The sequence below is a fragment of the Silene latifolia genome, chromosome 3 (genome assembly GCF_048544455.1).
Source record: "Silene latifolia isolate original U9 population chromosome 3, ASM4854445v1, whole genome shotgun sequence".
Taxonomy (NCBI): Eukaryota; Viridiplantae; Streptophyta; class Magnoliopsida; order Caryophyllales; family Caryophyllaceae; genus Silene; species Silene latifolia.
The window spans coordinates 15,562,813-15,626,576 of NC_133528.1; the positions used below are offsets into that span (position 1 = coordinate 15,562,813).

General features: G+C 39.2%; 2 protein-coding genes and 3 non-coding genes across 5 annotated transcripts; 1 reads left to right on the forward strand and 4 right to left on the reverse strand.

Annotated features, from left to right (window-relative positions):
• Window positions 1-18,643: 18,643 nt before the first annotated feature.
• On the forward strand, window positions 18,644-26,559 carry LOC141647286 (uncharacterized). The gene is made up of 7 exons (XM_074455415.1): window positions 18,644-18,872; window positions 19,014-19,103; window positions 21,771-23,426; window positions 24,781-24,950; window positions 25,450-25,781; window positions 25,910-26,001; window positions 26,200-26,559. The coding sequence occupies exons 1-6, from the start codon at window positions 18,785-18,787 to the stop codon at window positions 25,920-25,922; spliced, it is 2,349 nt and encodes a 782-aa protein (XP_074311516.1). The 5' UTR covers window positions 18,644-18,784; the 3' UTR covers window positions 25,923-26,001; window positions 26,200-26,559.
• Window positions 26,560-33,382: 6,823 nt separating this feature from the next.
• Window positions 33,383-34,273, reverse strand: LOC141648723 (uncharacterized). Its single transcript, XM_074457443.1, has 2 exons — window positions 33,821-34,273; window positions 33,383-33,724 (listed from the first exon to the last, which is right to left on the reverse strand). The coding sequence occupies exons 1-2, from the start codon at window positions 34,271-34,273 to the stop codon at window positions 33,383-33,385; spliced, it is 795 nt and encodes a 264-aa protein (XP_074313544.1).
• A 7,466-nt stretch (window positions 34,274-41,739) lies between these two features.
• Window positions 41,740-41,813, reverse strand: TRNAN-GUU (transfer RNA asparagine (anticodon GUU)). The gene has a single exon. It is a non-coding gene; the product is annotated as a tRNA-Asn (tRNA).
• A 110-nt stretch (window positions 41,814-41,923) lies between these two features.
• On the reverse strand, window positions 41,924-41,997 carry TRNAN-GUU (transfer RNA asparagine (anticodon GUU)). The gene has a single exon. It is a non-coding gene; the product is annotated as a tRNA-Asn (tRNA).
• Window positions 41,998-42,273: 276 nt separating this feature from the next.
• On the reverse strand, window positions 42,274-42,347 carry TRNAN-GUU (transfer RNA asparagine (anticodon GUU)). Its single transcript has one exon. It is a non-coding gene; the product is annotated as a tRNA-Asn (tRNA).
• Between the last annotated feature and the right edge of the window lie 21,417 nt (window positions 42,348-63,764).

Below are 63,764 nucleotides of genomic sequence, written 5' to 3' on the forward strand. Positions count from 1 at the left end.
TTATTAATTGAAAATATATATAGAGAGAACATACTGATATGAGTTATATTCAAAGCCCTAATTTTGGAAGTAGAAACACCCAGTAAATCATCATAACTACGCGCACGACGGATCACCATATATAGGATGATTCAATGTGGGGTTACAAGGATCAGACATAATTGTTTCAACCAAAAATTAATAAAATTATAAGTTAATCAGACAGAATTTCAGTACAACAATATTTACTAGACTATGTTTCATTTTTTTGGGGAAAAGCCAAAGAAAATCAATTCGAAACCGTATCTGGATTTTGGGCAATTGCAAGATGAGTTTGTGTACGTATTTTTTTTTTTTTTTTTTTTTTTTTTTTTTTGAAAACAACCCCCACGGGTTATCATATATTACTTAAATCCTGAGCCACAACATCAATAAAGAACAGAGGTAAATCATCTGTCCAAAAACGCCTACCTATGGACCACAACATAGCATGAGCTACTTCGTGTGCCAACTTATTAGAGCTCCTACAAGTGTATGTAAATAAAACAAACTCAAAAAATAAACTTATTCTAAAGATATCGTCGTAAATCAGGAAAATGTCACTACGACCCTTCTTACGCTTCTGCAAATCAGTAACCATATTAAGACAGTCGCACTCGATAATCTTGCGCAAACCCATACGTTTCGCTTCTTTCAGACCAAGATAGACCGCTTCTGCCATTGCCACATCCTGGCTACCATCAGCCTGAACTGCCACTGCCCACGCCACCCTCCCATCCTCATCTCGGCATACCGCACCCAGCCCCACACCTAAGCCCTCCTTGACACCCGCATCGACATTTATCTTCCATGCTCCTCCATCCGGCATCACCCATCCGCCATCAATCCTACCACACACACCCATTTCCCTCCCCGTCCCCTTCTCGTCCACACGAATGCTTTGCATCTCCCATATCATATCCGTAATTCTCCTTACTATACCCTCACTCCTCCACATACAATTATCAAAAAGCATCTTATTTCCCTGCTCCCATATTACCCAACACGATGTCATAAATAGCACATTTTCCTCCTCCCCCATATCTTGGATTAAAACCTCAACCCACTCTCTAATATGCCCGCCACCAATCGTCCCATTCACCTCTAACCCGACTTCCTCCCATATGTTGTCATTCCAACCGCAATCTAGGAAGGCGTGGATACAAGACTCCATTTCATGGTGACACCGAGGACAAGAGCCATCAAAGTCTCTAAGACGAGCCGCTATATTAGCTTTAACCGGCGACGCATTACTACACAGCTGCCATATAAAAGCTTTAATGCGCGGCAAGACCGGAGCACTCCAAAGCACCCTCCACAACCAACCCCCCCCCCCCCCACCCCCCCATAGAATTATCAGATTGCTCTCCCTCTCCTCCCTCGTCCTCTTCTAAAAGACGATACCCCTCCTTCACCGAGTACTCACCATCCTTTGCTTTGTCCCAACACCAGCTATCCTCTCTAATGTTCTCACTTAACCGGATGCTCATTATCCCTTCCGCATCAAAAGACAGAAATATAGCTTCGATTTTCGCCCTATCCCACCGAGTCTCTCCCTCCACCACAAGCTATGCTACCTTCATCTCTAAATCAAACTCCCCTCGCGGCAAGATAACGCACCTAGATGTAGTATTGGGTATCCAAGGGTCCAGCCAAATCCGTATCCCATCCCCATTACCAACTCTCTTCCTTAAGCTCAACCCCATAACACACTTCGCCTCTCCGATACTCCTCCAAGTATAGCTCGGGTTATTCCCTATCGTCGCATCTATAAACGAGCCATTCGGAAAGTACTTCCCTTTCAACACCCGCACCATCAAACTCCCGTCATCACAAATCAAGCACCACGCTTGTTTCGCTAAGAGTGCCAAATTGAAATTTTCAAAGTCACGGAAACCCATCCTGTAACACCCTCTCATACCAAGGTACCTTACCAAGGACTACCCTAGCATAAAAGGCTGTTACCATCTCGGTTTCCCGAGGTTAGTATATCAAAGTGACCAATTTCAAATAACATTTATTAAAGTATAAAGAGTTAGCGATTACATTATCTCAGACCAACTCTAAATAAAAGTATAAGGATCTCATTACAACTAAAATCAAAGACAACTAAACTCGTAACAGCGGAAGCTAGACTCGAAGTGATGACTCCCCATGATTGTCCCATTGCTAAACATCTGCATCACCTGTCATAATCTGCTCACCATCCCCGAATGGATCACCACAGATTTTATAAAACAACAACGGGGTCAGTTACTGAATAATCAAAATAAGACAAGTACAATAAGCAACCAGATGATCATCCTCCACCTCTGGTCTCCTGATCTCACACAGTAACCGACTACATACCGAAATGTGTAGCCCTGCCAGATTACCCATCGCAACAGGTAATCCTCGCCGCCAGTGGGGGACCGCAGCCAATCCCCACCTAAGTCCCGCTCATCAACGAGCGATATCCCTGTCCCTTAATGTGCACATCCCCTCCCATGGCGGGTTCCACGGAGGGCGAATTAGGGTGTGAAGCCACTCCTGCAAGTGACTCCACCACAATCATCACAACACCATCACAACCACCACACCACCACCGCACCAACACTCCAGCGATGATCAGCAGACAACAATCATACACAATACAACAAAACATCTCAAATCAATTAAACAGGAACTGAGTAAGGAAACCCTACCTTTTTGCAATCTAAGCACACACAAGCAATCAATAGCAATTCCTCATGACACTGTCACCTACACACAATAATCACATAATTCCAATTACCACATGCCAAAACCCTTTTCTCCCAAATCACAATTTAGGGCAAAACCCTAAAAACAAATTAATGAAACTTACAAAATCAGAGGCTTACCGACATAATCGACGCAAGGAAAGGTGAACTAGACTCACGAACGATCCACACAATAGGGGGAGATTTGGAGAGGATTAGAGCGTCGTTGAGTGTTTAGGTTTTGTAAAAATGTAATTAGAAACTGATTACGCGTATTATATAATTCTAACCATCTCCAAATCAAACCGTGAAAAAACACTCATAGCACGGGATACTCGGTCGAGTATAGAGTCGGCCGAGTACCCTCTACTCGGTCAAGTATTCCACATACTCGGCCGAGTGTTCCTGGGCAGTAGCCAAACATGATACACGACACACTTTACTCGACCGAGTAGGCCATACTCGGCCGAGTACCAGGCTTAGGAAAACCGTAGTATTACAGTCTTCCCCCCTTAAAAAGAACTTCGTCCCCAAAGTTCCAACCCAACCTATAAAACATGGACACCTAACACTAATTCCACCAACCACGATTCCCTCCACAACATGGCTCACGATATCGTCTCAACTACAACATAGTCTCCCAATACTAACTCCATAATACTATCAGATACCCACAACATAAGTGTTGCCAACTCTGTCTTACTTCCATAACGTTCACAAGCAAACTCAATACAAAGAGGATCCACCAGCCAAGATCAACCACCAAAACAGAATGTTACATTCTACCACCCTTAAAACGAACTTCGTCCTCGAAGTTTACTCACACTCGTAAACATCATACTACTACAAGCACTGCCATTACCTGTAATAAACCAAACCCAACACAAATCCATCCTTTACTCTACACCAACACTCAAACTTCCAATTATACTATAACATGTACAACCATCAAACTCTCTTTGTCGCATCCTACTCCTCTTAAGATAAATATTACGTCCTCGTAACTCACTAATACTAGATCCTTAACTATATATTCTCATTATCCTCATCATTACCGCATGTCAACGATATCCGCCTATAGCCTCGACACCTACTACATCTATTCCTATATCCAAGGCTCTCTTACTCTAGTTGTTCTCATACCTCAATCATTCGGCACACCACATAACCTATACCACAAATGACATACTTCTTTATACATGCATTTATCTCCATAATCATAACTCACGATCCACGATTATTACACACACTCACATTAGATCCCCAAGTCTCATGTTTATTGCCGTAAAACGCATCCATAACTTAACATAATACTAGTTCCCAACACCCTACACGCACCGTCCCAAATAAAGGTCACGAGCCACTTATCGCTTCTAACTCAGCACACACCTATTCCACAAAACTCTTGCCACCACTATGTCCTAAAACAGAATATCACTATACCAAGACAACAACGGAAACATACTCAAATTTCTTACATAACCTACTCTGCCCTCAAACCGAAGCCGAAACTAAAAAGAAACATTAATAAACAAAACAACACTCTATATGCCCAGACCGACCCTGACAACAGACAACAGTAATCAAACAACAATCTATGACAACACGAAAATACTCGTATCACAGCACGAATTACCGTGCCCAGATCGCCACTTGAGGCACAACAACCATATCGATAGCCATCACAACTTTTACAATCTCATAACACTAACTAAGTACCACTTCCTTGGCCAGAAGACTTTCTTAAAACCGCTCAACTAGATCACGACGCAACATAATAAACGGAATCACAGATACCAACCTTCTGAATATTATCCAGACCATGACTCATGAGGTCAGAACCTCACACAAACATTTCCACATATCATGGACCCATAATCGAATGTAACTAGTCAATCCTGATTACGTAAGTTACCACTTGATAATGAATACCTCTCATCCAGACTTAACTCAGGTGCCCTTCATAACATATCCTCTCATACACACAATTATCACCACCCGGCGAACGTAGCCATATCAGTACTCAACTTCCAGCGAACACCTCATATATCCACATCTTATACTCCCTCACAACCATACATACTAATCAGTCTCCACAAAATCAACGCCATTAGAACAACTAACTTCCCTAATGTAACATCATCCTCAACCACCAGTGACAATACTATGACACCAACATTCTTCATGTAACATTCCGTTTTCTCTCTTTGGTTATCATCCCAAATAACGAACATCAACTCCATCAACAAAATCTACCTCATCATTATTTCAAATTCTATCCTTTATTGCGTTGTAACCTAACCTTCCACCAAAATCTCATATCTTATAAACACTCTGCCAGCTTCTTACTCCCTTAATACCTCGAAACCGACGACTAACCTGTCGTCCTGAACTCCTATATAACTATTAACTCACATCCTCTCATAATGCTATCGTGCATTTCCATGATTCCTTACTTTCATGTCCCATAACTTTGATCAACGTTCTCCCAATTTACCTCCATCCAATAATACCACTTAATAATTTATCTTCTTCCTTCTTTTGCCTAACTCCTTAATAATCCGATTACCTTCTTGTTGTTCCACAACTCAAATTCTATTAATTCATATCGATATCTTCTCTTTCTTTCTTATCACTGATCATCTCCCATCATACTATTCACTCGCACTTGTCATCATCAAGTCCCCACAACTAACGATTACCCTTTAATTAGTTATATCTCCCTTTCCTATCCCTAGAAAACCAACCATTAACCTCATCCCGTTAATTGCCCAAAGAATTATACACTAGGTTTGCCTCTTGATAATCTAAACTACCAAACTCAGTCACTATCTACAAATCAACGTCGCGACATAACTCCATCTAAGTTCACTACATACCCCTCTTCTATATCCCTCTACAACAACCTTTCATTACATATAACCTTAAGCAACACAATCCTAACCGTCTTCTTCCATAAATCTTTACACATCCCAATATGCCACTATTCGTATCCCTCATCTCAATCTTTCATTCTCGCGTTTCTTTACACTTACATCACCCTTGCCCATATACACTTACTTTTATACTACTCAACCCACGGCTATATCACTCATCATATCTCACAAAACATGCTCCTTGTCTCGATTAGCTCATCAATCTACCCTTTTCTTTTTCCACTATCCCTCACAACCACATATAACTCATGTCCTTGTTATCCAACACCTATCCCTCATAAGCCGGCATTCTCCCTATCATAGCATTTGGTAACTTACGTATCAAGGCCGTCACATATATAAAAGAACGCTTTAAGACCCAAAACATACATGTATACATACCCTACGACTCAAAACAATGTAAGAACATAGCCACTGACTAAATAAGACCGTCCACTGAGGTACTCGGTCAAGTACATAACATACTAGGTCGAGTAGAGGGTACTCGGTCGAGTAACTATATTACTCGGCCGAGTTTTTGACTCCAGAAGCTAACCCAATTGTCGCAGAAGGATTACTCGGTCGAGTATTGGGAATACTCGGCCGAGTAGCCCTTACTCAGTTGAGTATTACTTTACTCAGTCGAGTACCAACACAGTTCTCAGCATCGTCCAGTTTTCGTAAAACAGTCATATCTCACTCGTTACTTGGTCATTTCAGGCGTGTGACCTATCGTCAGAATCGTAAGAAGACAAGCTATCACCTACAATTGGAGTTACAGAAATATCATTTCTAGAACTCGACTTATGACAGTTTTAAGACAACCCTTCCAAAATCAGTTTTCATACAAATCAATTTTTCTTAACAAAACAACTTAAACATGAATAAAACAAACAATAATGACCCAATACTTCAAGAAACCAGTACATAGATGAACCTTTATCATACTCACATGAAAATTAAACAAGACATTCATATATATAGACGCATGACCTTAATCACATGCTACTACCAACAAACCAAACATCAACATCATCATGATCACATACACATGTACCACTACCCTTTTGAAAGCCACATGATAAAAACTTAACATGCCAATCATATTTCATGCTCAAAGTTTAACATCAACAAATTTTTGATACATCTTTCAACAACTATCACATTCCACTTCATTCGTCATTTCATTCAACCACGCACAACACTCATGCCACAAGTACTACACACACATGACTCGACATACAACAGTTTCCAAGACTCCCCCATGTGACTGGTTAGAGATAGTAAGGGCCTTAGTGCGACTTCGGGACGTCTCCCAAGTCTTTGCGGTAGCTCCAAACAACTCTCCCCGGGTTCATTTTATTTAGACTCCCTAAGTTCATTGGGTTCATTAGTTTTAGGTGCCAGAATCGTCGGCTATGATACCACTTTGTAACACCCCCTCATACCAAGGTACCTTACCAAGGACTACCCTAGCATGAAAGACTGTTACCATCTCGGTTTCACGAGGTTAGTATATCAAAGTGACCAATTCCAAACAACATTTATTAAAGTATAAAGAGTTAGCGATTACATTATCTCAGACCAACTCTAAATAAAAGTATAAGGATCTCATTACAACTGAAATCAAAGACAACTAAACTCCTAACAGCGGAAGCTAGACTCGAAGTGATGACTCCCCATGACTGTCCCATAGCTAAACATCTGCATCAGCTGTCACAATCTGCTCACCATCCCCGAATGGATCACCACAGATTTTATAAAACAACAACGGGGTCAGTTACTGAATAATCAAAGTAAGACAAGTACAATAAGCAACCATATGATCATCCTCCCTCCGGTCTCCCGATCTCACACAGTAACCGACTACACACCGAAATGTGTAGCCCTGCCAGATTACCCATCGCAACAGGAAATCCTCGCCGCCAGTGGGGGACCGCAGCCAATCCCCACCTAAGTCCCGCTGTAATATCACGGTTTTATGAGTCTCTGGGTACTCTATCGAGTGGGCCTTACTATGTCGAGTAAGTGTGTTTTGCGTTTTAAAATAGTTTCTGACCTGTTGGGTACTCGATCGAGTAGCCTTGGTACTCGATCGAGTAAGTGGCACTCGATCGAGTACGTTAGTTACTCGATCGAGTAAGTGTGTTTTACGGGGTTGTTTTGGCGGGTTTTGCTAATAACGCGAGTTTGATATAAAAGGTTTCCGTCAGTTTATTTCATCATTTTTAACCTTTCTAAACCTTTCAAAAGAAAAAGGAGTTACGTAGTTCTCTCTCGTCGCGTTGTTGGCAAATCCCCAAGGCTAGGAGTGTCGGATCATCTCGTTCTTTGCATCATAGTGTTCCTTGCGTCAAGGGTAAGATCTACATACCAATTTTATATTATTTAGTTAACTTTGTTTAAACCCTAATTTTGGGAATTGGGGATTTGTGTTAGTTTTGTGATTGTTAGTAATTATGTGATTATATGTTAGGAGGAGGATTCGTAGAAGAGGAATTTTGATACAGCTGTTGAGACCGTCTGATTGTGTTGCTGTTCCAGGTAGGGTTTTCCCTACTCAATATTAGTCCCATAATGCATTGTTGTGCTTTGTGATTGTTGAATATTATCGTATTCGTATTGTGACGGTTGTTGGTTTTGATTGCTGTTCAATGGTTGTGATTGTTTGTCTCTAGTTCTCGAGATGCGTTCTCGACTGAGTGGTGTCACTTGCAGGAGTGGCGTCACGCCCTAGTTTTGCCCTCCGTGGAACCCACCACGGGAGGGGATGTGCACATTAATGGGACAGGGTTATCGCTCGGTATGATGAGCGGGGATTTGGTGGGTACGGCTGCGGTCCCCCACTGGCAGGGCTGGTCCAGTGGACAGTCGGTGACGGAGATTGATTGGAGTGGGTGTGATTGTGTGTGTGACCGTGTGAGCTGCTTGTTTACTGTGTTGTTGGTTTATATAAATTGTGTGATTAGTACTGACCCCGTTTAATGTTTTAAAATCGTGGTGATCCATTCGGGGTGGTGAGCGGTTATTGAGCGGGTATGATATGACGCGTATGGGATAGCCTGGGATGAGTCATCACGTGGCGTTAGAAGTCTTCATTTGTGTCGACGATGTTTTATAGCTTTGATAGTTTTAGCAGTAGACCGTCTGAGAATCTTGTATTTCAGTTTTGGTTTTGGTTTTGGTTTTGATCATGTAATCACTTTAAACTATTTTGTTATTAAAATTATGTTTCTTCATTGTCATTTGATTATCATTGCCTCGGGTAACCGAGATGGTAGCACCTCCATGCCTTGAGTGGTCCTGGTAAGACACTTGGAGTATGGGGGTGTTACAAAATGGTATCAGAGCGACGATCCTGAAACCTGTAACCAATGAACCTAATGAATATATGGAGTCAAATTAAAATGAACCCGGGGTAAAAGTTGTAGGAGCTAATGCAAAGGCTTGGGATACGTCCTAAAGTCTCGAACTCGCCCTACAATTTTGAACCGGTCACCATGGGATATGAGTCGGGATCGCTATGTGTTTATTTTGTGAATTGTGTACCAATATAGTGATGTGTGGCATGAATAAGTGTGATTTTGTATGTTGTTGGTTGAAAGCATGTTGGATGATAGTTGGTTTACCATGTTGATTGGAATAGTTGGAAAAGTATGTGAGAATGACGAATGATGTGGTGGAAAAAAAAAAGGTAGTTCATATGTGATAATATGTGATGAATAATGATGTTGCAGGATGAATGATTTATAATGTGTACATACTAGTAACTTGTGATTAGGGGATTTGATATGATTTTACATAATTCTGTTTGCGTAAAGTTAGATAATAAGTTTATATAATTGTCTACTGTGGTATCATATGCACTTGTAGATGAAGAATGTGGTTGAAATAGATGAACTGATTGGAAAAGATGGAGTGTCAATTGCATGAGAATATGGATTTTGTGAATATGAATATGTTTAGATGATGAAGTGGATTTATAATATTGTTGCGTTAGTAACATGGAAATAGGATTTGTAATGTATGAGAATGTTTTGTGTTACGAAAAGTTATAAAATTAAAGCCTGCGGTTAGTACATGATTAATAAGTTAAATAATATATGTGCATGATGGATGTTGTTGCTTGAATTTTGAAGATAGTAACATGTGATTAGCAATACTGGTTTTATGAGTACTGAGTTGTTTTTGTCTACTTTGTTGTTGTTTAAGTCGTTTGGAAGTAAAAATCAAGTAGTTGTGTTTTTCGATTATAAAGAGGTTGTCTTTAAACTGTTATAACTTGAGATGCATAAATGATTTTGATGTGATTCTAATTGGAGGTGATAGCTTGTTCTTTTAGGATTCTAACGATAGGTCACACGCCGAAAATGACCAAGAAATGAGTGAGTTATGACCGTTTTGCGAAAACTGGACAGTGTTGAGAAATACGTAGGGTACTCGATCGAGTGGCCCCTACTCGATCGAGTGCATATTGGTACTCGAACGAGTGCCCCTTAATCGATCTAGTAACCCTGGTAAAAATTTTATATACGTGTATGACTTTCACCTACTCGATCGAGTAAGTCATTTACTCGATCGAGTGGCCTGTACTCGATCTAGTGACCCCTGTTTTGGGTCATATGCTTATCTTTTGACTTCGTTGCATATCATGTTTAATTCAAAGGTGTTATCTTGCTTCTTTATGCATTGTTTTATATGTATGTTGATCTTGATGCGTAAGTTACCCAATCTTATGATGTAAGGAGTGGCACCTGTGGTGAGTATGAGTTCGGTGGGAGGACATGAGTTATATGTGGTTGGGATAGATAGTGGAAAAAGAAAAGGAAGATCGTTATGGCTTAATTGAGACATAGAGCATGTTTTCTGAGATGAGATGAGTGATATGATTGTGTGTTGTGTAACGTAAAAGCAAGTGAATATGGACAAGGGATGATGTGAGTCTAAGGAACGTGAGAATAAAAAGATTCAAAGTAAGGATGTGGATAGTGGCAGCTTGAGATGTGTAAAGAATTATGGAGGGAGATGGTTAGGAGTCGTGTGGGTTAAGGATATATGTAGTAAAAGTTCATTTTAAAGAGGTTGAGAAGAGTGGTATACAGTGAACGTTGATTTTATGGATAGATTAGTGGCAAGTGTGAGTAATAGCATAATAAGAGAAGATCCATGGTAAGAAAGAGTGAGGTGATATCGATATAAAATAATGAGATTTGAGTTTTGGAGCGATGAGAAGGTAATTGGAGCACTAAAGAGTTAGGTAGAAGTAATAAGGAGTTGAGCTATTAAATGGTATTGTTGAGTATAAAGAGAAAAGAAGGATAAAACTAAGCTGAGAAAAATGTTCACCGGAGTTATGTAATATAAAAGTAAGGAATCATCGGGATGTATGATACTACCAAGAGTAAGTGAGTTAATGGTTATACAGAAGTTTCAGGACAACATGATTAATCATGAGTTTCGAGGAATTAAGGGAGTAAGAGGTTGATTTAGTATCTACACTCTATGAGATTTTGGTGGAGAGTTAGATGACGATACAGTTCGGGATAGTATTGGGAAGAATGTTGAGGTAATTTTGTTGATGGATTTGATGTTCGTTATTTGGGATGTTAACCAAAGATAGGAAAGAAAACGTGATGTTTAGAGATGAGTGTAAGAGGTTTGATGTCCGGACAGTGGTAGTGTTATGGTTTGTGACTAGTGGTTAAGGGTGATGGTATATTAGAAAGGTAGCAATTCTAAAGAGATTGATTTTGTAGGGACCAGATTGATAAGTATGGTTATGAAAGAGTATAAGATGTGGTTATATGAGGCAGTTGTTAGTAGTTGAGTATTAATGGTGTGGCTACATTTGGCAGAGGGTGATGGATATGTGAATGGGAGTGTAACACTACGGATTTTCTTTGGTGACTACTCGACCGAGTAGAGCCTACTCGGCCGAGTAGTGCTGTTGTTGTGAGTTGTTTTGGTTCTGCCGATGAATACTCGGCCGAGTATAGTGAATACTCGACCGAGTAGAGGATACTCGGCCGAGTATAACTTTACTCGACCGAGTATTCGGTCTGGCGAGTATTATTTTGACGGTTTGATTAGGGAGTGTTTAAGATTATTTTATATCCCGCGTCAGTTTTCAAAACATCATTTCAACTTCATCATTTTCTACGTTAACCCTAATCTCTCCCTAATCACTCCCTAATCATCCCATAGCCTTGTTGTTTGTGAAAGCTTCGGAGTCCTTGCGTATAATTCCTCATCCTACTGTTGGTAACTTCTAATTATATGTTATTCGTATTCGTTGGGGTTACTGTACATTTACGGAATTGGGAATATGGGGTTGTGCAATGTGTAATTGTGTGATATGATTATGGTATAGGAGAAGACTTCGTATAGGAGCCTTTCTGATCGTTCGAGTTCATTCCTCTGTTGATTGCTAAGGTAGGGTTTCCCTACTCAGTTCTTGTGTAATTGATTTGAGATATTTGTTATATTGTGTATGATTGTTGTCTGATGATCATCGGAGTGTTGGTGTGGTGGTGACGGTGGTGATGTGGTTGTGTTGTGACGGAAGTGGTGTTGTGACAGCTGTGATGATGTAGTATGTGTGATTGTGGTGGAGTCACTTGCGGGAGTGGCTTCACACCCTAGTTCGCCCTCCGTGGAACCCGTCACGGGAGGGGATGTGCACATTAAGGGACATGGATTGTTGTTGCTCGTTGAGGAGCTGGACTAGGTGGGATCGGCTGCGGTCACCCACTGGCGGCGAGGATTACCTGTTGCGATGGGTAATCTGGTAGGGCTACACACTTCGGTGTGTAGTCGGTTACTGTGTGAGATTGGATGATTGGGAATTGGTGATGATCAATTGATTTCTCCGTTTGATTGTGTTAATATTTGAGTAATACTGAGCCCGTTGTTGTTTGTGGAATCTGCAGTGATCCATTCGGGGATGGTGAGCAGGCTTGATAGGTATTGCTAGTGTGAGCTTGGGAACTGTCTTGGGAGAATTGCCATCATGAGTCATAGCATCACCGTCCGAGTCTTAGTTGGATTTCTTTTATTGTCAGACTTTGAAGTTGTATTTTGTTAAAATAGTATTAGAGTTTGGATGTTGTAAACTTTATACTTTACAGTACTTTAATAAATGTGCTCAGTTCAGACACTTTTGATATGTACTAACCTCGGGCAACCGAGATGGTAACACACTTTCATGGTAGGGTGGTCCTGGTAAGGCACCTTGGTATGAGGGGGTGTTACAGGGAGAATATGTTATGAGGTGTATACGAGTTAAGCTCGGGTGAGAGGTAACTTTTATCAGGTGGTAACTTACGTGATCAGGATTGACTGGTTGGATGTGATTACGGGTCTGTGATATATATAAATGTTTGTGTGAGGTTTTGACCTCACAAGACGTGGTATGGTGTGATTATCATAAAGTTGTTATTTGAATGTTCTGTAATGCATGTTGGGTACGCTAATCTAATTGAATGATATTCAAAAAGGTAATAATTTGATTGATCTGGCATGTATAGTTAAAATGGTATGTGTATTGATGATACATGTTTATTCCGTGAAATGGTAAGGATAATGTTCATAAGATTCTTGTCAGTTCTTTCCACATAATATGTTGTGTTATAATCTAGTAAAACGGTTTTGAGTGAGTTTTCTTGTTCGAAATGTCATATTGAGTCAGTGTTTATGGGAATTATATGCGATTGGAATGTTTATCGATGTGGTTGTGTGCCTCGAGTGGTGATCCGGGCATGGTACTTCATGTCGTGATGCGGGTATTTTCGCACTGCGGTGTGGCTGTTGGTGGCGGTGTTGCGATGCCGTCACCGGTTGTGGTGGAGTAGGCGAGATGATTATGATACGAGTTCTCAAAAGTACATATCAGTTATACATAGTTGTTGTTTTGTTTGTTGTTGTTCCCTGTGAGTTTCAGTTTGGACACATAGATTGTTGTTTTGTTTGATGTTGCTTCCTGTGAGTTTCAGTTTGTACAGATAGACAGTTGTTTTGTTTACTGACCCTTCTTACCAGTTTCAGTTTGAGAATGAGGGTAGAGTATGATATGAAAGAGAGTGTCTTTGTTTCCGTGGTTGTCATGGCATAGGGATATTCTGTTGATGGGACACAGTTGTCAGAAGTTGTTACAGTACATTTGATCTTGTTGTAGATGAGACATCGGTGCACATAGTCATGGCAAGTGATTCGTAGAACATGTGTGGTACTGATCTGAAAGCTGCAGGTGGTTCATAATCTTTCGTTGGGACAGTGAGGGTAGGGTGTTTGGATTTAGTGTCATGTTAAGTCATGTATGAGTTTTGCAGTGATGAAAGAAAAGAACTTGAGGATCTTGTGTGAGTGTACGTAACAAGTGTGGATCGTGAGTTATGCTTTTGGCGATAGAAGTTTTATATAGTCTATATAGAGAGGTATGTCATGTTGCGGTAATGTGGAAGAGTTGGAGTATTGGTTATGCTAAGGGTTTTGCGGTATTGGTTAGATGGAGTGCAGAGTGAATTGAAGTATGAGAACTGTTTAAGTAAGAGAGCCTTGGAAATAGGAATGGTTATAGAAATGAGGTTATAGGCGGTTATCTTTGACATGTGGTGGTGATGAGGATAATGAGATGATATAACTAAGGATTTAGTATTAGTGAGTTACGAGGACGTAACATTTGTCTTAAGAGGAGTAGGATGCAATAAAAGAGAGTTTCATGGTTGTGCATGTTGTAATATAATTGGAAGTAGAGTGTTAGCGTAGCGTAAAGGAGGGATTTGTTTTGTGGATGATACTGTTAAAAGGCCATGGCCGTGCTTGTAGTAGTGTGATGCTTAGGAATGTGAGAATACTTCGATAGTGGTAAGGGTTGGATGATGATGTTTAGGAGTTCGAGAGTTTTGATAGTGGCATGATGATATTTATGAGTGTAAGTAAACTTCGAGGACGAAGTTCCTTTTAAGGGTGGTAGAATGTAACATTCCGTTTGATGTTATGAGTATCTTGATATTGGATTATCTAGTGGATGATATTTTACGGAGCTAGCAGCGTTTGTGTTGGTAGTGTATGGAGTTAGGATCGAGAGAGATATATGGAGTTGGTACGATATCGTGAGCCATGTTGTGGAAGTAGGAATAGTTGGTGGAGTTGGGGTTACGAGTTCATGTTTGGTCGGTTGCGGTTTTGTTTTGAGTTCTTAGTTGGTTGTTGTGTCTTGATCGAGTTAGTATGTTTGTTTTTGGGTATGGGTTGAACTTCGGGGACGAAGTTCTTTTTAAGGAGGGAAGACTGTAATACCACGGTTTTATGAGTCTCTGGGTACTCTATCGAGTGGGCCTTACTCTGTCGAGTAAGTGTGTTTTGCGTTTTAAAATAGTTTATGACCTGTTGGGTACTCGATCAAGTAGCCTTGGTACTCGATCGAGTAAGCGGCACTCGATCGAGTAAGTGTGTTTTACGGGGTTGTTTTGACGAGTTTTGCTAATAACGCGAGTTTGATATAAAAGGTTTCCGTCAGTTTATTTCATCATTTTTAACCTTTCTAAACCTTTCAAAAGAAAAAGGAGTTACGTAGTTCTCTCTCGTCGCGTTGTTGGCAAATCCCCAAGGCTAGGAGTGTCGGATCATCTCGTTCTTTGCATCATAGTGTTCCTTGTATCAAGGGTAAGATCTACATACCAATTTTATAGTATTTAGTTAACTTTGTTTAAATCCTAATTTTGGGAATTGGGGATTTGTGTTAGTTTTGTGATTGTTAGTAATTATGTGATTATATGTTAGGAGGTGGATTCGTAGAAGAGGAATTTTGATACAGCTGTTGAGACCGTCTCGATTGTGTTCTTTGTTCCGGTGTAGGGTTTTCCCTACTCAGTATTAGTCCCATAATGCATTGTTGGTGCTTTGTGATTGTTGAATATTATCGTATTCGTATTGTAACGGTTGTTGGTTTTGATTGCTGTTCAATGGTTGTGATTGTTTGTCTCTGGTTCTCGAGATGCGTTCTCGGCTGAGTGGAGTCACTTGCGGGAGTGGCTTCACGCCCTAGTTTCGCCCTCCGTGGAACCCGCCACGGGAGGGGATGTGCACATTAATGGGACAGGGTTATCGCTCGGTATGATGAGCGGGGATTTGGTGGGTACGGCCTGCTATCCCCCCACAGGTGGCTGGTCCAGTGGACAGTCGGTGACGGAGATTGATTGGAGTGGGTGTGATTGTGTGTGTGACCGTGTGAGCTGCTTGTTTACTGTGTTGTTGGTTTATATAAATTGTGTGATTAGTACTGACCCCGTTTAATGTTTTAAAAACTGTGGTGATCCATTCGGGGTGGTGAGCGATTATTGAAGGTGTATGATATGACGATATGGGATAGCTGGGATGAGTCATCACGTGGCAGTTAGAAGTCTTCCGCTGTGTCAGATGATGTTTTATAGCTTTGATAGTTTTAGCAGTAGACCGTCTGAGAATCTTGTATTTCAGTTTTGGTTTTGGTTTTGATCATGTAATCACTTTAAACTATTTTATTATTTAAATTATGTTTCTTCATTGTCATTTGATTATCATTGCCTCGGGTAACCGAGATAGTAGCACTTCCATGCCTTGAGTGGTCCTGGTAAGGCACTTAGAGTATGGGGGTGTTACACCCGCTCATCAACGAGCGACATCCCTCTCCCTTAATGTGCACATCCCCTCCCGTGGCGGGTTCCACGGAGGGCGAACTAGGGTGTGAAGCCACTCCCGCAAGTGACTCCACCACAATCATCACATCACCATCACAACCACCACACCACCACCGCACCAACACTCCAACGATGATCAACAGAAAACAATCATACACAATACAACAAAACATCTCAAATCAATTAAACAGGAACTGAGTAGGGAAACCCTACCTTTTCGCAATCCAAGCAAACACAAACAATCAATAGCAATTCCTCATGACACCGTCACCTACACACAATAATCACATAATTCCAATTACCACATGCCAAAACCCCTTTCCCCCAAATCACAATTTAGGGCAAAACCCTACAAACAAATTAATGAAACTTACGAAATCAGAGGCTTACCGACATAATCGACGCAAGGACAGGTGAACTAGACTCACGAACGATCCACACAATAGGGGGGGGGGATTTGGAGAGGATTAGAGCGTCGTTGAGTGTTTAAGTTTTGTAAAAATGTAATTAGAAACTGATTACACGTATTATATAATTCTAACCATCTCTAAATCAAACCGCGAAAAAACACTCGTAGCATGGGATACTCGGTCGAGTATAGAGTATACTCGGCCGAGTACCCTCTACTCGGTCGAGTATTCCACATACTCGGCCGAGTGTTCCTGGGCAGTAGCCCAACAGGATACACGACAAGCTTTACTCGACCGAGTAGGCCATACTCGGCCGAGTACCAAGCTTAGGAAAACCGTAGTATTACACATCCCCCCTCTAACCTTCGCCCGACACAAAGCCTTCCAGGACAACCATGGGATTTTCCGCGCACCCCTATCTGATCCCCACCAAAATCGCGAGACAATAGAGCGGAGTTCATCACAAAAATTAGCCGGTAACTTAAGAATACTCATCGCGTAAGTAGGAATAGATTAGACAACTACCTTTATCAATGTTTCCCTACCTGTTCTGCTAAATAACTTACCGCGCCAATCTTGCATTTTATTATTTAATTTATCACGAATAATCTTTGAGAGAGCTTGCTTAGACTGGCCTATGACCGTTGGTAATCCCAGGTACCTGCCTTGTTCCGCAACAACCTCTACACCCAAAATTGCTGCCACCTTCTCCTTACGCCATGCCACCGTACCCTTACTGAAAGAGACCGTCGTTTTCTCCTTACTAACTAGCTGCCCCGACGCACGCTCATAATCACTCAAAATATCCACGATTACACGAGCCTGGTTCTCATTTGCTAACAAAAATGATGCTATCATCAGCGAAAAACAAATGAGAAACAACCGGTGACAAAGGGGCCACCCGAATCCCATTCATCACCCCTACTTCCACCTTCCTCCTAATCATACTAGAAAGCACTTCAGCTAAAAGGATAAACAAATACGGAGATAAAGGATCACCTTGTCGCAGTCCTCGACTAGGAGCAAAAGCCTCAGACGGTGACCCATTGATCAACACTTCATCACAGTATCCTAACACACATCATAACATTACTCACCCATTGCCCAGCAAACCCCATAGCCAAAAGTACCCTCTCCAAAAACACCCATTCGACCCTGTCATACGCCTTTGCCATATCAAGCTTCAACGCCATATGTCCCCCACCACTACGGGCATTCTTCATATAGTGAAACATCTCGAAGGCAACCAAAATATTATCAGAAATTAACCTCCCAGGAATAAAAGCACTCTGATTCTCTGAGACTAAATCGCTCAAGAACAACTTCAGCCGGTTAGTGAGGACCTTAACAACTAACTTATACGGAGTATAAAACATTACATAAACTTATCGGCCGATTTTCCATCAATAAATTTGTCAGGTGCCTTTTGATATTTCGATAAAGATTTGATTAATATTTGCCTCTACTTTTGTCGACACTCGTCTACTAGACGGTTTGGGTCTTGGGGGATTTTTTTTTTAATTTTTTTTTGGAATTTTGGACTTCGGTCCGGTCCAAGATCGATAAATTTAAGTCCGGATCAGATTTAAAAAACCGGATATCGTATATACGATTTCCAAAACCATATCAGATATACGGTTTTGGTCAACCCTAATTACGAGCAAGTACGAGTGAAGTTATTAAACAGATTTTGATGCAACTTCCGTAACTGACCCGAAGTTGAGATATGCGCAGTTATTACACGTAATAAATTGCTGGCGCAGTAATAAATATGGGGTAATTAATTTAGGTAACTATATTTTTTTTAATTAGGAACGTGTTAGGCCACGATCCTTGAGATTACATAGTAATTACACTGATATAAATCACACTTTAATATAAATCACACTTTAATTCCATTCAACAACGATTTTCAGAAATCAGAATCAATTCGTTCCTATTTACTGCAATCAATTGAACATATATCTTTGAAGCAAATTCCCCCATGAAATTTAATTAACAGACTAAATCGGCATCACGATATTTGATTGAGTCGCGAAGCAGCAATGAATCGAGCGCAAGCAAAATATGCTAGACAAAATAGGCGAAGTATCATTAGAGCGAAGCAACAATGTGTCGCTCTTGGTGGTAAAGGTAAACACTTTCTATTTTTGAGTTGCAATATTACCCGTCTATTTTATTACGCACTTTAATATGAAAAACCCTGTGAATTCGTTTAATAGATACGTTATTATATTGTAATAATGTAAATATGTTAATTGTCGCAAAATTTAGGGAAGGCATGTAGCCCATCTCAACCGATCTCAGTCCCAACAAATACAGGAATTCACAAAACACCATGGCCTCCGCATGTCACGCTTAATGGTGAGTTCGAATTATGTAACTATTTTTTCATAGTTAATTTGTATACCATTGCTCGACTTATATGTTTATTCTTTAGCATTATTTTATTATTTGTTTTCTTTTTAATAGAGACTTGTGCATAAAAAAATTGACCTTTTATGTTATGTTTTTCATAATTCTTTTGATGATATACGTGATACGGAGTATCTTTTAATTAATACAACTACCTATTTTATAATAATTTTGATTATACGGTATCTTTTTGTATTCATTAATTTAGTTACCATGTAACTAATATTCTCACAATAATTTGTTTCAAACGTACGATATCGAGTATTTTGTACTCCGTATTATTATTTTCTGGTCAATAATTTGTTTCATAAGTCCGGCCGTACATTGTATGTTATTCTATATGTTGGGATACACATTGTATCGTCATAGAGTATTTTCCAATCGCTTGTCTAAAGGTGTGTTTGGATAGCAAAAGGGGAGGGAAAGGGAGGGGAGGGAAAAGAGAGAAGGGGAGGGGAGAGGGAATGGAGTGTGGTTGTTTGAATACGATTTTCCTTCAATTCTTGCTTATTGGGGATAGATTTTGATTAGGCTTGAAGGAGGGAAATTGGATCGCTCCAAATCTCCTCCTCCATTTCCCTCTACCCTCATTTGCTATCCAAACAAGGGATTCCTCCCTTTCTTTTCCCTTCAAATCCTTCATTCAAAGACACCCTAAAAGATGAGAACATTTACCATCTAACTAACCAACTTAGTTGGATATAGTTAAACGTTTTACAACTCTTCCAAAGTATTTACCCAAATTTTGAGGAAAATGAGCGTTTTCTCTTTTTATTTAGTTTGAGTTAGTTTTGTATAAAGCAAATTTAAATTAGTACGTAATCCATATAATTTAAAGCGGATTCAACACAATCCTATTAATGAATATAAGTAGTTAATAAAATATTTGTTTTACATAAATTTGTTTAAAACTACCTTATACAAGTATTTGTAAATTCATACGCACTATGCATTTTTTTTAGTAAATCCATTGCACATAATTATGTATTAATTAGGCCTCACAATAGACTATGAATTAGTTGTTTCTCGGAGAGGAAAATGAGAAAGCGTTAGCTGATAATACCATACTCAATTTGAATTATTTTCTCAATGTTATTATATCACTAAATTAAAATATTTGTATGGCACGGAAACTCCTTCATGGTCACTCACTTAAAAAAAAATTTGCTCTATATGAAAGGTACTCTTAAGATCTTAATTAAATTTAAAATGGGTTAAATAATACCTTGGTTGCTTGTTTGATTGTCTTTGTATATTATGGGAATTGAAAAACCCCATAAATTGCAAAAATGGGAGAGAGTTTGGTTGCTAATTTTTTTGGCAAAATGTAGGCTATTCCCTGAGTTTCGAATGCCTACATAATTGGGGAATTAGATTACCTACTCACCCTAGATAGTTGGAAACTCCTATGAAATTGAACTCCTATATTCGCAATCAAACGACTTTTCATAATTTATGTGAATTAGTAGGAAAATAATTCACATAAATTGAATTTTTCGGTGTTAATCCAATTTCTTGATCAACCAAAAGATACCTAAGACAAATTTATGTTATTCCTTAGCTTTTACTTTTGTACCTTACCAATTCACTCTTTGTCAGATCATTTGTTTGCCTTTGGTGTTGCAAATAGTAAGGAAAGGGGATGGAACCATTTGTGAGGTGTTATTGAGTGACAAATGGACCATAATGGAGATGTATAATCAAATCACCATGAAAAACCTTTCTCATATAACAAAATAAACAAATAAATAAGATACCCTAAAATGAAATAGTCAAATAAATAACCTCTACAAAAACAGTATTATTTACCCTAAGATGAATTTATTGAAATCGCGATATTTCCTAAGAATTATTAGGTGTACAAAATATTAATAAAACTATTTTTTCGACCATCCTTTTTACGAGCACAAAATCTGAGGTAATACATCCGATGTATGTTCCTTTTTCTCCTCTTATTATTACTTGTAACTTAAAACATTTATTTCATTTGAAACATGTTTTTATAACAATTATATCTATTTTACCATATATTGTAACCATTTTTATCCTATTTTATTTTGTTTTGTACTCCCTCTATTTTTCTATTTTCACCCCATTTGCTTTTTAAAACTAAAACATTGACCGTTAGTAACTTGGAAAATAAAAACTATTTTATTTATAAAACTAAAAAACATTTACAATTAATATTAAGACATCTTTCACGAAAAAATTTCAAGAAAAAAATAACATATAAACATTGAAAAATACAGTCAAAATAATGTTTTGGAGATTGCAATATAGTAAATGGGATAAAAATAGGAAAATGGAGAAAGTACTATTTTTCCATCATTTTTTAGTCAATTACTCAAATTTTTTTGAGAGACCGTATTTCAAAAGAAGATGAGAACATATCCTCACCTAGGGGGGCTAACGTGATTGACAATCAACACAATTACAAACAAAAACACGTCTACTGTAGAGAGTGCGTCATTTTTCATCATCTATGATTGATGATCCATCTACTGACTACTATTACTGCTTAAAACTACTCTTGATCATTTCAATTTCTAGCAAAATTCCCCAATTATTCAATCAAATTCAACAATGCAGTAGCTTGATCACTTATCTCTTTGTTAGGGTTACATTTTTCTGCGATTCCGTCATCTTTGGGAGCTTCACATACGTCATCAATGGTGGAACATGCATCAGTATCACCGTCATCAAACATTGCAATGGCAAGGTCAGTGTTCAATAAAATCACTGAAACTGTAGATAATTTTAAGTTACATGCATCACCGCTTTTATCGCTTTCTGAACAATGGAAGGGTGTACGGAATTCGTTGGCCGTGATTATAGCTTCCATGGAAAGCCGTGCGAAAAAACTCGAAACGGATATGAAGAGAATTGAGAGTATGTTGAGGGAAATTAGGGTTAGGGAGGAGAAATTGAAGGTGGATGAGTGGAATTTGAGTGAGAAGGCGAAGAAGATGGAGGTGAATAATAAGGAGATTGAAGAACGGATGATCGAGTTACGGAAACAAGAGGGGGAGTATGAGGAGAGGTTCAAGATTTTGGAATTTGATGAGAAGTTTGTTGATGATGCCCTTGATGTTAAAGTGAAAGGGATTAGGAAGTTGGGGGAAGCGCTCGAGTTGAGAAAGTCGGGGTTGAGTGAAGAATTACTAGGTTTTGAGGTGAGGAAGAGGGAAATTGAGGAGGAATGTAGGTGTTTGGAGGCGAAAGAGAAGGAAATTAGGGAGGAAATAGAAGCGCTTGAGTTGAAAAGGAGGGGGATGGTGGAGGAATTTAGGGAGTTGGAGGAGAGGGAGCGGAGGGTTGAAGAAAGTCGTAGGGGTTTGGAGGCGAGAGAGAAAGAGATTGAGGATCGGAGTAGAGTTCAAGAGTTGAGAGGGAAGGAAATGAAGGAACTTGGAGAAGAGTTGGAGATGAGAACGAAGGAGATTGTCGAAGGGCGTAGAGTGTTGGAGGAGAAGAGGAAAGGGGTGGATGGAACGAGTCAAGGGTTGGAAGGGAGGGAAAAGGAGCTTATTGAGCGGAGTAAAGAGGCGGATTTGAGAGAGAAGAAAATCAAGGCACGTGAAAATGATCTGAATTTGAAGGAGAAGGAATTGATTGACCTTGGAATAAAGCTTGAAGTGAAGGAGAAGGGTATAGATAAGGGGTTCCAAGCGTGTTGCGACGAGCTGAGCTTAAAGAAGGATCAGTTGGTTGAGAGTAACAAGGCGCTTGAAGTGAAGGAGAGCGAAATTGTTGAAAAATGCAAAGAAGTGGAGTTGAAACAAGAGAGGATGAATGAACAATGGAGGGTTTTGGAGGTCAAGGAGAAGGAGATTAGTTGTAGGCTGAGAGCAGTGGAGTTAAAAGAAATGGAGATGAACGATAAAAGGGTGATGCTGGTGAATGAGGGACTAGTCGGGGAGCCTCTGAACATGCTGGAATTTGAGGAGGAACAAGTCAGTGGTACTTGTAGGGGAACAAACTTAAAAGCGGTGCTTATCAAGAAGTGTTCCAATTTGTTCAAACAACAATATTCGGAGGGGAAGATAGTCGAAGATGGTTGCAATGTGGCAGGACTGAAAGAAGTGATTAGTGAGAACCCCCAGGCAGAGAATTTGGCAGTAACTAGTGTAGATGTTTTGAGTTTGTTCGCTGAAATACAATTGGTGTTCAAAAATGATGATGCAAGAGCCACTGCATCATATCTAACCGAGTATGCCGAGACAGTTAGCATGTGGCAGCAAAACAGACTGGCTCTTAAGGAGGAGATTTTAGGTACTTTTCGATCTCTTTCTCTACATATTATTGGATCTGTATATGTTTCAGTTTGATATGTATTGGATCTGTTATCAGTCAATGTCGTGCTCCTGCAGTTCATGTTTGTTTATGTTCCGTGGAATAAGGACAGGGAAATTTAAGCTGGTCAGCGTACTTCACCATTTTTGTGGCTGGAGATAACTAAAATATTCTGAAATGACCTATCATTTTTCTGCGCGATAATGAAATTGAAGAGCTAGCCATCTGCGCGATAATGAAATTGTTTGCCTTACGATCACTTTGTATTTTCCCCCAAGGATTTTTGTTAACCTGCCTTAGAAAGATGTGAAGGATGTTTGGCGTATAATTCTGTAACAATGGCATGATGGCTAGCTCTTCACTGATTATGCGCTCTCTTTGTTATTAACTGTCTTTTTAGGAGTATTTATAAGCGACCATGCGTGTCTATGCCAGTTTGAAAGTATACAGTCATTTGGCACAACTAAATTGACATAGCTTACCTAGCTGACTAGTAGAATGAAGAAGAATTTTCATCATAATACATTAGCTTGTATTGGAGGAGCAAATGTTAAAAGATTATTATGTTGTTCTACAATGTTGCTATATTTATAAAAACCGAACAACCTTTCTATTGCAGTCAGTTTTAAATTCCTTCCCCTTTGAAGTATATGTGCTGCAATGAGTTTTTAGTTTCCTGCGGAATCAACACATTCTATTTGTAACTTTTGACACGAATGTTGTTTTATAGAGCGGAATAAGAATATGACTGAATTCAATATTGCTATATAGTGAAAAACTCTCCCAAGCCTAACTACTGTTGCAACAAAAATTTATAACAGATACAACACAGCCTTTTTTCAAAATGATCGGAGTCGAAAACCGTTACTGGCCCATAAAATAACAAGAGGATAATAAAGTGTAGAGAAAAACTAGAAGGATAGGAAACACAAGAAAAAAAATAGTGAATATACAAAGTAGAGAAAGTCGTCATAATGTACAGAACATCTTTTTTCAAGAGAGTTATATATGGTTTTTCACTTCTTCATATCTCTAGAGTAATACTTATGCTTCTTAGAGATACTAAAACGGCCTAAGAAGTTCTAGGCGCAGAATTCCGTCTTGTACTCCACCATCCTTACGGGCTCATCCCTATCCATTACTTCTGGTTTTTGATTTCTTACCACTTCCTGTTTATGGATGTCTCTTTGGATTTTGAACTAACTAATTGACAAGAGTTCCCTTAAAAAGCAACAGTAACGTTGACTTGGAGGAAAAACTGATGTCTGGAGTACTCCTCACTACGCCCTGGTGTCTGACTAAATATCTTTTCTTTTTTTTAATACTTGAATAGGCCTACTTGAATCTTTAACTGCGGAACACAAACATCTGCAAGCAGCTATGTGCACCTGTGTTTTTGAGATGAAAGATGTTTACCCTCCAGATTTTTTGTTGGAAGCTCATCTGGAGCATGTCCGTCAGAAGGCTAAAGAGATGGTCCAGAAAGGCGGTGGAACAGCTCAGGTTTTGTATTGCATCATCTTTAACTATAATAATACCTAGTATAATGATTGCTGGAATATATACATTAGCAACTTATAAGACTTGTCTGCTGGCATGTGCGATTTATGCTTGTTTTGATTTATGAAAGATTGAATTAGATATTTTGATCTCATATTAAGTCATTATTTGTTCTTTTTCTTCCACTTTCAAGTGCCCCAACGTTTTGTAGCTTCTGTGAGCTTTTCAGTTTTCAATGGATGTTTCTAAATTACGATCATCGGATCATGCAATGAATATGACGACTTTTTATCCAAAAAATATGATACAATATGTTCTTGCAAAATAATACGGAGCATAGCTTTCCCAAGGATTTGGTAATTGATTTCACCTGCATGCATTTACCTTGGGAGTCATTTTTGAGACTAAGGCTTGTTAGTGCTGCTGCGTTCAGCTTTTCAATTTGGTTCTGGCCTTTTAGTCCTCTTCCACTGATTTTAAAAGCGTAATTTGAAATTTTCAGGATGATGCGGCCAACATGGAGTTAGGTGCCCTCAGAAACGTTCTTCAGTGTACCTCTAATTTTAAGCTCGAGTCGATATACCCACCTGCACCCTGCGAACTACGCATCACACAGCTGGAAAAAGAGATGGAAGTAAGGAGGAAACCAACAAAATTTCTACTGAAGAAAAAGAGTAGTTGTGATCTGGGAACTAAGTTAGAAGCATCTGAATCTACTAAACAGACAAAGACGAGCCCCGCCCCCAACCTATCAGGTGCCATCTCAGACTCACAACTCAAGAAGAAACGAAAAGCATCCTCCTCATCGTCAATAAAACAAAACAAACGTAATAGGTGAGATTCTCGCAAACGACAGATTTCTCATAGTCATCACCCACATGTTACCCCCTACAGAAATCACGTTTTATGACCCGCACATTTGCTCTCTACTAATTGGCAAGGTTACCGTTTTCCTTCCCCAGGTATCGTTTATGACATTCAATATGATATAAGCTCAGGCAGATTCGTTCCTGGATGTTATCCTGGTGGTTTTTGAACACGCCCACATTACACTGTAAGTCCCTCCTTTTTCTTGCTTTTTTTAGTAGTGACTAGTAACTTGTGTTTCCCAAATGCGTTTTACTTCGTATCATTTAGTTATATAGTCTGGAATTTATATGTTGGTCATATATGGAAAGTCTTAATTTGTGTGTTTTTCAAGTTTGTATCTTAGAATGTCAAATCTCTCATATCTTCCATTGTTTTATTTCAGTAAGGGATCATGGGCAGAAAACAGAACGATCTGGGGTTCCGTTGCAATGAATCCAAGCACGTGCAGGAGTAGGTAGGTGCTGTTCCTGCTGTATATATCAGACTTAGAAACTCGATCTTGCAAATACATGGTTAACTGTCTAATGATTTTGTTGGCACTAGCCAGATTAAAAGGTTGCGACTGAGTTCCTTTGAAGTTTTTTTTTGGTGGAAGTCACGAGGCAAGTTTTTTGGTTGCGACTGTGTAGTATATTGTTGCCTGTGAAATGTGAATGTCTGTTGCCATGATCGTGCATACCTAATCTAATTTGTTGTAGAATCAGAAGCTAGTCCTTATGTTGAAAGGTATTTTGGTCTTGTATATATTCTTGCTAATCTGGGGAAAGTGTGTTTCATTCCATATCTTTCTACAATGCCGACTTTGGAGCATGACGGTCAGATACGATATAGAAAACGCCCGACAAAGTTGAAGATGAAGTTACCAATTGAACAGAAAGAGTTAAACACGCGCACCTGCTTTGAAGGATTACTCACTAAATTAATAGATGAACTCAAAAGTTAAAACCCGTGAAATTCACGGGTCTGGATTTAGAATTTAGATGAATATGGTTAATAGTAGCAGATATAAATAGTTTAAAGATTTACGTAGTTATTATCCTCTATTTACTAAATGAATAAGTGAACTCAAAAGTTTTCCCTCCAAAAAGCATCTTTTTAAATAAAGAAACTATTGATAAATTAATTGTATTCACTAAATAAGGAAATTTAATTATAATGTATTTCATTATATAATCTTTTTCATTAAAAATTAACTTTTTCATCAAATTTTATAATTTTCACTAAACACTAAATTATAGTATTTTAATTAAAATATAAATAAAATAAAATTATAAACTACTAAATCTTTTATTGATGTTATTATTTAAGAATGATTTGACTCATATTATGTATAAACAAAATTATAAATCGTTTTGATTACTTTTTTTTTTTGAGGGGGATCGTTTTGATTACTTTCATGACAAAAACAAATGAGAGAATTAATAAATTGGAATCATTAGGTTTGTGGTATAAAAAATACCGTAGTTTTAAAAAAAAACATTTCAGCACGTTACTCAATTCTCTTTGATTAATTTTCAATTTTAATTTTTGTTTTTTCTCGAAAAAAAATACAATAACGAGAAAAATGAACAATTAATTAGATACCACTATTATTTTGCAGTTAATTTTACTCGGTTTTCTTGAATAACTAGTTTTAAACCCGTGCAAAATTGCACGGGTATGTATTTGGGACGGTATTAATGTTTTTGGATGTATTTTTTTTTTTTTTTTTTGCATTTCTATTGTAATTATCGTTGGTCTAAATCAGCGATCTACATAATTAATGTTTACACTTGTTTCAAATACGTGTTCACATGCAATGGTTTAAGAGGAAATAACGTAATATACTATTGTAAATAAAATTTGCATACATAAAAAACTTTATATCCCGAAAAAAGAAATATAATTTAATAATCAACTTTAACATAGGCAAATTATTCTAAAAATTGAAAATTTTCATGATAGTGGTTCTCGGGGATTTGACATTGATTGTTACGTATTTTCCGTAATCACCAACTTTCTTGGAGGTATGAACACCTATATTCGTCAAGCATAAAGGCAAAGACGAATTATTTCATTAATTTCTGTAAAATATTCACATTATTTTTTATTCAATCCCGTAAGTAAATGTAATTTATTCACGTAATTATGTAATTTTATTAGTAACTATGTAATTCAGTCCGATTATATGTAATTACTTTCATTTATTCCGATTTGTAATTCATTCCGTTTATATGCAATTTCTTTTTTACTTACGATTATCTATTTATTTCATTAACTATGTAATTCAGTCCGATTATATGTAATTACTTTCATTTATTCCGATTTGTAATTCATTCCGTTTATATGCAATTTCTTTTACTTATGCCGATTATCTATTTATTTCATTAACTATGTAATTCAGTCCGATTATATGTAATTATTTTCATTTATTTCGATTTTTAATTCATTCCGTTTATATGCAATTACTTTTACTTGTGCCGATTATCTATTTATTTCATAAAATATTTTCTATGACATAATTTGTCGCATGTTTGTCAGAGACGATTTAAAGAAATAAACTCTTTCCACGTAAACGGGACCTACCATGACCTGAATTTCCCAAAAAAAAAAAAAATTGAGTTAATGACGTGGCGCATCCTGTATTGAGCATTGTCTTTTGCATTAATATAGATAAGATTTTACAGTTTAATTTTTTTTTCTCATATCAAAGTATAATGACATAAAATATGAAACATTCATTGCGCAGGATCTAAACTAGTTTTTGAATAATTGTTTATCTTTGAGCTATATTGGGTTCACTACTATGATCAAGACTTACAATGAAATTAATATACATTTAATTATCTATTACACAATTTTTAGAAAAATATAAAATAGTCTTACATTAAAACTCGTGTATTACTGATTGTTAGAAAACTCGATTAATAAAAATATCATCAAAAAGTTGTGTTAAATAATAAAATTTGATAGATTGAGACTACAATTATTATAAAGCCGCACTCAATTAAACTCTTATAAGATTAAACATTTCAATTATTATTAATAAAATATAAGTATTGTATAAAAATTTACGGGTAAAAAACCGAGTCCATTTGCAACATTTTAATCGAATTAATGTCCGCATTACTCATTACATTACTCGAGAAATAACAAATCCCAAAAACAAAAACCCGATGTAATAACTCCTCACCTAAACTCCGTCCAACTCCTCATCTAATATTTGCTAAGGCTCTGTTTGGTAAAACTACCTGAAAAGGTAGCTGAAACCTGAAAAGGTAGCTGAAAACTGAAAAGCTAACTGAAATCTGAAAAGGTAACTGATAAGGTAGCTGAAAATTAGGAACTGATAAGGTAGTTGATTATATAAAAAAATGTTTGGCAAACTAACTGAAAAGGTAACTGATTTTGATGAAATGACGTAAAAGAATATGATAATTATTTAATAGTATAGATTTAAAGGGTAAAAACGGAAAATCAAACCAAATCAGGTACCTGAAATCTCAAATGCTACTCTAGGTAGCATTTCATTTCAGGTAGCTTATTTGATTAAATAAGCTACTTGCCAAACGCTTACAAAAAAATAAGGTACCTGAAACTTTGGTTAAAAAAGCTACTTTGACCAAATCAGGTACCTGAAATGTCTTGCCAAACGGAGCCTAAATCCGTCTCACTGTCCTCTAACTCCTCACTTAACTCCGTAAATTCTCACCTAACTTCGTAACTCCTCACCTAACTCCTCACCTAACTCCGTCACATTTCATCGAATTGTCTCCTCAATCGTCACACCCCACCACCACCACCACCACCACCACCACCATCATCATCATCATCATCATATATCCTCCCTAAATGGTGAGCTCTATTTCCTCCATAAATGGTACAAAACTCAAATGTCTTTTGATCTCCAACCCCAAACTCGAAACTTCACACTTCAATCGAAGGCAGACACTATTCATAATTTTGGCCTCCTGCCTCGCCATACCCGTCGTCTCTCAGTTATTAGAGAAGTATATGATGATCTCGCATGTTCGATTAGTCTTCCTTGGTGAGTTATCGTACCTTAATTATTACCTTCGTATCAGTTATTTTGATTATATAATGCTAATGATTGCTGTGTTGGTATTTTAATTTGATCTTAGTTGTGATTTTTTATGTTGTGAAGGAAGCAGATCTGTAATTTGGGGGGAAAAATGACAACTATGAATCTTAGAATATATGGCGTAATAATCGTTTTATGGGCGGAGTGATCAACTCAGATCTCCCTGATTATTTGGATGTTCGATTGTTCAATTAAGGTGAGTTTTCGTACCTTGATTATCAGTTTTGTTACAGGAGTATTATTATGTAATGCTAACAATTGTTATATTCGTAATTTTTTGAAGTAAAACATGGATGGTATTATATTAAATCAATCTCCGCAAGTGAGATGACAGATTGCGGGAAGTCGGATACAAGAACAACGCTATCCCCTTCAAACCCACTCATCCTCGCAATACAATGTGCCACCGTATTTCCCCCACATTTCACATGCTTAAAAACACGTAATTGGAAAGAAGACAAGCTAATTCGGAGATCCTCTACACAAAGCCCAAACGGAGTCCTCGCTGTAACACTATTATTAACAGCCGTAACCAAATTCAAGGCATCACTTTCAAGGACAATATTCAAGTGTCCCAACTGGTGAGCTACCGACAAGCCAAACAACGCCGCTCGTGCCTCTGCAACATCGACATCCCAATTTGCCACAACTCTCCTACACCCCATTCCAACTACACTCCCCACATCATCCCTTACCACCACCCCAAACCTACCACCCTATTCCCCGCCACATGAGCATCAGTGTTGATCTTAACAAAGCCATTCGAAGGTGGCGTCCACGAGCTGCTTCCAACCTCTGTCACCATTCGTGGTTTGTTAAACACCCTGTCCGCATAACCTTGGTAATCAGCCACCATTCTCACTAAGCCAGCGCACACAACATACGCGGGAGAGGGAGATTCTTTAAAGAGTCGTTGATTTCGTATAGTCCACATGGCCCACATCATAGCCATAAAACGTCCACGTTCCAGTTCATGAAGGCGCTGCATTACCCACAACATACGTTCCACACATGAGCCACCAGGAGCCTCCCCAATTAAATCCCCAAAACCACCAGCTGTCCAATGTGCCCTCGTCCATTCGCACTGAAATATGGCATGCTCACTGCACTCTTCAACATGACAAAACGGGCATATAGGTGTCTCACAGCAGTGACGCTCATATAAACGCTTCCGTACTGGCAGAATGTTAACAAAAATTCTCCAAATAAAATGAATTAGTTTGGGTGGTACCTTAAGCTTCCAAATAATCTTCCATAAATGTGACTCATTGGCATCAGGACTTGGATCCACGGGGCATCTTTTACCAAGCCAGTACCCGGACTTAACCGTGTACACACCATCTTTCGAGGGCCACCAAAACATTTCATCACGTGGCAGCCGTCTACTCAGGGGGATACTTTGCACCTTGTTTGCGTCTTCATCTGTCATGACAGCCCGTACCAGCTCCATATTCCAGCATGCTCGTTCAGGGTCAATTAACTCGGCCACACGCATATTCGGGTCTGCATTCAAATTTGTCGTAGGCACAATTCCGGAGCTATTACCAGGTAACCAAGCATCATCCCATATCCCAATTTGTTGCCCATTCCCAACTCGGCACTTCAATCCCTCCATCAAGAGCGCTTTCGATCCCCATAGGCTCCTCCACGTAAAACTAGGGTCGTATCCTCGTCGCGCATCCAAAATTGTATCATTTTTAAAATACCTCGCCTTAAGGACTCTTCATGCTAACGAATCAGGTACGAGCATTAGGCGCCAAACCTGCTTGGCCAATAAATCTTGGTTGAAAAACCGTAAATCCCGAAAGCCCATTCCCCCACAAGCCTTTGGCTCGCATAGACGCTCCCATTTCATCCAATGCAATTTACGCTTCTCCTCCGTCGAACCCCACCAAAAACGCGCCAGTGTCCCATGAATCTCATCAATAACACCCACGGGTATGGCAAAGAGACTCATCATATATGTCGGGATAGCTTGAGCCACAGCTTTGATGAGGACTTCCTTCCCCGCTTTTGACAACAATCTTTCTTTCCACCCATTAATTTTCTTCCAAATCCTCTTCTTCAAGCATGTAAAAATCATTTTTTTTATCTCCTAATAATGGTAGGAAGGCCTAAATATTTTTCATGCTTAGCCACTTCCCTGACACCCAACAAATCTTGTATAGCTGCCCTCCTTGGACCCGCAACCTTCTTGCTAAAAACCATTTTCGATTTATCAAAATTAATTTTCTGTCCCGATGCTCGCTCATATTGGCTAATAATATTAGCTACCTTCGAACATTCCTAAATATTTGCCTTGATAAAAAGAATATTGTCATCAGCAAAAAACAGATGTGATATCCTCGGAGCCCCCCGACAAACCCGCATCCCATGGATTTCACCCCTCTTTGCCGCTCTTCCCAACATATGAGAGAAAGAATCAGCACAAAGGAGAAAGAGGTAAGGGGAAATAGGGTCCCCTTGCCTTATTCCCCTACTCGGTCTAACCCCATCCACCTGCTGTCCATTAATCAAGAAAGATTGAGACACAGTAGACAAACATCTCATTATACGGTTCCGCCACGCCTCCGAAAAACCCATTTTCTCCATTACCCTTCTCAAAAAGGACCACTCCACTCTATCATATGCTTTACTCATATCGAGCTTAAGAGCCACATTACTATGTCTTCCCTCTCCACCCATTTTCATCGCATGGAAAATTTCAAAAGCCACAAGAGCATTGTCCGTAATCAGACGGCCCGGAGTAAAAGCACTCTGGTTCTCAGAAATGACGGCATTAAGAAAACCTTTCAACCTATTAGCAAGAGTCTTTGAAATAATTTTGTATAAAACATTGTATAAACTAATAGGGCGAAATTCCGTCACCTTTCGAGGATCCTTACATTTCGGTATTAGGACAACGAGGGTGCGATTCAAGACCTCCATATCACCACCACCAGCCCACCATTCCTTCACCAGTCGGCATACATCACCCCCCACAACATCCCAATAGCGCTGATAAAATAAGGCATGCATTCCATCCGGTCCCGGTGCTTTGTTAGGATGCATATCAAAGAGAGCAGATTTTACTTCATCATCACAAATAGGCGCGTCCAGTTTGTCATTAATGTCAGGAGTAATAACCGGTGTAATAGCTTCCAACACCTGACTACACGGCTCGGGATTACTCTACGTAAATAACTCACCAAAATAACTGCTCATAATTTCAGCAATTTTGTGCCCATCCGTCTGCCATACCCCTTCATTATCTTCAATACCATGAATGCGGTTTCGTTTCCGCCTTTGTTGTGCTTTATAATGAAAGTATTTGGTATTTGTCTCCATCCCGTAGTTCACATTTCCGAGCTCTTGTATACCAATATGATTCTTCGCGGCTCCTGAGGACATTTAGCTCTTCCACAATGCACCTACATCGAAACAACATATCCGTGGAGGGAGGCCGTCTTTGCCATCGTTCTAATTCTTCCTCTTTGGCTCGAATTTACCGCTTCAGGTTTCCAAATTTTTTCCGTGCCCATTCCTGTAATTTCTTCGAACTCCACTCCACCTTCTCCAACACGTCCCCATTGCCACGGTACGTCCACGCTGCTTCTACCACCCCATCACACTCCGGGCCAGACAACCAAAACGGTTCAAATTTAAAGCCTTTCCCACCCCCACGAGGCTCCTCCATATTCTGTTCATGAATAAGAATAGCGCAATGATCCGATGAATATAATGGGAAATGTTTAACCACGGCATTCGGGAATATTTGGGACCAATCCATCGTAGCAACAGCGCGATCAAGCCTTTCCCGCACAAAAGTACCGTCACCCTTCCCACGCTGTCATGTGAATATATTCCCATAAAAACCCAGGTCCTCAAGAGCACATTCATCCAGGGCCGCCCTAAACGCCTCCATTTGCCTCTCCCCTCTTACCACCCCTCCCTCCTTCTCTTGCATACTCAGAATTTCATTAAAATCTCCAAAGAGAACCATTGGATCATTATGACTGCCACATAACGCACGCAACATATCCCACGTTTTATGTTTAATTACCAGCTTCGGCCAACCGTAAACACCAACTGCACGCCAAAGAGTATCCCCGTTCTCACCAACGACTTTTAGCGTAATATGGTGCTTATCATAAGTTAACAAATGTACATTAATATCCTTCCACCAAATTCCCAATCCCCCTGACCTTCCATTACTACTTAAGCAAATACCAGAAGAAAAACCACATTTAGTTTTTAGTTTTTCAAAATTATGTGCACTAATCATTGTCTCCATAACGAAGATAATGTTTGGGTTCTCCCTCCAACACCAATCCCGGAGGGTACTAACTGTCAAGGGATTGCCCAACCCTTGATAGTTCCAGCTTAAGATTTTCATTGTTGTTCGCGGGGCTGATCTCCGTCAGCCTCCGCTACTTTCAAATTTGAAAAACACACCGTTTCTCCTATCTTCATCTTCTTCCCACCCATTTCTCCCCCATCACCATCCTCATTCTCCCCACTCTCCCATTATTTCCTTTTACCTGGGCCACAACGCACTCGCCCACCCTCATAAAGCTTTGTCTCCTCTGTCTTCCTCCCCGTCTTATTAACACTCCGTTTGACCTTAATGAACTTGCGTCCATCAGTCCCTCCACTTGCCCTAACATGCCCTATTGAAGGGCTTTCATCCTGCCGAGTTGCTGATAACGCATCCCCCTCGTCTATCTCCCCTATCACCATCCTCAACTCCCCCTCCTTCTCCTGCCGCTCATCCCACTCTCTCCTCCCTCCCAAGGAAACGCCACGCAAGAGCTCCACCATTTTATTTAACTCCCTCTCCTCTATCTCCTCCTCCTTACCCTCCCCCATAAAAAGTTTCTTAGCACATGAACTGTCCCTATCCTCACGCATCTCAGCACGATGAGCCACCCTCCACGACGAGGCTCTCAGCCATTCCCCATAGCGTCGCCCTTCTCCAATGGGTCCCTTTCTCTGTCCGCAGTCCTTCTCCCCATGTCCCATTCGTCCACAAATATAGCAGAACAAAGGCAAGCTTTCATAGCTCACCCTAACCCTCCACCTCTTCCCTTCTTTCAGTTTCATATCTAGAGAGTCAACTAGGGCTTTCCGAACATCAATAACAACACGAATTCGCATCGACCTGTTAATTGTTGGATTCACAGAGTTGTCCACCTCTACAAAAGTTCCAATATCATTCCCAATATTGCACGCATTCTCCAAATTTTGTCGACCCATTATAGGTAAATCATAAATACGAACCCAAATCGGAGAAAAATAAAGGGGTACCTCTGTTGGAATAACAACACCATCTAAGTCCACTAACACCAAAACATGTCTCTCGAAATGCCATGGTTGTTCTGCAAGGACACGCCGTTTGTCATCCTCATTGTCAAATTTAAAAGTAATAATCTTCTTCTGCTTCTCCACCACCTCTCCTACAACCCCCTTTGTCTTCCATGTCGAGATCATGGTGTCAATGAGGGCCTTCAAATTCACATGTCTGTCCGTCCACAATCTACCAACAGCGCACAAATGAGCCTCTACCGTCTCCTCCTCCCCCTCCGCCACCCACTCCAGTTCCACCTGTGTTTGATTATTAGCACCATCCTCCCCCTCCTCTTCATATGCAATCTCCAAGTTCAACCTTTCGCCAGAATTTGGGGACGCCATGAAGTATAGCCACGACAAAAAAAGACAGCAGAGAGATCGTCACCAGGAAATAGAGCCAAAAACAAACTTTTTGAGAGAAAAAACTGAAAAGAAAACTGTAAAAAGGAAGAAAAAAACCTAGGAAACCGCCTAGGGGCACCTAAACCCTCCCAAGGAAAAAACCCTAGAGGGAACTTAACTTGATCAAATGGTTCTGTTATATTCGTAATTAATTTGATGCATACTTGTGATTTTTTTATGTTTTGAAGCGTTGTAAATTTTATATTAGGAAAAAAACACAACTATGATTTGATTAATCCTTTTATTATACCGTAATTATTTCATTTCTAAAAACCTTAGTCACACGATATTTGAACACAAGCTGATGATTCATTCGAACACATTGAATTAAAATAGCATACTATGATCAGAGTTTAATACCCTTCGCCTAATTTTTTTGGGTTCTAAAAACCATATTCTAATATGATAAATAGTGCTACCTGCTCAGTCATGACAACACTGTCATTCCTTTTCAATCATCACTGGCAGCAGCTTCTTTGGTGTGTGAAATTTGATCCGCGTCTTGATAGTATTTGCATATCACCATGTAATCATGATAGTTTGCTTTCAAGTAGCTCCAACCTCATGTCAATAATGACGGTACAATGATACGGCTCCTAGATATAGATGGTTCAGTCTCTCCTTTTACTATGCAATTATCTATATTTTTGAAACTCTCTGATCCATTCTTTGTGTCCTTGACTTTCACCATACTGGAATTCTTAATTTTCTTTTCAGTTTTTTTTCAATTGTGAACAATGGAGATAATTGGGGTTGCATGTGAATTTTATAGTGATTCTTGTAGGGTGTCTCTTATGACATAATTGCCGTTATTTTAGGCAGTAAATTTCGCATATCATTTTAGTTCAGTTGTTTTAGGGATATGTAAATTGGAGAAGATGATTTTTGAGGAGAAGATAAGTTAATAAGATATAGGGGGTGTTTGGCCTTGGTTTTATAAAATATGTTTTTCCTTTTTAAAATATTTCTATATAAACTATTTCTTAGAAAATTTATAAGTGTTTATCCGAATTAATTAAAAAAATATTTTTAATTGTCTGATATGTTTGGCCAGGTGAGTCATTTTTTGTTTCTTCATTTAAACATGCACACCAAATATTATCATTTGAATGATATTTTAAAGAGTTTGGGAGATGATGTGTCACTATATTAGCATTAGCATTACTACAAAAAAACGCAGCAATCAGTGCAAAAAAAAAAAAAAAAAAAAACGGATCTGGCATACTCATTCAATAAGAAACGAATCTGGCATATACCATATAAAGAATGGAATATTCACGAAATTATTGCCTTTTTATTGACTGATTTGATTTCATTATGTTAATTATGAAGATTTACCAAAAATTAAAAAGCCAAATGCTAAAATCATGGACATTATATTACATGCTACATTATTTTATATGCTACAATCACGACTAAAATCAGTTAACGCAGGCAACTAATACTGAAATACTAAACTTAAACAACTGATTTCCTGTATTTTAGGAAGGAGAGTATGAAATAAAATAAGAAATGATATAAAATCAAATCATATCCATATTAAGAATGGAATTTTGACGAAATTGGCTACCATTTTGGTCTTTTAAAAATGATTTGATATGATTTCATTAACCACTAATAAAATCAATTATTATTATCCTCCCAAAATATAGGTAATCATCAGTTCAACCCTAATACGTAAATCACTATAAAAATAACATCAACCTACACATTTCCATCCATCTCCATCGTTCATTCATATTTTTCAAAAAATCAAGAAATTTTTTATCAACTTTCCCATGGCCTTCAACTGCACTCTGGTTGCAATCCGTCACCTGAAAGAAGATATGCTCACCGCAGAAATTGCCGTGCGCGTTATACACATATGGGAAAGAAAAAGTTTCTGTAACAAAGAGGAAATATTGGCGTTAGAGATGCTATTGTTAGATGCAGAGGTAATACGTGTTTTAACGTTAATTTACACATTTTTTCTGTGATACAATCATGTACCCTTACATAACATACCATAATGACTGTAATTTACAGGACAATCTAATTCAAGGAACTAACCGCAAAAGCATCATTTTCAAATTTAGGAATAGAATCAACGAGGGACATTTATATAAACTATCAAGATTTACCGTGAATGCAAATAAGGGGGCTGAAATTGCAACTTCTGGAGAAGTTCACATCTATTTTGCATATCCTACAATTGTTACAGAAGTGCACGATCTACTCATCCCTTGATATGGATTCAGGTTTGTAGACTTTGGTGATATTCTATCTGAGAGGGTATCTGGTGAACATTTCATAGGTACGTCTGCTAAACTCATACTTATAATTTCTTTGGTGATATTCCAGACAAGTTAAAATATTTACTTATAAATTTTTTTATATACACATATGTCATTGGCAAATTTTCTGGAGTCGGAGAAGTCAAATCAACTAAGGCTGGATATAGTTGGATGACAATATACTATTTGTGTATGATTCTCAATGTATATTGTCATCCAACTATATCCAGCCTTAGTTGATTTGACTTCTCCGAATCCAGAAAATTTGCCAATGACATATGCGTGTATAAAGAAAATTATAAGTAAATATTTTAACTTGTCTGGAATATCACCAAAGAAATTATAAGTATGAGAAGAAATTATAAGTATAGCAGACGTACCTATGAAATGTTCATCAGATACCCTCTCAGATATAATATCACCAAAGTCCACAAACCTGAATCCATATCGAGGGATGAGTAGATCGTCCACTTCTGTAACAATTGTAAGATATGCAAAATAGATGCAAACATCCCCAGAAGTTGCAATTTCAGCCCCCTTATTTGCATTCACGGTGAATCTTGACAGTTTGTATAAATGTCCCTCGTTGATTCTATTCCTGAATTTGAAAATGATGCTTTTGCGGATAGTTGCTTGAATTAGATTGTCCTGTAAATTATAGTCATTATGGTATGTTATGTAAGGGTACACGATTGTTACAGAAAAAATGTGTAAATTAACGTTAAAACACGTAATATCTCTGCATCTAACAATAGCATCTCTAACGCCAACGTTTTACAATTTCTGCGGTGAGCATATCTTCTTTCTGGTGACGGATTGCAACCGGAGTGCAGTTGAAGGCCATGGGAAAGTTGATAATTTTTTTTTGGTTTTTGAAAAATATGAATGAACGATGGAGATGGATGAAAATATGTGGGTTGGTGTTATTTTTATAGTGATTTACGTATTAGGGTTGAACTGATTATTACCTATATTTTGGGAGGATAATAATAATTGATTTTATTAGTGGTTAATAAAATCATATCAAATCAATTTTAAAAAACCAATATGGTAGCCAAATTCGTCAAAATTCCATTCTCAATATGGATATGGATATGATTTGATTTGATATCATTTTATTTCATTCTCTCCTTTCTAAAATACAGGAAATCAGTTGTTTAAGTTTAGTATTTCAATATTAGTTGCATGCGTTAACTGATTTTAGTCGTGATTGTAGCATATAAAATAATGTAACATATAATATAATGTCCATGATTTTAGCAGTTGACTTTTTAATTTTTCGTAAATCTTCATAATTAACATAATGAAATCAAATCAGCTAATAAAAAGGGCAATAATTCCATGAATATTCCATTATTTATATGGTATATGCCAGATTCGTTTCTTATTGAATGAGTATGCCAGATCCGTTTTTTTTTTGTGCACTGATTGCTGCGTTTTTTAGTAGTAAAATGCTAAGGCTAATATGCTAATATAGTGACACATCATCTCCAAGTGAAAGGTTGTGATGCCATGTCAGTTTTTTGGCAGCTGCATTAGAGAAGTATGTAAAATTTTCACCAAAAAATGTCATATATTAGACATGACCTTGTACGTGAAAAATATTGATTAGTTATAAAAAAAATGAGCAAATAATACATAGATTATTTTACAATAATCATATGTAAAACCGTCTTACCTACTAATCGATATTACACATGACCTTGTACGTTCTCTCTCGTCAATCGTCTTACATTCTAACTCCTACATTAAGTTTTTGATCTCCCCTTACAAAAAGGCTACTTATACACGAGGTGTATGAGATTTTCATACACGACGAATAAAATTGCGCCATGTGGCAAACTAGAGTGAATCATATGTAGTTAATTAAGGGTTATATTAGTAATTACACCTATCTAGTTAACTTGCTAACCACATGTAGTTAGCTATATCTAGTTAACTGGTTTCTAATAGTAACGCATTGCATAGGTCAATCCGTGTTCGCTTCTGCATAGACACATTCATTTGATCTTTTTTTTTTGACAAAATTTAGCACCATTGGCGCAAAATTGAATAATTTAAATTTAAACTAAGTTAGAAATTTTGAATTTCACACAATTGGCGCAAAACTGAATATACTTGTTTGGGTTTAGAATATAGGGTTTAGGGTTTAATTAGGGTTTAGAATATAGGGTTTAGGGTTTAGAATATAGGGTCTGGGGTTTAGAATATAGTGTTTAGGGCTTCTAAGTTTGATTGTATGTAATTAGGAACTAACTAGTTCCGATAATAGGTTAATATCGACATTTTATGTAATTAGGCACTATCTAGTTCCGATTATAGCTTACTATCGACATTTTACGTAATTACTTATTTACTAGTTCCGATTATAGCTTACTATCGACATTTTACGTAAATTAGGAACTAACTAGTTCCGATTATAGCTTACTATCGACATTTTTTCGATTAATCATTGCATAAACATTGACATTTTGATTTTGATTAAGGCAAAACATTTATCTACAAATTGAATTAGGGATTCGATTAATCAATTTGGGTTAATTGAATTAGGGATTCGATTAATTAAATGAAATTAGGGTTCATTGATTTAGGGAAATTTAATGAAATCGAAATTTTGAATTAGGATTTCATCAATTTGATAAATGAATTCGAAATTTTGAGTTTTCTTTGATTAATGAAATCGAATTCTCGAATTAGGGTTTTCATCAATAAATTAAATTAGGGTTTTCTCGAATTCGATTTTTATTTATTTTATTTCATTTAAAAAAAACGATTTTCCTTATTATATAAAAGCTAAATAACAAAAAAAAAATATAAATAATAACATAAATTTAGGTAATTAAATGAAATTGAAGAAAGTCAAAACAAATAAAAAAACTTCTATAAAAATTGTTAACTACTATAGTTAAGTTGCTAACCCAATATGTTAAATTACTGATCTAACCTTACTCCCTATACAAGTTAACTCTAGTTTGCCACATGGTGCAATTTTATTCATCGTATAAGAAAAAACTCATACACTTCGTATATAAGTATCATCTTTCCTCGCCTTATATTCCTCTATTGTACTATGCTTGTTAGACTCGCCTTTCATTGGACACGAGCAACATGCATGTTAACAACAATTGCGGATCGGATTTGACTAAGTCAATATTATGACATTAAAAAGGCTAAGGAATTTTTCACATTAATTAAATATTCCATATAGTTCTCCACTAATATGGATCGCGCGAACGCATGAGAGGTTGAATCCTTGAGTTTCATTAATTAGGAGTGCACAATATATACAGTCTATACAACATTCTAGATCCTATTTGTTACCATAACTAAAGGCTAAAAATTAGGAGAAAATAATTACAAAATAATATAAGGAATAACATCTCCTATATACTAAAGAGAATAAAATTTCTCAAAACTTTTCCCTCCAAAAAAAATATGCTTAAATAAGGAAACAAGATTATATTCTAGTAAATTATTCACTATAATCTTCTCTAAACTTTAAATTACATTCGTATAATTAAAATAAAAAAAAACTGATACAAATCTAAAAATTATAAATTACTAACAAAAAATTCATCAAAATTATTTGAGAAAAATTATACATTAAAATCATTAGTTTTGTGGTAAAAAATCACGAAAATACACATATCATGACTTCACTAAATTCTCTTAATAAGTTTTCCACTTTTTTTCATATTAAAATAAAAAGGGTGAAATATAGAATTAATGACGTGTCAATTTAAAATCTATAAATAATAAATAAAATGTAAAAGCTCTATATACCGCGCATTATGTGCGGGATCTATACTAGTTTGAAAATAAGAAAATAAAAAAAAAACGCTAGAAGGAGGGCTTGAACCTCCGACCTTGTGGTTAACAGCCACACGCTCTAACCAACTGAGCTATTCCAGCTGTTGTTGGTAGTCTTCTCTCATTGTATTTTTTTTATCAATTAGTCTCATTGTAGACGGCCCAGATCACAAGCAAGTTCCGTGAATTTGAAAATAAGAGAATAAAAAAAACGCTAGAAGGAGGGCTTGAACCTCCAACCTTGTGGTTAACAGCCACACGCTCTAACCAACTGAGCTATTCCAGCTGTTGTTGGTAGTCTTCTCTTATTGTATTTTTTTTATCAACTAGTCTCATTGTAGACGGGCCCAGATCACAAGCAAGTTCCGCGAATTTGAAAATAAGAAAATAAAAAATGTATTTTTTAATCGCTAAGGGGGCTTGAACCTTCGACCTTGTGGTTAATCGCCACACGCTCTAACCAACTGAGCTATTCTAGCTATCATTGGTAGTATTCTCTCATTGTATTTTTTTTTATCAATTAGTCTCGTTGTAGACTGCCCATATCACAAGCAAGTAAAAACGCTAGAAGGAGGACTTGAACCTCCGACCTTGTGGTTAACAGCCACACGCTATAACCAACTAAACTATTCCCGTTGTTGTTGGTAGTCTTCTCTCATTGTATTTTTTTTATCAATTAGTCTCATTGTAGACGGCCCAATCACAAGCATTTGAAAATAAGAAAATAAAAAAAATGTAGAGGGGCCCAGATTACAAGCAAGTTCCGCGAATCCCCTTATATACAAAGAGAATAAAACTTCTCTAAAATTTTTCCTCCAAAATGTTCAAACTTATATATGGAAACAAATTAGATTTTCATTTATTAAACTAATTTTTCATTTAGAATAATCTTCTCATCATCATCAAACATAAAAATATAATCTTTTAACAAAAATAAAATAAAATTGGTATAAAACTATATTACTCCTATTATTAACTTCGTGACGAAAAAGATTTATTAAAATAATTTGAGGTAATTAAAATATTTTCATAAAAAACACATTTCATATAATTACTCAAGTCTCTTGATTAATTTTACGATTAATTTTTTTTACAAAAATTTATGAGTATAAATTTAAAATTTATAAGTATTACAATAAAAATTAAAAGGTCTATATGTACCGCGCATTTGCGCAGGATCTACACTAGTAATATCACTAAGAGTATTTAAATATTCTAATACACCCCCGCAGTCGAAGCGGGAGGAGGGCGAATGCTGAGACTGGAGCGGAAGTCGTCAAAGAGGGGTTGAGGGAAACCCTTAGTAAAGATGTCAGCATATTGATATCGCGAGGGCACATGAAGTACATGGACTTGGTCGAGAGCAACCTTCTCACGGACGAAGTGGATATCCATCTCGATATGTTTAGTACGTTGATGATTGACTGGACTGTCGGAGAGGTAAATAGCGCTCACGTTATCACGGAAAACAATCGTGGCTTTGGTGATAAGACAGTGAAGTTCAAGAAGCATGTTCCAAAGCCAGCATGACTCGTCTACAACATTAGCAACACCTCGATACTCGGCCTCTGCACTAGAGCGGGAAATTGTAGGTTGACGTTTCGATGACCAAGAAATAAGGTTGTCATCCAAGTAGACACAATAGTCGGATGTTGATCGTCGCGAGTCGGGGAAGCCACCCCAATCCGCATCACTATAAGCGGTCAAATTATGCACCGTGGAAACAGTAAAATGAAGACCGAATGATTTTGTACCTTGTACATACCTGATGATTCGTTTAAGTGCAGCAAGATGAGGGGTGCGAGGATCGTGCATATGTAAACAAATCTGTTGCATCGCATAGGAAATATCGGGGCGTGTGAAAGTCAAGTATTGCATGGCCCCGGCAAGAGAACGGTACAGAGTAGGGTCCTCAACCTTGCTGCCAGATTCGGCACCTAGTTTGGACTTGGTGTCGACCGGTGTATTAGCGGGTTTGCAATTTGTCATCTTGACACGAGAGATAATTTCTTCCGCATATTTCTGCTAATGAAGAAACTAGTCATGCTCATGTCTAATAGCTGAGATGCGAAGAAAATAATTAATGGGTCCAAGATCAGTCATTGAGAACTCAGCTCAAAATTTACCAATAATATCGTCACTGAGATTATTGATAAGGTTATTTTCAGTCGTTTGCCTATCAAAATAACTCTTATTCTCAACTAACTAGTAGCTAGCAGTAAGAAATGGCCGAATCCACAGGGAGACGAGTTAATTAATCAAGTTTGTTTATATTTAAGTTCGTCTTAAAGGTAACAATTTTATGGGGTTTGGATTTGTTTGCTAAAACCTAATTGCGATGTAAATAAAGACTAATTCAAATATATTAAAAGAATCTAGGGATCGGGTTCACTAGGTAGTCATCCAAGGGTAAGATTTAATATATTGATTGAGCAATTTATATTGTTGAAAGTCATATGATCGATCGATTCTAATATCTTTTTAGATCTAAGCTTAACATGCGATCGCTATTATTAAGTCAGTCTAATTCAATTATCGTGGCCTATACTAGTCTTAACCCCGTCGGTGAAAATCCTAGTTTGCAAGATTAATTAACCAATTTTGATCAGTAATTAATTAACTATATGTAAGACGATAATTGAACAACAATCTAAAGCAATTTTATTAACCATTTTCTAACAACCTAGATTCTCTTTCACCCTAGATAATGAAATTAGCTACTCATACTGATAATAATAACAATAATAAGATTAATAAACAACATGATTAAAAGCATAATAAGATGAATAAAATAATTGAATGAAATATAACTTGAATTGATAATAATTAAAGAAAGATTAACAAAATACCTTAATTAAAGAACAATAGATCTGAAGCAAAACTAATGTAAACTAATCTAAGAGTATTCTAAGAGAGTTTTTTTAGAGAAGCTATGCGTAACTAGTTAAAATAAGACGTATATAAAAACAGGGTACAAATTGGGTATTTATAGTGAAACATAACTGACTTAAGGAAATTGCGTAAAATACTGGAAACAAGTGGTTCCTCGATCGAGCCTAGGTGCACTCGATTGAATAATCAACTTCCTCGATCGAGCCTAGGTGTAGTTGAACGAGGAACCATCCTGGTTCAGCTCTTTTCTTCGTGTTGTCTTCTTAACTTCTCTTCCTTCATTCTTATGGATTCCCGTGCCATATTTCGTGTATTCTGATACCGTCGTTTAGTACTAAAAATAAATAACTAAAACAACTAACAGAAGTTAGTAGAAGTAGGGTCGATCTCCACAGGGAGACGGTCACTATCTACTCGTTAATTCAGTCTGTCTAAGGTCACAAGATGGGGGTTTGAGTTGATTTCTAAACTAATAAAGGCAAAGGATAACAAGTAGATTAAGCAGATAAAGAGAAATATGCCAAGATATCGGTTCACCATGGTATTACGCAAATCAGCTAAAAGTGAGGTCAGTCGTTCTGATGTGAGAAGGGTAAAGGAAAGGTCCTCTCGGTCCGCTATCCGCCCCAAAATACAACTAGCTTAGCTTGCACCCTCACTAGTGTAGTCTATTGCTCATAACAGGTCTTATTCATTCCAATCTTCTGATCTAGGTCTGAACTTAACTTGATTAACTAATTCGGTTGCATGCATTCAACTAAACTATTATAATTATATTGTTAATAAAACAATTCTCACATTAAACCTCCTAAACCAACTATCGCATAATAGTTATACTACCATGACTCCCCTAATCATAGCATTAGGGGATTAGCTAAGCATAATAGTAAACAAAACAAGAGCGAGAAATAAGGCAGTAACAAGCATGATGAAGAAATAAGCAAAAGAGAATTAATATAAAAGAGAGAGAGAGAGAGAGAGAGAGAGAGAGAGAGAGAGAGAGAGAGAGAGAGAGAGTTACAAAGAATTAGGTCCGGAAAAAAAGAAGCAAAACGTCGAGCAGTATTGAAAGGTCAAAAAGAACTCCCTAAACCTAATGACGTCTTTCTTATTTATAGGAAAGATAAATATTAACCTAATACGATATTAAAACCCTGCGGCAGATAGAAAAGTACTCGATCGAGTACTTTAAAACTCCTCTATCGAGTAACTTATAGCAAAACCTCTCGATCGAGTAGAAAACCTACTTGATCGAACACTATCAAAAAGAGTCCATTCGATCGAAGATAATAGGTGCTCGATCGAGCAGGATAGTTCTCAATCGAGTAATTTCCAGCGCACAATTCCTACTTCGCGCACTGAACTTCAAACGGCCGCCATTTCTTAGTTACTTGGGCAAACAGAACGTTTCCCGTGGCGTTGGAAAGCTAAGAGGACAAGCTTTCATGTACAAATAGAATCACTTGAAAATCAGTTGTATAGCTTGAGATATGTCTCTTTAAATTGGGCACTAGTAATTTGAAATTCTTCCTTTGCTCGCCTAGCTATCTTACTTCTTTGCGCATCTCAAAATAGTAGTCTCTAAGCTCCGACTCAACTCATCTCCTAAATGCATGCATAGGGACATGTTTTAAGCTTAATTCCTCTTCTCTTTGGTTTATTCCTGCAAATTACATAAGAGAAAACAAAGTAGACAATTCGGGGGACAATTGTAGCAAAACACTACACAAAAAGCATAGAGATGCATGCAACTATGGTAAAATAAGTCTATATAAAGTGCACGCTTCAAACTTCCCCAAAACAAACTTTGCTTGTCCCCAATCAAACCTAATGCAACTAACTAATGGACCGGAGTAAATCTCAGAGCTAGCTACAAATCGTCCACCTAAACCAATTTAATGCAGCAAACTAACACTTATAGCAAAAATGTCAAATGCAAACGAGTTGTAGGATGTTTATAATAAAGCTGAACCGTCGACCTTGCAAGACCTTTGATAATGCACTATCACGGGTCACTCTTCTCTCATGAAGCAAAGGGTAAGCAATTAAATGTAAAAGAGAAAGAAAAATAGTCGCTCACCTAAACTACGAGTCTACGACCCACATAAGCGTGCATGCAACTAAAATGATAGACAATTCTAATCACTACACATACATTCCAACCAATCAATGTCTGTCAAAGCCGAGGGCTTACAAAAATATGGTTTAGTGAGGCAATGAGTAAGAAAAGGCAAAACATTTTTGGGAATGCGAGGCTAATAGTCAAGCTAGCAACCTAATCAAAACCAAACTAAACAATATCCGATTCTTCATCATTAGAAAAAACGCACAAGTGCCCCTTATTTCAGCACACAAACTCACTAACCAAAAATATACTCCTCATAGGATCAAAATATAACATAGGAGTAAAAACCGTCAATAAATCAAACTCTTTTTCCTTTCTTTGTCATTTAATTTTTTCTTTTCCACGGTTTTCTTTTTCTGTTTTTTTTCTTTTCAACTTCTTTTTTTTCATCCTTCTTCTCCTTCATAAATTCATAAATTACCAACTCCAAATCAAAACAATACAAACCAAACTCGGCACGATAAATTATATACCGCAAAAACATATACTAAAATATCTTGATAAGGCAGGCTAAATTTGGATGTAGTTAAGGGTCAAAAAGCAAATTTGGCTAAATGTGGATTTAATGGGTAAAAATGAAAGAAAGGGAAATTATAAGCACCTCCCTGCATGTGACACCGATCACTAACCCGAATGTATGCAGGCAAAAAGCAATTGAATTTCATAAACGTGCAAATTAGTAAACATGTTATGCAAGGAGTATACTACTCTCAATTCCTACATGAAACTGGTCGTAAATGGCACCAGTTTATAAGGCTCCAAATCTTAGAAATTATAAGTAGTTTGCCAAAATTGCAGGTCAAGTCTCTTTGTTCAGCTATTTTAACACTAACTCGTAGATATGTAGAAGACCAAGCTAAAGATATTAATTTTTGCAAGGCTTAAGCAAAAAGACAAATTATAGTGCAATTTCATCATCGAAATCTACCGTTTTGACTCAACCTTTTTTGAATTTTCGAAATTTTTAATTTTTATGAGATTTTTGAATTTTTATAAAAATAAACAACGATGCATACATAAATTAAACGTGACAACAGAAATGAAATAAAAACAACATGCAGACACAGATATGGATGCATAACCTCCTCAAACCAAACCGTACAATGCCCTCATTGTACTCAAAAATAGGGAAAGGAAATGCAAACTGAAAAGAAGAGTGAAGATGCGGAAAACACACAAGATTACGCGAAATAGGGACCTCTCCAAACCAGCCAGCAACATGGGAGGTCGCTAAATAGCCCCAGAACAGCGTCATTAGAAGTAAATCAACCAAATCTACCCGATGGTACTCGATCGAGAGGAGTTAGTACTCGATCGAGTACAATTGGCTGCCAAAGTGTTCGATCAAGGAAAAGGGCTACTCGATCGAGAGGTGCATTTCTGTGGATGCTCGATCGAGAGAGATACGGGTTCGATCGAGGGCATCAGACACTCGATCGAGTGGTACCTGCAGATAAAAGACGACCAAAAACCAGCCCTAAATCGTTCACGTCTATGGTTTGAAAACCAATTATTACACACAACAAGACTGAAATGTTCGAAAATAAACTAAAAACGTAAACTCCGGGTTGCCTCCCGGACAACGCTAGTTTCAGACAGGTCCCAGCTCGACCATCTTCTTATCATCCACCGACAGAAATTAATGGCCCACAACAAGGGTATCGACTGAATGAGGTGCCCTCAGCGTCCATCAGCTTGACCTTAGGCCTCCATACCACCGTATCAACATGAGAACATCAACTTATTGCAGCATAATGGCCTCCACCTTTGGCTATCTCGCGCGCTTTCTTTTTATACGGCCTAGCCTCGTCTAATCCTCCACATGGGTCATCAATCCACATTGTTCCAGTCTCCAAGGTTAACGTATGATGCCCACCTCCTGGGCCCGTCAACCTATTAGTACCTGCAGAAATAGTAACAAAGGAATTAACCTTAATTGCAGAATCATCGTCCGAAATAAATTTAGACCACCATTTATTATTATCAGCAAAAAAGTTACTCGATCGAGCACTTAAGTAACTCGATCGAGGCATTTTTTCAACAATTTTACTCGATCGAGTAACTTGTGTCACTCGATCGAAGGCCATGTTTTTCTCATTGCTCGATCAAGAGCTTTCAACCTCTCGATCGAATACTTCCTCAGGCATTTCAGTCGATCGAGCAAATAAAAGTCTTCGATCGAATTCTGGAACAAGGGCATACGTGGCTGCATTGAACTCTTCCTATTGAACAACATTTTTAACATCTGAACCATCATTTTCATTAATAGGCAGAACCGGCCCTTCGCAGGAAATATCAGTCCTGGTGCGAATAGCATAGACTGTCTCGGGTCGCCTAGAAATTTGCTCGGCCATTACTTGAGCCAACTGAGCTTCAAGTCCCTTGATAATGGCGTCTTTCGTTTGCATAACCTCTTGCACTTGAAGCGCAAGTGTCTTCAATATAGACGTCAACTCAGCAATTTTTTCTTTCTGTTTATTAAGAGGTGGAGTTTGTTGTGGCGGCGGCCAAACAAATGGAGGCTTTTGTGGAGTAAAACTTATAGGACTCGATTTTAGGACAAACTTAGGACTCGATTTTAACAGTTTAATGGACTATTTTGTGTGCTTAAGAGGAGATTAAAACGAACACAAATAACAAAGCTTTGGACAGAAACTCTAAGGACTTGACTTGGACACTTGAATGGACTGTTTTAAGGACCAACAAACAACACAAGGACAGTTTTAAAAGCTAACAAATGACTCAACCAAAACAAGGCACGAAACAGCCTATTTTGGACGGAAATAAGATCTTAATTAACTTGAGTAATTTGAATGAAAACAATGGAAATAAGATTGTAATTTAAATGCTTATGAACTAAACATTCAAATAACAATTTCCACAATGACTTAAAGCAACGAAAACAGAAACTTTGGGACTGTTTTGACACGAAAACAAGAACAAGTAACCGGGATATGACTTAAACTAGATCACGAAGCAGGTTTAAGCCTTGGAATTAAACTCAAGATCACGAAGCAAGAGCTAATTCCGCTTCAAACACTAAGTAATGAGGGGTTTTCTGCACTAAGCAAGAAGAAAATTGATTGAAAACTTCAGTTTCAAACTCATATTTTAATTTACTCAAATCTGAAATTCTCATTAGGTTTGCTTGGTTTATATAGACCAAGCCTTACAATCTTGACCCTTGATTACAAACTACATCTAAGGGCCACAAAATGAGCAGCTAAAGGACATAAAAAACGGCAGCCAAGGTCTTACAATGCTGAAATTGAAAATGACATAAAGCAAATAAATTATAAAGTAAACTAATAGTCCAATCTTCCTTGTTTGTAGCTCAACTTCTTATTTATGATTATATGGACTGATTGGAGGCTTGTGGAACCGTGTATGACTCCTATGCTACACCCAAAAAGTCTCTTGAGCTTTGTTGGAACAAAAGAGGAAAGATTGATAGAGACATTTAGCTCATTGTTCAAAACCGAGTCCCCCTGTACCTTTGTAAAGATTCTTCAAATAATTTCTGAATGGTAGCTCTAGGAGATAAAAACACAAAAACGTTCCAAACTCACCCAAGATAAGAATTAGGATGGTTTGAGCCATGACTTCTTAGACGGTTTTGGAGTTAGACCTCAAATTATGACGAGGTCCAAAACCGTGGAAAATGGAGCTTGGTGTTGTTTCCAATTTCACTTCAAGCCCTTCCTCTTCAAAAGGACTTGTCCTCAAGTCCTTGAAATCATCATCCTCAATTTCCTCATAGCTTGGACTCAAGTCCCCAACATCAAATGTGACATGAATTCCCAAGAGATCAATCTTGTACTTGTTGAACCCAATTTGCTTGATGACTTTGAAAGGACCTTCTTCACTTGCCATGGACTGTTTTTTCCTTTGCTTGATGACCTTACTCTTGCACATATTCGCCCATACAAGGTCTCCCGGCCTGAATACTTGTGTTTTCTTAAGAACCATGGACATTTTTTTGCATTTGGTGGCCTTAGCATGGATGGGAGGTTCCTTTTTAACTTGTTTCTTGACTCATTTCCATTCCTCAACAATTGGCTCGAAAATTTGTGTTTATGCATCCTCATTGTCGTGGCTATTGCCACTAGCCTTGCCCTTGAACTTACATGAGCTAGTTAAACTTGGATTAGAGATGGTAATAGGCTCACATTGCAAGCCTTCAAAGAAACTCTCGGTTTGATCTTTCCATTTGAGTAATACTTAGACCCTTGGCTCCGTGAACTCATTTTTGGCATGGACAACATGGACAGCCTCCACGCCGTCCTCCCCCTGACTCACCTTGTCTTCATTGATCAATAATGCTTGCTTGGGTGGTTCAAACATGGACTCGGGTGGTAGGGGTGCTAGCACAACGTACTTCCTTTGAACCAAGCTTGAAAGTATAGGTGTTGTCTTGACCATTGTGCATTGAATCTTTATCAAACTCCCATGGCCTACCAAGTAGAAGATGGCAAGCATCCATAGGTAGAACATCACAAAGAACCTCATCAACATAGCTCTTACCCATGGAGAAGGACACTAGGCATTGCTTATCCACCTTAATTTCAGTCTATTTGTTGAGCCACCTCAACTTGTAAGGATTAAGATGATCTTGTGTAGACAATGAGAGATTCTCAATGAGAGTATTAGAAGTCACATTAGTACAACTTCATCCATCAATAATAAGGTTATAAACTTTCCCTTGAATGGTGCACCTAGACCGAAAGAGTTGTTGTCTTTGGTTTACTTCCATAGGTTGGGTACTCAATGCTCTCCAAATGACCAAACTCACTCCCTCATCCGGTTCTATAACCATGGCAACCTACTCTTGCTTCTTAGGCTCCTCACCATCATCACAAACAAGTATTTCATCCTCACCCCAATGTACTACTTCAAAGGTACTAAGTGCTCTCTTGTTTGGACATTGGTTAGCAAAGTGACCAAAGCCTTGACATTGATAACATTTCTTCAAAGATGTGGTGTTTTTGTGTGAGCTCATGGGTGCTTTGCCTTTATCAAGAGTGGGGGGGTTTGTTTTGAGGGGCTGGTTCATCAATCTTGGCCTCGGTTTGAGTGGAGTAGGGGGCTGTTTTGGTGGTTGTTTTTGTGGCGGTAGCTCTCCCCTTTCCCAATTTCTCAACCCTCAAAGATAGGTTCACGGCCTCCTCAAAGGACAACACTTGATGCATTCTTACCTTACTAGCAATCTTAAAATCCAAACCCTCAATAAACCTAGCAATCTTTTGTTCGGGTTGTTCATTGACTTCACATTGCAAGGTTAATTGTTCAAAGTCTCTAAGGTAAGAATCAATGGGTTGTTGGTCTTGTTTAAGTTGAGTGAGCCTAATAAACATGTCTTGAGTGTAGTCTCTAGGCACAAACGTATCCTTAAGTTTCTTTTTCAACTTAGACCATGACTTAATAGCCTCTTTACCATCTCTTCTCCTCTGATTTTTCAAGTTTTCATACCAAAGAGAAGCATAGCCTTTGAGTTTCAAGATTGCAACTTTGAAAGATTTGATATCCGAATAATCTTTAATCTCAAAAACTCTTTCAACAGTTCTAAGCCAATCTAACAAATCTTCGGGGTTTCACTACAAAATAAACAAGGTAAACTGACGGAAAAAAAACCGTCAGGACAACCTCTTTTCCATCAGGAACAGCCATTCCTGACGGTTTTTCCATCAGGATTGAAGCGTCACTATAAATGGTCACAGAAAACAGATTTCTGACGGTATTTCCGTCACAGACTAGAATTCTGACGGTTATTCCGTCAAAATGTCACATTTAGGGTGACGTAGCAAGTCAACAAAATGTTGACCAATGTGACGGAAAAACCGTCAGGATTGGCCAATTCCTGACGGAAATTCCGTCAGAAAAGTCAAACAATTTGTTGACTTTGTGACGGTATTTCGTCAGGAATTGCCCCATACTGACGGTTTTTCCGTCACTTTGGTCAACAAAATGTTGACTTGTGTGACGGTTTTTCCGTCAGAAATTACTCAATCCTGACGGTTTTTCCGTCAGGACTTATCTGGGCAGTAGCTGGAAACAGCAGCTTGCTGCCCAGCCACAAATGCGGATTTTGCATTGTTTTTACGCACCAAACCTGCAAAAACCAAATACAACAGTCGACCGCCAAGCGGGAATCCATTATCATGTCGACCGCATGAGCGGGAATCAAGAGTAGTGTAACACCCCACAGTAATTGGAGAGGTTCAGTGATAGGCTTAAATGACTAGTGCTTAAAGGGATTGAAAGTACTACTCATATCAGCAAAGTGCACTTTCTTTTATGGTCATCCTTGTGAAAGAACTCCAAAGTTAAGCGTGCTTGGCTGGGAGTAGTCTTAGGATGGGTGACCTCCTGTAATACTCCGTATTTATAGTTGCTTATCGTTTGGCTTTACCAGCTGCGTTGGAGAGAGTGCATAATGTATTTCATGTATCGCAGCTGCGGAAGTATGTGAGTGACCCGTCACATGTGTTGGAAGCAGAGAGCTTAGAGCTAGATGAGTCTTTATCATATCTTGAGGTGCCTAAGCAGATCCTAGACCGAAAGGTTAGAAAGACTAGGAGTGGTGAGACAGTTTTGCTTAAGATCCTTTGGTCTAACCACGAGACGGAGGAAGCTACGTGGGAGGCGGAGGACATCATGAAAGAGCGTTACCCTTTCCTTTTTGATCAGGTATGTATGGTTACGGGGACGTAACCTTGTTTCTTTTAGGGGGGTAGGAGATGATCGCGAGAGTTTTTAAGAGTTTTTACACCCCTTTTATATGTTGTGTCGGTATGTTTGTCGGGATAAGTTGGGTTAGTATCATGCTTTACGTTGTGTTTTGTTTGACCTTCGAGTCGGGAGGCTTATGGGAGTACCTTTGTCTGGTAGTGGTTTGAACTTCGGGGCCGAAGTTCCTTTTAAGGAGGGAAGACTGTAATACTCCGTATTTATAGTCTTGGGGGTACTCTATCGAGTAGCCCTTACTCTGTCGAGTAAGGGCAAGTGGCGAAATAAAATAGTTTCTGACCTGTTGGGTACTCGATCGAGTAGTTGGGGCACTCGATCGAGTAAGGGGGTACTCGATCGAGTACCTTGGGTACTCGATCGAGTGTCCGGTTTTACGGGGGAGTTTTCTCGGGTTTTGTTAATTACGCGATTAAGGTATTTAAACATATTCGTCATTGTTCTAAATCACTTTTTACAAAACCTAAAACCTGTTTAAGAGAGAAAGCAACTTGTCTTCTTCCTAATCGCGTCCTTGACAATTCCCGGAGTTCGGACGGTCAGTTCGTATCGTAGTTCGTGTCGTTGGATTCCTTGCGTCGAGGGTAAGCTTTTAATATAATTTATATAATGTTTTGTTAAGATTGGTGAAATCCTAATTTAGGAATTGGGGGTTTTTATGAGTAGTATTTGAATAGTAGCATCTATGTGTTGTATGATAGGAGGAGAATTCGTAGAGGAGCCGTTTTGATACATTTTGTAGATACCGTCTGCGTGTTGTGCTTTCCAAGTAGGATTTCTACTCGTATTAGTCCCATAATGGGATATTGGTGATGTCTTTGTAGTTAGTTGTTTGATATGATGATTGTGATTGTGATTGTGATTGTGATTGTGATTGGTTTCTATGGCTCTCGAGATGCGTTCTCGGCTGAGTGGGGTCACTTGCGGGAGTGATCTCACGCCCTAGTTTCGCCCTTCGTGGAACCCGCCACGAAAGGGGATGTGCACATTAATGGACGGGGTTATCGCTCGTACGATGAGCGGGGCTTAGGTGGGAACGGTGCGGTCCCCCATCTGGCGTGGTGGTCCGGTGGGGATCAAGATTGAGATGATGGGAGTTGGTGGTGTGTGTGTGTGTGTGATGATTCAATTTTGTCTGTTTGTCTTATTGTTGTTATCTATCTTGATTGTGTGATTAGTCGACCCGGTGTTGTTTTGTAAAACTGCGGTGATCCATTCGGGGATGGTGAGCAGATATTGAACAGGTATAGAGATAATCTTTGGGATATTTGGGATGGCCACGACATGACGATAGAGTCTTCCATTTGTAGTTTAGCATTTATTTACATTTCGATTGAGAGAAAGATAGTTTGAATAATGTATCGTGCTTTTAGTTGGTTTCATGGATTGTAACTATTCGTTAAACTATTTATAATAAATGTTGTTTCTGTTTTGTCTATTTGATTATCATACCTCGGGCGACCGAGATGGTGATGTCTTCATACCTGAGTGGTCCTGGTAAGGCACTTGGAGTATGGGGGTGTTACAAATGGTATCAGAGCGACGATCCTGAAACCTGTAACCAATGAACTTAATGAACATAGGGAGTCAATTAAAATGAACCCGGGGTAAAAGTTGTAGGAGCTAGTGCAAAGGCTTGGGAGACGTCCTAAAGTCGCGGGGGTCGCCCTACAACTTTGAACCGGTCACATGGGGGAAATGTGTGTTGAGTCATGTGTGTGCTTAGTTAACTTGCGTAACAATGTGATGGAATCTGGTGATTGTTGGTGTTGAAATTGGAAGTTGATGAGATGAAAGAAAAGTGATGTTATATATATATAGACATTGTTGATGAAATGATAGCATAATGGAATGTTTTACAACGTGGCAATTAATAGCATGATTGTTATGATATAATGTGATTTATAAAGTTAGCATGTTAGTATATGACGTAATATGCGGGTAGCTCTTACGTATTGGTGGTACTTGATCGGGTGAGGCTGACTCGATCGGGTAGGTTTTTGGCGATTTTGAGTCCAGAATCGAGTTTTGGGGCACTCGATCGAGTAACTAGGGGTACTCGATCGAGTAGGGGGTCACTCGATTGAGTAGCCTAGATACCCAATCGAGTGGGTTAGAGATCAGAAGGTCTGTTTGGTTCTGGAGTTTGGGTACTCGATCGAGTACATGGGGGCACTCGATCGAGTAGCCCGTTACTCGATCGAGTGGGTTTGGATACTCGATCGAGTAGGTTCGGCGCAGCGTTTTCGTGTTTTGAGGTTTAGTACGTGTGTTTATGTTTACCCTTTCTTATATAGCTTCAAGATGCCGCCCAAGAGAAATGCTTTGTATGCGAGAGCTGAGCTTATGACTACGGACGACATCGTCAAGATGTTAGAGCACCAGGATGCTCTTACTGAGACCTTAAAGAAAGTGAATGAGGACAAGAATAAGGAAAAGGAGAAGGAGGTTGACCATGCTAAAGTCAGCCTCTATATTGCGAGGTTTAACCTGAAGGAGTAAAAGGGAGTTGAGGAGCCTAACCTCCTTGATAGTTGGCTGAGGGAGATGGATAACATACTAGATTTAGTTCACCGTCCGATGAGATGAGAGTGGATCGGCTGCATTCTACCCGAGGGAGGCGGTGGCAAGTGGTGGGATCGGCGAAAGTGAGTGCCAAGGAGATATATACTAACCAAGGATTGCCTGCTATACCTTGGGGGAGTTTCGTAAGGTTTGTGAGGAAGGAGTTCGACCGGAGCATGTGAGAAGTAGGTTGAGGGAGGAGTTTGATAAGTTTAAGATGACCGCTGAGATGTCTGTAGCCGAGTACTACAGACAGTTCAATGAGAAGTCCAGGTATGCTGAGGATATGGGTTTGAGTGGGTTGACTACCAAGATTATGGATAAGTTACCCGTGGGAATCCTTACCGATGTTAAGGAGGCTTATGAGAGGGTGGAAGAGCGAGAGGTGGTGGAGATGTCTCGGGAGAGGTCCGGTGGGGAGAAGAGGAAGTCTGAGAGCGAGGGTGGTGGCCAATCTAATTACAAGAAAGGCAACCACAATCAGTCTAAGGGATTTTCTTCTGGGTCTGGGTTTAGTGCTGGAGCTTCCTTTGGGCGTGGCCGTGGGAGTGTGAGCAATAGTTGGGGAGTGACCTGCTTTGGTTGTGGTGGCGTAGGCCACAAGAGACATGAGTGCACGAGTGCACCGGATCTTTCAGAGACTGCGTGAGCTTCGCGAGCAATGACCACTGGATCATGGCCAAACCGGGAAGTCGAGCTACCAGAGTGGAGGCAACCGCAACGGCGGTAATTCTTATCGGAAGACACCGATGAACAACAACAACAACAATCAAGGGTCGGGTGCTAAGCCGACCGCATCGCCCAAGATCTTGTCCGGAGGGGCGGAAGACCGATGGCAAGTTGTTCATGATGGACAAGAAGGCGGTGAGGAAGATGCACACGTTATCACCAGACATTCCTTGTTAATGGTATTCCTACCTTTGTTTTGTTTGATTCGGGGCTTCCCGATGTCGTTTGTGTCTTCGAGTCATGTAAAAACAGTTGGGTTTGAGAGTATATGAGTACATTAGGGAGCAAGTTTTCATACCCTCGGGTGAGTCCGTATCGTGTGGGAGGTTGTTTAGGGATGTATCTTTGATAGTTGGGCAAGTTGATTTCCCTGTAGACTTGCTAGAGTTTCCTTTTAATGGTTTTGAGATGATAGTTGGGATGGATTGGTTAGGAAAGTATAAGGCTAAGATAGTCGTCATCAAAGAAAGTGTCCCTTAGAGGTCCTAAGGGTGTAAGTGTGTCTTATCGTGGGTTTCTAGTCAAACCCAAGGTTAAGTTGATTGCATGTTGTCACTTTGAAGTCGTATCCGAGGAAGGGATGTCCTTTGATCCTGTGCCATGTGAGAGATGACCGGATAGAGAGCCCTAGTGATTGATGAGATACCAGTGGTGGGAGAGTTTGCAGATGTTTTTCCGAGAGGAGATTAAGGGGTTGCCACCGAAGAGGGAGATAGATTTCACCGTTGAGTTGAAGCCAGGGACGGGGCCAATCTCTAAGGCACCGTACCGTATGGGTCCTAAGGAGATGGAGGAGCTTAGGAGGCAGTTGGATGATTTGATAGAGAAGGGGTACATTAGACCAAGTGTATCGCCTTGGGAGCACCGATTCTGTTTCGTGAAGAAGAAAGATGGGAGTTTGAGGTGTGCATAGATTACCGGAGTCGAACCGTGTGACGATAAAGAACAAGTATCCTTTGCCAAGGATAGATGACCTGTTTGATCAGTTGAGTGGTGCAACAGTCTTTTCTAAGATTGATTTGAGGTCGGGGTACCATCAGGTGAAGATTAGAGACGTGGACATACCGAAGACAGCTTTCACGTCAAGGTATGGCCATTATGAGTATGTGGTGATGCCGTTTGGATTGTCTAATGCGCCGGCAGTGTTTATGGATTTGATGAATAGAATCTTCAGACAGTTCTTGGACCAGGTCGTAGTGGTGTTTATTGATGATATCTTAGTCTACTCTAAGACTAAGGAGGAGCATGAGGAGCATCTGAGAATCGTGTTGCAGACTTTGAGAGATCATGAGTTGTATGCTAAGCTATCTAAGTGTGAGTTCTGGTTAGAGAAAGTTGCTTTTCTGGGGCATGTAATCTCTAAAGATGGGTAGCTGTGGATCCGGCAAAGATTGAGGCAGTGACAAAGTGGGAAGCACCGAAGAATGTTGCCGAGGTTAGAAGTTTCTTGGGTTTAGCTGGATACTACAGACGGTTCGTGAAAGATTTCTCCAAGATAGCTAGACCGATGACAGCGTTGATGAGGAAAGAGAACAGGTTTCGTTGGGATGAGAGTTGTGAGACGGCGTTCCAAACATTAAAGGAGCGTTTGACCATAGCTCATGTCCTAGCATTGCCTGAAGGGAGCGAGAATTTCGAGGTTTATACAGATGCTTCGAAGAATGGGTTGGGATGTGTGTTGATGCAGAATGGTAAAGTGATTGCCTATGCTTCTAGGCAGTTGAAGCCTTATGAGGAGAACTACCCTACTCATGATCCGGAGTTGGGTCTTTGTGGTGTTTGCTCTCAAGATTTGGAGACATTACCTTTATGGAGCAATCTTTAAGGTATTTTCTGATCACAAGAGTCTCAAGTACATCTTCACGCAGAAGGAGTTGAACATGAGACAGAGGAGGTGGATGGAGTTGATTGGCGACTACGACATGGAAATCATCTACCATGAAGGGAAGGCCAATGTAGTTGCTGATGCTTTGAGTAGAAAGAGTGTACATTCCTTGTGTACAGCTCTATCTTTGATGAGGCTGAGGGATGAGGTAGCGAGCTTTGGGATTCATATGATGCAGAAAGGAGATGCCATGGGTGATATGACGGTACATATGGAGTTTTATGATGACATTCGGGATAAGCAGGCTTTGGATCCTAAGATAGTGGAGTGGAGAGCTGGAGTAGAGAAAGGGGACGGCGTCCGCTTTTCTATTCATACGGATGGTAGTTTGAGGTTTGACGGTAGGTGGTGTGTTCCGACGATGAGGAGTTGAAAAAGACGATCATGACGCGCATTGCACACCATATTGATTCATCCTGGTGGAGACAAGCTATACAAGGATTTGAAGAAAACGTTTTGGTGGCCTGGGATGAAGAAAAGAGCAAGTGAGTTTGTGTCCCGTTGTTTGACATGCCAGAGAGTTAAAGGGGAACAGAGACGACCACAAGGTAAGATTCAGTCCTTAGAGGTGCCTGAGTGGAAGTGGGAATCCATTTCCATGGATTTCATTGTGGGTTTGCCTAAGAGTCAACAAGGTAACAACATGATTTGGGTGATAGTGGATCGTCTGACCAAGTCAGCTCACTTTGTTCCAATGAAAGATACATGGACTAAGGCACAATTGGCTATGGCCTATCGAAAGAACGTGCTTAAGTTACATGGAGTCCCTAAGGACATAGTGTCTGACAGAGATGCGAGGTTTATATCGAGGTTTTGGAAAGAGTTGCAGGAAGCGTTGGGAACAGCTTTGAAGATGAGTACTGACATTTCATCCTGCGACGACAGGAAAGCGCGACCGAGAGAACAATCAAGACTCTTGAGGATATGTTGCGAGCTGGTGTGATGGATTTTGGTGGTAGCTGGGAGCAGAGGTTGGACTTAATAGAGTTTTCTTACAACAACAGCTATCACACCAGTATTGGCATGGCACCGTTTGAGGCTTTGTATGGGAGGAGATGCAGGAGTCCAATCTGTTGGGACGATAGTGCCGAGGCAGTGGTTTTAGGACCAGAGATGGTACATAAGATGGTGGAACAGATTAAGATGATCAGGGAACGGATGAGAGCAGCCCAGGATCGACAGAAGAGTTATGCAGATCTACACCGTCGGGACATAGAGTTTCAAGTTGGGGACAAGGTTCTTCTGAAAGTGTCTCCTATGCGTGGGGTTATGAGGTTTGGGAAGAAAGGCAAGCTAAGCCAGAAGTTTATAGGGCCTTATGAGATCTTGGAGCGAGTTGGGGAAGTTGCTTATCGTTTGGCTTTACCAGCTGCGTTGGAGAGAGTGCATAATGTATTTCATGTATCGCAGCTGCGGAAGTATGTGAGTGACCCGTCACATGTGTTGGAAGCAGAGAGCTTAGAGCTAGATGAGTCTTTATCATATCTTGAGGTGCCTAAGCAGATCCTAGACCGAAAGGTTAGAAAGACTAGGAGTGGTGAGACAGTTTTGCTTAAGATCCTTTGGTCTAACCACGAGACGGAGGAAGCTACGTGGGAGGCGGAGGACATCATGAAAGAGCGTTACCCTTTCCTTTTTGATCAGGTATGTATGGTTACGGGGACGTAACCTTGTTTCTTTTAGGGGGGTAGGAGATGATCGCGAGAGTTTTTAAGAGTTTTTACACCCCTTTTATATGTTGTGTCGGTATGTTTGTCGGGATAAGTTGGGTTAGTATCATGCTTTACGTTGTGTTTTGTTTGACCTTCGAGTCGGGAGGCTTATGGGAGTACCTTTGTCTGGTAGTGGTTTGAACTTCGGGGCCGAAGTTCCTTTTAAGGAGGGAAGACTGTAATACTCCGTATTTATAGTCTTGGGGGTACTCTATCGAGTAGCCCTTACTCTGTCGAGTAAGGGCAAGTGGCGAAATAAAATAGTTTCTGACCTGTTGGGTACTCGATCGAGTAGTTGGGGCACTCGATCGAGTAAGGGGGTACTCGATCGAGTACCTTGGGTACTCGATCGAGTGTCCGGTTTTACGGGGGAGTTTTCTCGGGTTTTGTTAATTACGCGATTAAGGTATTTAAACATATTCGTCATTGTTCTAAATCACTTTTTACAAAACCTAAAACCTGTTTAAGAGAGAAAGCAACTTGTCTTCTTCCTAATCGCGTCCTTGACAATTCCCGGAGTTCGGACGGTCAGTTCGTATCGTAGTTCGTGTCGTTGGATTCCTTGCGTCGAGGGTAAGCTTTTAATATAATTTATATAATGTTTTGTTAAGATTGGTGAAATCCTAATTTAGGAATTGGGGGTTTTTATGAGTAGTATTTGAATAGTAGCATCTATGTGTTGTATGATAGGAGGAGAATTCGTAGAGGAGCCGTTTTGATACAGCTGTAGATACCGTCTGCGTGTTGTGCTTTCCAAGTAGGATTTCCTACTCAGTATTAGTCCCATAATGGGATATTGGTGATGTGCTGTAGTTAGTTGTTTGATATGATGATTGTGATTGTGATTGTGATTGTGATTGTGATTGGTTTCTATGGCTCTCGAGATGCGTTCTCGGCTGAGTGGGGTCACTTGCGGGAGTGATCTCACGCCCTAGTTTCGCCCTTCGTGGAACCCGCCACGAAAGGGGATGTGCACATTAATGGACAGGGTTATCGCTCGTACGATGAGCGGGGCTTAGGTGGGGGGCAGTGCGGTCCCCCCATGGCGGTAGTCCCGGTGGTGGACGGTCAAGTATTGAGATGATGGGAGTTGGTGGTATGTGTGTGTGTGTGATTCATTTGTCTGTTTGTCTTATTGTTGTTATCTATCTTGATTGTGTGATTAATCGACCTCGGTGTTGTTTTGTAAAACCTGCGGTGATCCATTCGGGGATGGTGAGCAGATATTGAACAGGTATAGAGATGATGATTGGGATAATTTGGGATGGCCACGACATGACGATAGAGTCTTCATTGTAGTTTAGCATTTATTTACATTTCGATTGAGAAACGAGATAGTTTGAATAATGTATCGTGCTTTTAGTTGGTTTCATGGATTGTAACTATTCGTTAAACTATTTATAATAAATGTTGTTTCTGTTTTGTCTATTTGATTATCATACCTCGGGCGACCGAGATGGTGATGTCTTCATACCTGAGTGGTCCTGGTAAGGCACTTGGAGTATGGGGGTGTTACACCTTCTGGGAAGGTTTCCGGGATGCGCATGAGTGAGGACAAAATGCGCTATAAAGGACCCGTGTTGATCTGTGGGCCATGTACACAGCCTGGTGAGCTATCATAAGTAACCGCTCCCGACCCGGTTTGGGCCGGGGTGTTACAAGTGGTATCAGAGCAACCCTGCGACCGTGTGGTGATCGGAGGCAGTTGTTATACGCCCCTGGAGGCAGTGGTTATACGCTCCATTGTGATCACACACCTAGCGGGGGAGGATTCTGGGTTAGCGGTTATGCTCCCAGACGCAACGAGGACGTTGCGTTCTTCAAGTGGGGGTGACTGTAACACCCCACAGTAATTGGAGAGGTTCAGTGATAGGCTTAAATGACTAGTGCTTAAAGGGATTGAAAGTACTACTCATATCAACAAAGTGCACTTTCTTTTATGGTCATCCATGTGAAAGAACTCCAAAGTTAAGCGTGCTTGGCTGGGAGTAGTCTTAGGATGGGTGACCTCCTGGGAAGGTTTCCGGGATGCGCATGAGTGAGGACAAAATGCACTATAAAGGACCCGTGTTGATCTGTGGGCCATGTACACAGCCTGGTGAGCTATCATAAGTAACTGCTCCCGACCCGGTTTGGGCCGGGGTGTTACAGTAGACAACAAAAGCATCGATAGAAAACCAAACACGATGGGAAGACCGAAGTTATTACATAAAAGCTAAAGGTCAAATTTTTACATGTCTCATAAAATATTGTCTTTTACATACCAACTAAACTACTAAAATCCATAATCATAAGTGTCCTAAGGTAGCCTTAACTAAACTACCAACATAAGAACATAGACGACGGTACTAATAATTACCTAGAGGCTCAATAAAGTCACTACCAAAGCTATGCCCGCCATCCTTATTGTCTTCTCTACGGAAAGGGCGGGAGAAACCGGAGCACGAGGGAGGGGGTTGAGAGGCCCGCATCTCAGCCATTGCTTGTTTCCTTTCTGCCATTTGCTGAGCTTGGAGACGGGCTGTTTCTTGAGTGGCGCGCATTTGTTCCTCAAGACTTTGTCGTGCGGCTCGCTCATTGTTTATTTGGGTGGCAAATTGAGTAAACTAGGTAGGAGTGTAAGAGAATGATCGACGAGTACCTTTGTTAGACGGACGTTCATACCATTGTTCGACCGCTACATCACCGTTCCCGAAAATCTCCCACGGTTGTCAAAACCATCGACCGCTTTGTAGAACGAACGGTACTCGTCTGGAGCCTCTCCGGGGGGCGTTGGTCGACTCATCTCTTCTTGATAAACGGCCTAAAAGAAAAACAAATAAGGAAAAAATGATATTATATTTAAAAATGAGGAAAATATAATAAATATTAACATTATGAATTAGAGAAATACAATAAATATTAACTTACGTCGGTCTTAGCAGCTCGAGGATTAACCCACTCCCCCTTCTTGTTTTTCTTGGTCTTTGTAAACAACTTGTATGGTGTGGCCGACTCACCCTGAAAGTAGCATAAAAACGTAAATTGATTATATTCAGCAATCAATACTTGTAACCAATTTGTGAAAAATAATAAATTTGGAGGGAGTATAATACTTACCAATTCCTTGAAAGCACCGGAGCAACTCTTACGGCCTAGAGTATGAGTGCCTAGTGCTTTCCCGTCCTTAGCACCCGACATTCTATTTGCCTTATTTATCTTAGAACTTTTGGCAAATTCAAGGTCTTTTTCTTCTCTTTCCTTCAGATTCACCCACCAAGAGACCGGTACCCAATCGGGTTTGTTCTTTAGATACTCGAGTCCATTAATAAGCTTGGTAATCCGCCTCGTGACCGCCTTTTGCCAATCATGCTTAGGGTCATACTCTTTATCGACGGACTTCACATGTTTCTATTTCAAAA

Bases quoted from the DNA above. Each gene is read 5' to 3' on its own strand.
- LOC141647286 (XM_074455415.1), top strand. From the start codon at position 18,785: ATGAATCGAGCGCAAGCAAAATATGCTAGACAAAATAGGCGAAGTATC. The intron at 19,104-21,770 runs GTGAGTTCGAAT...TCTCTTTGTTAG, and splicing joins TCCGCATGTCACGCTTAATG to GGTTACATTTTTCTGCGATT. The intron at 23,427-24,780 runs GTACTTTTCGAT...ATACTTGAATAG, and splicing joins TCTTAAGGAGGAGATTTTAG to GCCTACTTGAATCTTTAACT.
- LOC141648723 (XM_074457443.1), bottom strand. From the start codon at position 34,273: ATGAAAATCTTAAGCTGGAACTATCAAGGGTTGGGCAATCCCTTGACA. The intron at 33,725-33,820 runs GTAAGAGGGGAG...TTCACATGACAG, and splicing joins AAGAGAAGGAGGGAGGGGTG to CGTGGGAAGGGTGACGGTAC.